This window comes from Aplidium turbinatum, chromosome 16 (assembly GCF_918807975.1).
Source record: "Aplidium turbinatum chromosome 16, kaAplTurb1.1, whole genome shotgun sequence".
NCBI lineage: Eukaryota > Metazoa > Chordata > Ascidiacea > Aplousobranchia > Polyclinidae > Aplidium > Aplidium turbinatum.
This window is the reverse complement of record NC_137487.1, coordinates 13,699,723-13,771,811: the sequence shown is the minus strand read 5'-3', so window position 1 is coordinate 13,771,811 and position 72,089 is coordinate 13,699,723. Positions and strand designations below refer to the sequence as shown.

Below are 72,089 nucleotides of genomic sequence, written 5' to 3'. Positions count from 1 at the left end.
AAACGCGAACCGGAAATGACGTAATTTTTTGGGAGTACGTACCCAAGATGTTAGGCTAGCCACAGGATAAAAATTAATTGAAATGTGCAAGAACTATTTAAGCTACATTAAAGTTTCTTCAAAACCTCCGCGCATTTGTCGGTTTACCTATAACTGTTTTAATGATTATTTCACAGAAATTGGTCCTTCTATGGCATCTAAAATCCCTCTACCGTCTCCTGGCTCATTATTGAAATTGCAAAGTGTCCCATTCTCCTTTTTCCTAAAACCTGTCAATCAAGAAGAAGTATTAAAACATCTTAATAATCTTTCTGTCTCTAAAAGTACGGGACATGATGGAATACCTATAAGATTTGTCAAACTATCCTCACCAATAATCGCCCCTTTCCTCACCAACTTATTCAATGAGTGTATCGATAAAGGTGTATATCCTGATGTACTAAAGGTCGCTCAAGTTACCCCAATCTTCAAAAGTGGCTCCAGGAAAAATTGTTCCAACTATAGGCCCATATCACTATTGTCCCCCTTCACCAAAATATTCGAAAAATGCCTGTATGAACAAATGTACAATTATCTAACAAAAAAAGACCTGATCACACCACATCAGTATGGATTTAGACCTCAATATTCCACTTCGTTAGCTGTGTCAAACGTTTGTGATAACATCTTAACTAACCTAGATAATAAAGATACAACTTGCTCTGTATTTCTTGATTTAGCTAAAGCCTTCGACACAGTTGATCACACTATTCTCATACAGAAACTGCAAACATACGGTTTTCGGGGCCTTCCATTACAATTGTTAAAAAGCTATATCAGCAATCGTCTACAGCACACGGTCGTCAATGGAATCTCTTCAAACTCAAGACAGGTTACCTGCGGTGTGCCCCAAGGATCGACATTGGGACCCCTTCTTTTCTTACTCTATATAAATGACTTACCAAATTCAACAAACATGAATGTTAAACTATTTGCTGACGACACCAATCTTATGATGAGCGACAAATGTGAAATAAATTTGCAGAACAATGTGAATGCCGAAATGCAAAAAGTTTACAACTGGTTGAAGCTTAATAGATTATCATTAAATTTCTCAAAAACTGAATACATGCTAATAACAAATAAAAAACACATAAAAAATTTTAACATTAACATTGGTAACACAAGCATTCAACAAAAAGATCAAATAAAATACCTTGGCGTTTACATAGATAACAAATTAACATGGAAATATCACATAGATAAAATTTGCGGAAAAGTAGCAAAAGGTTCATGGGCGTTGCTTAAACTCAGAAATTATGTCAACACAGACACTTTAAAAGATGTGTATCACGCTTTGATTTACTGTCATTTGCAATATTGTATTTCAAGCTGGGGAAAGGCCTGTGACAGTGCACTGGATCCATTAATAAAATTACAAAAAAAGGTTATAAGAATAATTACGAAACAAAATTACTATGATCACACTAATTTTTTTATTTTTCAAAATGAACATCTTGAAACTAAAAGACATACATAACATTGAAATAAAAAAACATATATATGTACAAAGTTCATATGAATGAGTATCCGTCTACGACTCTACGTATTGTGATTTATTTACAAATGCTTCATCTATTCATCAGCATAACACAAGATATCAAACAGGCAACAATTATTTTATAAACAGATCAAACACAGAATTTGGCAAGAAGTCCATGCAGGTATTGGGACCAATGCTCTGGTCAGAGGTTCCAAGTAGGCTAAAAAACTTATCATTTCATTGTTTCAAAAAAGAGATCAAAACGTTAATTTTACAAAGCTACAGTGCATCGTAAGTGATATGTTATGGAAACCAACTTGTCAGTTGCTTCGAAAACTTTATTATTCTCTGCTTGCTTCATGGAATTTTGTGTTTTGGCCTACGTTATCATCAATATGTTTTTTTTTTGTGCGTATGCTGTTATTGAAGCGCGGGAACGTTTCAATTATTATTTTTCTCTTGTAAGCTTATTTTAAATGGCAAAATCGTAATTTCCGTAGGGTGGCAATTGATTAGTAGACCGTATGGTCGTCTCGTTGTCTCCCTGTCGGTATGGGAACCTGTGTAACTTTTGTACTGCATATTTCAAACATGTACCTATGTTCCTGTTACTGACAAATAAAACATTGATTGATTGATTGATTGAAAAAAAATTTTATGCATATTTTTGAAATCAGCATTGAAAACCCATGCAGAAAAGTCACAATATAGAAGAAAACAAAAGAAAGTCCGGGGATTGGGGAGGTCTACTGTGTAGCCTATACGACACGTCCGTGGTCGCGAAAGAGTTAAGACTTTGAAAAACTTACTACATACGAAAAAAGGATCTAAACCACTTTCAAACTCTGAGTGACACAGGACTGGTTTCTGAGAAGACAGACTGTGCAGAGCAAATTTAAAATCTGTTGAAGGAATTTTTGAATTGTTTCAAATCTCACAAACATTTATTTAAAATTATTCCACACAGTGTTTGACAAAACATCAACCAACTGATATTCAAATGGAACTAATTAAACTCCACATCTGGGAAAAATTGTGGATTCAAAAATGGCATTGTTTGGTTCAACATATGTGTGTGAGCATTTTTTTCTAAACTAGGATTTTTGAAACTCCTTATCCGCCAGTACTGACTAATAAACTGTTGAACGAATTTTTGATTACCAGCACCTCATAATTATCGGGAGCAAGTCTTTTAGGCGCAGACAATTAGGCGCCGGTCAAATAGGCGCGAACACTGTGGCGTCCGTTCATTCAGGTGCTATTCCTACTAAAGTCTGCAGATTGTATCAGCTTGGAAGGTTGGGCAATGCTTTTCACACAAAATGTTATATTAAAGAGAAAAATATATTGTTTTTTTTAATGCGCATGTTCGGCATTTATTTGTTGTTAGTCCAGGTTTGCATCGGCGAAAGCTTTATCAATAAATTATTTAAGTTTCCGAACATGACTAAGTTCACTTTCGGTTAAGTTAAATAATAACTACACTAAACATCAGCAAAAAATATACTGTAGCCTATATTCAAGCGGGTGGTAGGCTTGAATGAAAAGTAACTTAGTTTTCTGTCAAAACCCCGACTAGGTTTTGCCAAAGCTGAGCTGATACAATCTGCAGACTTCACTAGGAATAGCACCTAAATGACCGGGCGCCACAGTGCTCCGCACCTAAATATCTTGACGCCACAGTGTGCGCGGCTATTTGACCGGCGCCTAAAAGACGTGGACCCAATCATCATCCTAATTCAGTTTTGTCTTTATCAGTGGGGATGGTCAGTTCTGCAGCTATTTTAGAGTGACCCTGTATAGCAGGGGTCACCAACCTTTTTTGCATGCGGGCCACTTTGGCACTAAGGAGAGCTGTGGCGGGCCGCACTAATGAATTTTTAGGTAGGTTGACTCTTATGCTATTGAAAAGAATGCATTTCATGACCAGTGTCCAGCGTTACATAATATGTTGGTAATATTTATCTTAGAATATATACCGCAGCAACAAAATTAGTCAAACAACACTACTGCCAGGCCAAGCTCCTTTAACAACACTTTTGACTTTTTTAACAATGCCTAATAAATGAGGCCACTTGTTTTGCGCACTTATAGCGAGGCGAGCAGTTTCATGAGAATATTCGTCGCCAAGCAAGAGTGGTGTTGTCACTTCGCTTCACAAAAAATATCTTGCAATTAATTTAAGTTAACAAGGAAATGTTTGACACATCGCAATACAGACAACAATAATGACCTGCAAACAATGCCAAACATATCAGCGAAAAATAGGCTCCAATAACAGGGAGAAAGAAATCAGGCACCATGAAATAAACCCTTGTGGAAATCACCAAAAAAACATTTTTATCGTAACTCATGAACAGTGTTCTCGCTAAAAAATCATGAGTTGGTTTTTTATCCTTTTTGTGAGAGTCCATAAAACCGTTTTCTTTGATTCGACAACTGTCACTTGCGGTGCTTATTAGCATGGTAAGAACTATCGAATATCGATTAACAACATTTTGCAGTAGGCTACTAAGCTAAATAAGCTTCATAATACAACCAGAAAAAGTCGTTAAATTTAGATATAATATTTTGCCAATTTATTATAAATTGAGTTGGCACACCGACCTATTTTGCCAACAAAAACTTGCATAAAGGGAACACTGCTCGTGAGACACAATAATGGTGAAACGCACGTAGCCTACTTGTCTTTACATGACATTTACAAACTTAAAATAAGCAACCCTGTGCTCACAGACAATTTCGAAAACAGACGCTTTCATCAACCACTGGGACAGTGTGACTGGACATCGCATTGGAATAACTTTAAGCGACCCCCACCTAGAACTACAATCTGATTGGTTGGTCGGTGGAATCGTATGCAAAGCAAAAATGTGCTTCTCGGAAAGTATTTTTTGCCTTCGTGCTCTTTAACTTTTAAATAAAGTATTTTTGGTTATACCGGTACTTGTATGCTGATACCTTCCGTGGGCTGCACATAACAGCGTGGCGGGCCGCCAGTTGGTGACCCCTCCTGTATAGTGTAGTTTGGTTGAGAATGCAAGTCAACTTCCAAGCTCACATTGCATCGATTTAAACAGTTTATGTTGATTTGTTATAGACTTATATATATGTATTATATATACTTGTTTTTTGTTTGTGGTGGGGATAGTTGATGAGAAATGCAAGTTTGGCTTGCGGTCTAACTTGGATACGCATAGTCGCATTATATTTAAATGTATGTATATTGTGTATATTGTATTGATATATATAAGATGTTGCACAGTCCTGGTCTTGGCTATTAAAAAGTATTTGTTGCAAAACTGTATATAGCCTAACTTGTTATCGTGTACTTGCAGTATATATATCAATTGGTTGGAGTATCATTAATAAGAGTTCCAACTTTCAATGATTTTGTTTATACAGAAACATTTTTGTTGTTTTATATAAGGTAAAAACAGTTTATCATAAGATGTATGATGTTGACTCACAAGACATTACAGCTGCAACTCAGAGTGAAACTGAAGATCGGCTATTTTTTTTATTGGTTGCTACACCTAACAAGCCCCCAAAGACTTTTCATAAAAAAGTAATTAAACCTTTTCTAAATGCAAGAGGGTGGCAGAAAGTGAGCTATAGATCTACAGGATTCAGGTATAGTTGAATAGGTTAAATATGTTCTTACTTTTTTCTTGCTTTCAAGGTTGTCATGTGACTATTGACCACTAATGTTGATGACATTCAAAACTTTCATGACAGAAAAAGAGTATTTTTTAGTGCAACCCTACAGTCCAACATCTGATGTGCAAGCATGCTTGTGGCCTAAAACTTTATGATTATATACTGTACCGGTACTCGATTTCTATCACTTCTGTCGAGACAGGTCATTTGCGAAGCAGCTCTTCATACACTAAGAAATAGCATGAATAAGTGATAATGAGTTAGTTAGTGCATGGCTTTACGTCCTTTGTTCCCCGTATTGCGAAAGTTGGACAATGGACATGAGCAAATTTTGATCCGGCTTGCTGGCGGTTTCCCATGTAGACTACTCCTATTTTGAACATCGACTGCCACAGTGCCACAGGGTTTCTCTTTTGTAGATCGGTTTGCACAGCATCACACCATCATTTGTTCGGTCATCCTCCACCATATGACCTCTTCTACTTGGTGGATGCCAAGCCTTCTCAATTCTTCACTTGATTCTGTTCGCCTGTCATTTTGAGCAGATCCACCTTACCATAGTGTTGTTATTATGGCTCAAACACTTGATGTCCTCCACAGCGACTGGCATAAAACATTACGCTTCTTACACACATGTCCTCTAATTAGGAAGGGGATACTGCTGGTGGCCAGAATGTGAAGGAGTTGGTAATTTTTCCATGCGGATCTGATTCTAGCTGTGACCTGAGACAGCATCCTCACATTTACTTGACTGACTAATCATAACTGCCAAGATAGCATAAGGCATTATCGCATTTATGCATGTTTTTACCCAATTTCAAGTGCTTTATGGCATCTTCTAAAGGAGGAGTTTCACCACAACATCTCTTGCACTTGCGCACATCCTCTTTAAGTTAGCACCAACACCAGTGCATTTATAATGAACCCAACTTTTGTAGATTGTGCTGATTATCGAATTACTTCCATTCAACGCCTCATCCTCACGCACTGCATAGAAATTTTCTGATGTCCTTTTTCAGACAGTTAACAATACAATTACTTTGTAGAACCTTGGTCTTTTTCATTTTAATACGAAGTCCATGTGACTCCAGAATGACTTTTCAAACAGTAAATTTGTGCTCCAGTTCCAACAACGAGTCACAAACTAATACTATAACTAGATCAGCTTATAGCAATTCATTAGAGCAATTCTGAACAATCCATTCCTTACACCAACCAGCCTCATTGCTCACCACAGCACCTTTATCTGCACTTGATCAAACGCATTCTCTAAGTCAATAAAAGTGAAGTGCTGGTCTTTTCACTTCATGATGTATATACTTTTTTGTTTCGCTTTATGAGGTAATGGTTTGATGCTTGATGATTAGCTTATCCACCCATACGCGCCGACTTCCGGGGAGCGGCGCCCTCCGTAAGTTTATGGTTGAAGGGCAACAAAAATGGCAATTACAAGTGGTGTTTCAAAGATAAAATACTTCGCGAGAGATTTAGATCATTTAAACGGACTTAAAGGATGCCGAAAGCGAAAAACAGCCTGCGTTGCACTTGCCCGCAAAACAGCAGCTGATTGCATGGCTTTTGTTGGAGTATTAAAATTAGAAGGGGACAAGTTTTGCAATTGAAAAGAAAGCAATCAGCATGCAGCAAGATGTTAGAATATCATGAAAGTAAAGAACATCGACAACCGATGGAAGTTTTCTTTTTTTCTGGATTTCTTGGGGTGTTCAGTGCACACCTTGAACACCCTGAATATACGCCACTGGTTAAATCAAACCTATCTTAAGTATTTTAGTATAATTTATGCTGGTAATTGCCAGTATCTGATCGATATTCCAGCACCATCTAGCATCACTATTCCACATTCAGTATGCTTTTGATGAGTATAATGAGCGACTATCCTAGTTTTTATGTATAAATTGGTTTTCAGAGCATTGTATTTTCTTCATGATCAGCAAGAGGACGCAGATTATAAACCCTCTTCAAAAGTTGTGAAGTGTTCAAGGTGTAAAAATACTGATGACGAAGATTTCATTCCAGCTAAGAAAAACAAGTTAAATGTGTCTACAACGCTGGCTAGTAACTCAACTTCAACAGAGGAAAGATTTGGATGCAATAATTGTGACATGTGGTCTCCTCTACAGCGAGCCAGTACTGATAGAGATAGTCTAAAAAAGGCAATTAAAAAATACAAAGAAGAGCATGGTGGAACTTTCCAGGTGCACGTAGTCCTGTCAAAACCAGTTGATCAGGCAGAAGAATTTTTGGAAATAGCTTCGCAACCTGATGCAATTGAATGAAATGTTGCCTCTTCATAAATGCGTGTTTGAATAGAGTGCATAGCGAGATGGAAAGTTGTTTAACAATGCTGTATTTATTTATTGCTGCCTTTGATTATGATTATAGTATTTAAAAATTAAGCAATTTTTTCAAATTAATAATTTAAATGCTTTTTGTCATGCTTGGCAGTATAAAAAAATAAAGTCTTTTTTCATACAGTGAAAGGCGATGTGAAGAAGTGATAAGAAAGTGCATAATTGCACGTTTCTTAAAACAAGTGTGCTCTTTTTAATTGTATCATGATCTTTATAGTCTTTACATGCCCATCTGACAAATAGATTTTAAATATTTTTGTCGCCTCCTTCTTGTTTCTATCAATCGTGCATATTATGAACAAACTTTTTGAAATCATGCTACTAGCTATAGACGTTTTTATATGCTTTGTGCTAAATGATTTCATTTTATGTCATTTCAGTATGTGATGTATTGTAGTATATAACACTATTGTATAATGTATTATACTATTGTATAATTGTCTCAAATGTTTCACAAATAATATAAATGAATTTAAAGGAAACACAAGTCAAGTTTGAAATTTGGAACATACTTAAAACATAAATTAGTTGAGGCAATTTCTGTGAAAGGTTGATTTTGCTTGCAAAGTTACACTTTTGTCACCAGCACAATTCCATTTGTAACTTTTCCCCAACAAAACATAAACAACATTAGGCCCTAGGCCTACTTTAGGCAAGTATTGGTAGCAAAAGTATCCATTCAGTCGATGCGATAGATTAGTTGTATCCAGAGATGGGCGTGATCGTGAAGATCACTTTTTTTGGTGATCTTGATCTAAGATCACTTTTTTTGTGTGATCTTGATCTTGAAGAACAATAAGATCGAGATCACTTTAAAATTGAAGTTTACTTTCAAGATAGAGGCATTGTTTTAGAACTCGTATACTGTACAAAGTAGTTAGTGGCAACTACTAACGTTAAGCCACTGTTAATATGATATGTGTCCAACAACAGATGATTTAAAGTCTCCATCTAATCTGGTCAGTGTTGCCATTTTAAAATTGAAAAAGTTTTCTGTGTTGGTCATAATAAAGAAGTGAACTTCCGTGTACTTTATGTTGACGTATAATAAAAATGATTTAACTTTGTTCACAATTTGCATGTGTGAATTTTAAAGTAATGTTTGCTTTCTTTGACCCAATTTTAGATGTTTCAAAAGTCTAGAATGGCGGACTTGGCGGTGTTAAAAAATCTGGACTCTAGCAGACTTTGGTCATGTAAAGTGGTTTATTGCAGCAAATCAACCAGACCAAGACTTGTTTAGGGTCTGAGTATGGAGCTGTTTGTCTTACCTCAAACCTCTGAACTTTTTTGAAAGCAGACAACAGTATCAAGGTTGCCAGATGGATAAATGGTGCAATAAACATTGACATAATACAGTGAAAGTTAAAACTACGTAGTAATACGTATAAAAACTCCCACATAAATCAGACAAAATTTTGGTAAAAAATGATGCAGTTCAAAGTTTATTTTTATTTATTTATCATAAATAAAAACTATAAAACTATGCAAATTTTGCGACTTTTTCAGTAGCTTACTATTGTAATTAACCCCGGCCTTGGGTGTGACGTTGGGATTTTACGCAAACTACGTCAACAATTATTGATAGGCCTAATAGCAACAGTCACTAGGGAACGTTCAAATATTACGTAACGCTTTTTTTCCGAATTTTTGACCCCCCCTCCCCCATGTAACGCCAACGTAACGCTTTTTTCAATCCCCCCCTCCCCCATGTAACGCTTTTTCACTACAAATTCAGCACAAAAAACTACCATTCCGTACTCGAAAGCGTTACGTAACGTTTTGCTTGAACACCCTCCCCCCCGATGTGACGCTAACGTAACGCTTTGCATAAACCCCCCCCCCTCGAAGGCGTTACGTAATATTTGAACGTTTCCTTTACAATTCTTAGGCCAGCGATTGAATAGTTAAAAGTAAAAGTTAGCAATACCAACTATATACTAGGGTGATTCAAATGCCCCTTAAAATTTCAAAAACTGCCTGGGACTGCCACAAATTTTTTTATAGTGGAGGCTTGACCTGAAATGTATTTTGCCATCAAAATTTTCAAGATTGAGTAACTTTTCACACTTGCCCTTATCGTTTTATCGTTTTCCAAAAATTGTGAAAAACAGTGAAAATACTGTCAATGTTTAAAGTAAATATAAAATATTTAAAGTAATATAAAAGGAATTTTATTTCAACCAAAGACTTGTTTTGCACGTTTATATCTCAAGAAAAACTTGCTTTACTAGAAACAATTATGTCCATGTATATACGTGCTCTAAATTTTTCATAAAATTTGAATGAAAACCATAAATTTTTCATTTTTTGTGATTTTAAGAAATAAAATTGAACCATAAATATCATGTTTAATGGAACATAATATTTTCAACTATTAACACTATGCATTTTTGAACATGAGGTGAGGAGAGGATTAGGCACCTAGTACCTACACACAGTATATACAGACATAGTTCAGCCAAATCATACAGTGGTTTTAAATGCACAGTGCACGACACAATAAATGGTGGTTTATGAAGTTTCCATTCTATTCATGCATTTGATGTCCATGTTCTTCCTGATATTTGTTACCAATTGTCAATTTTCTTCAACTACTTGAAGAGTATTTTGGAAATTTTCTTCTTCCTGACAGGATGAAATAAAATCTGTTGCCAACTTCACCCCTCGTTCAGTGGCATCATTAACAACCATGATATTGTTAGCTCGTTTCTGACAATCTTGGAATGATCTATGTTTCGGCCATTTGTCAGGATCCTCGGATAGAAAGGAAGTGTCTTGTACACCCAGAGCTTGGAAGAAAAACCATGAACCTTCACCAATAAGACAGGATACATCCGATACTGAGCTTGTGAGGGTATCTATCGAGAGGAACAGGGGCTTCCCATATCCCAGACCATGAGATCTTACATTTTGTTGGTCATTCTTGACCAGAGACAACTTCTTGGCTACAGTGACCTTTTCTTCGACTGTTATTTCTTGACTAAATATAAGTGGCGTTTCAATGCATTCATCGCGGGCGCTGCTGCCTTCGAATCAACTGAATCGTACATCTGAATGTTTTTGAATAATTTCAAATCGTTTATTGGAGCATCGATGGCACTTGGACACTTAAACCAATACTTTGCATAGACAAGCACTCCAAAATTTACAAATCGTTGTAACTTGATCATTGTTTTACTGGTAATTACTTTTTTGTTCAATTTGAGCACCTGGTCTTTTAATAGAACCATCTTTATTGCATATATCAGTTTTGCCATCCACCTAGCCTTGTGAATGGCACCAGGTCGTCGAAAGGTAAAGTTAACACTGTTTTCTCTTTCACTCGGATACAATTTGGTCAGTTGGATTAATTCATTGTAATCGTCACGAAGTAAATATTTCTTGTCCAATGTTTCAAGATCAATGACTGTTGTTTCTTTTAATGTGTTAGCTGCATCATGAATGCAGATATAGTTATCATTATTTATGGTGAATATTGGCACGGATTTGGATTCAATGAAATGCCAGGAATCTCGAAATTTTGTAAATAGGTTAACTTCTGGAGAGCTTGAAACTTCAATTTTCATTGCGTGAAAAACCGATGACAGAATCACCTCAAATACGTGGTGGCGACATGCTGACCACAATAACACTTTACCCAATCGGTCTTGTAGTTGAATACATGCCCCCGATAGGTGACCAGTATTTATAGAGGTGGTATCAAAACACGTTATAGATGCATTATCAGTACATTGCCATGTTTCCAACAAGTCATAAGTGGCATTTCCAATTGTAACTCCACTAGCTTTCAGTTTTGGAGCACCCAGTAGTTTGACTCCGTCACTTCCTGAAAACAATACCGGAAACCGCTCCACAGAAACATGCTTGTTTTTAAGATCTTCCATCATCTTACCATCCCAATGCACAGTTCCTACAATGGAAGGCACCCAATTTTGCATAATGCGGTCTGATATAGCAGACTTATTGGATGAGCTTGCTCTGTAATTGGATGAATTTGATAAAGTGACTTTATCAGGATCACCACCACATGCTTGGATGAACGTTGAGGTGATGCATGTTGTAGCAGAATTTGTGACTCCTCGAAGTCTCTCTGTTATTGAAGTAATTCTGTGATCTTTCATGATGTTATGTGGTATGATTATTTCTTGATTGACCTTTTTGCACCTTTTATGTGATCGCGATGATAAATCTCCCTGGTCATAATCTGTTGGTGACTCAGTGGAATCTGTCATAGACTGAGTGTCATCATTATCTCCATTATCAATGTCATTCTGATGTGATTCTAAAATATGAACATCCTCTGCAACTGGACAATGTCGCTTTCTTTCCTGATCATTTCACTTTTCTCCTTCCGCTGACACCTCTTCTCTATCACTTTCCTCAGCTTTATATACATCTTTTACTCCGAAAGTTGCTGACCTGTCATTCATCATGCTTTCTAAAAAATTTTTGTCTTTGACGTCGATCTTTATTAAGGTAAACACATTACGTGGCCAAAAAGGCATAGTTGTTTTTAACTTTTTTTTGAAGGAATTGAGGTTGTCAGTCTTTTTTCCTTTTGCATTTCTCAGAGAAACAGGTATTTTTTGGAAGACCTGGAATTCTTTGTGAACATGCATGATTTTATTAATCAATTGTTCCTTGCCGACAATTGGAATATTTCCTTTGCATAAAATACATGTATTTGATGGACAACTGATTCAGCTGCTTCTCTGAAGATTTTCGCTTGTGCCACTTTACTGTTTTCTGTCAACTTCTGCTTTTTACAGCAAAATGCTCTGTACACTTGATCATATGTAGGCAAGCGGCATCCTTTGATGGTCTCTTCTTCAGATGACATATCATTGCCCAGTATAATGCTATACACACTATTTCCTCTTACATCCATATTTAAAACCTATTTAAATCTGTAAAATAGAATTTATTCAATATTCATTGATCACTACACTTGACACCTGTACTAAACCTGGTTACATTGATGTACAGTATATAAATATCACTACAATAATTTGCATACAATACATGTATGCAAATTATTCAAATATTGGACACAAAGTAAACTATTCAGTAACAATAAGTGACTGTGAGACAGATAAAACTGTATTGTATTTTACCTGCCTACACATTCTGACTTTTTGAAGCAATCTACCTTTACTGCAATTACATTCCACACTAACCCATATAGTGAATGATATTATGGGATTAAAATATTATACAGCTGAGTAAAATGAAAACCTGTTTATCACATAATAGAATTTGAGCAAAAGTGAGCATCAGGTCATTTTTAAATGTATTTTACCAAAAATTTACACAGTTTAAACATTTTCAATTGAGTGTGTGTATTTGATAACATTTTTCTGGATAACATAAAGCAAAATCCAGGCTTTTATCTTCACCAAGATTTTATTTCTGAGGCTAGAAACAAGGGGCGTTGAACGTTTTTTGCTTAAAAATATGAAAAAAGTGAAAATAAAGGCACTTTCAAAAGCATTTTACAAAAATTTGAATAAGTCAAATATGTGCAATTTATTGTTTATATTTAAAATAATTTTTCTAGACAACATAAAGCCAAATCCAGACTTTTGTCTTCAACAAAATTGTATTTATGAACTTGTAAACTAGGCGAGATAATTGTTTTTTTGCATTATGGAGCTCTTACTTCAATCGAAAAGAGCAAATGTAAAAATTTAATATTACTCAATAATTTTGATACCAATATTCATTTTAGAGTTAACCTCCATTGTAAAAAAATTTGTGGCTATATTTAAAAGGGTCGGGGCGTTTGAATCACCCTACTATATACCTTTACCCAGGTTGCTTATAATAATTATTTTTTGCAACATCATTGATCAAAAACTTCATTTTTTTTCAAGTGCACAAAAAGTGATCTTGATCTTCAAGATCACGTCCGATCTTGATCTTTAAGATCACATAGTTTGGTGATCTTGATCTTCAAGATCACCTATTCTTGGTGATCTTGAAGTCAAGATCACCAATACTGGTGATCTTGCCCATCTCTGGTTGTATCTTGCTTTTGTACGCAAGTTCAACATTTTTTTATCGTCATTGTCTGTAACTTGGATCACGTTTTGTTCACTCAAACTAGTCTTGTATCTTTAGAGAGAAGAATGTTTGCTGCAATGTAGTTGCAAACGTGTTGTCCTGATTGTAATACTCTATTGTGTCTGTCGTTGTTAATTTTAACTTTTATTTGATATCTGTCATATGCAATCTAATTGTGATCATTGTCACTAGTCAGAGCAAGTTATTTTTGGCAATCTGGCATCAATGCTCGGTTTTGATTGTGCACAATCATGACTCAATCTATTTTACTGTGCTGTAGTTGTTGCACCGGCTTTGCATGTTATGTCCAATTGTGTTTTAAATTCTTTGTCAGGTTATTTATTAAACGGATGGAATGTCCAATTGATTTATATCAGTATCACTATGATCTTGAATTCTAGAAAAAAGAATAGTCTCAAGATTGAACTAAAACTATCTAGGTCAGGGGTCACCAACCTTTTTTGCATGCGGGCCACTTTGGCACTAAGGAGAGCTGTGGCGGGCTGCACTAATAAAATGTTAGGTAGGTTGACTCTTATGCTAGAAAAGAACGCATTTCGTACCCAGTATCCAGCGTTACATATTGTTCATATTTATGTTAGAATACCGTAGCAACAAAATTAATCGAACAACGCTACTGCCAGGCCAAGCTCCTTTTACAACACTTTGACTTTTTTAACAATGCCTAATAAATAGAAGCCACTTGTTTTGTGCACTTATAGCGAGGCGAGCGGTTTCATCAGAATATTCATCGCCAAGCAAGAGTGGTGTTGTTACTTCGCTTCGCAAAAGATATCTTGCAATTAACAATTTCAGTAAACAAGGAAATGTTTGACACATCGCAATACAGGCAACAATAGTGACCTGCAAACATATCAGCGAAAAATAGGCTCCAATAACAGGGAAAAAGAAACCAGGTACCATCTTCTCTTCTCTCGTGTTGTCGCTATATGTCAGGGCATCCGTTGGTTAACCACTGCCTGGTGTCGTCATCGATGGAAACTTGGCCTTCCATACCATGAGGAGGTCTGTATAGCCGGCAATCCTTGATAATGTGTGCTGCCGTCTGCATTTCACCACACTCACAAGCAGCACTCTCTGCCGAAGAAAGCAAGTACCTCCACTTGACCGCCCCCGCAAGTAGGCTACCGACTTTGGGAAACTAAACTTGCTACAACTGTCGCTATAAAGTTATGCGGAAGAACAATCATCAGAATGGCACCCCCAGACCAAGCACAGCGCCCTTGTCAGGGCGAACAGCACCAGCTGTTGTAGGTCAAGGAGTGACCATTCTGCAACTAAATGTTGAAGGCACCACCAACGCTAAACTAGACATCATCACACCAGGTACCATGAAACAAACGCTTGTGGAAATCTTCGAAAAATCGTAATTTATGAACAGTCTTCTCTCAAAAAAGCAATGAGTTGGTTTTTCATCCTTTTTGTGAGAATCTATAAAACCGTCTTTCTTTTATTATAGACAACTGTCACTTGCGGTGCTCATCAGCGTGGCAAGAATTTGTTGATTACCTGCAGATTACCAACATTTTGCAGTACTTGCTTCGGCAGTACATATACTATAATTGGAACGATACAGATTAGCATGGCTCCTGCGCAAGAATGACACGCAAAATCGTGAAGCGTTCCATATTTCTTGAAAAAAAAAAGTTTTGCAGTAGGCCTACTAAGCTAAATATTTTCATAATACAATCAGAAAAAGTCTCTAAATTTATATGTAATATATTGCCAATTTATTATAAATTGAGTTGGCACACCGACCCATTTTGTCAACAAAAACTTGCATAAAGAGAACACTGCTCGTGAAACACAATAACGGTAAAACTCGCACTAGTGTTTACATGACAATTGCAAACTTAAAATAAGCAACCCTATGCTCACAGACAATTTCAAAATTCGAAAACAGACGTTTTAATCAACCACTGGGACAGTGTGCTGGACATCGCATTGGAATAACTTTAAGTAACCCCCACCTAGAACTATAATCTGATTGGTGGAATCGTATGCAATGCGAAAATATGCTTCCAGGAAAGTATTTTTTGCCTTTGTGCTCTTTAACTCCCTCAAAAAAAGTATTTTTGGTTATACTTGTACGCTGATACCTTCCGCGGGCCGCAGCGATACAGCGTGGCGGGCCGCATGCTGCCAGCGGGCCGCCATTTGGTGACCCCTGATCTAGGTGATGGTTATATTCGTTCGTGGATATGGTTCTTAAAGGCATACTAAAGGAAAATTTCAAACCGGAATTAAGCATTAAAATGAGTAAACTGAACATTCAAGAATACATTTCAAAAACAATTACCCAAAAAAATTTGTTTTCAATGGCGCTGGCAAGGCCCAAAGTCCAGTGTTTCATTTATTTTCATTTTTTTCAAAATGACCAAAACGTGCAAACACAGCTCAAGAATACGTCATAAAGTCCAGCAATAACAAAAACCACGTTACCAATCTGATGTTTTGAGCAAACTGTCTGCTGTTTTGATGTTAAAATGTGCTGTTTTGATGTAAATACATACATAGCCTACAGTCAAATCGCCCGCAGTAACAATTATTGCGTGATCGGTTGATTGCTAGACTTTATGACGTTCTTTACAGTCGCACGCTTCGTTGCTCAGGTCAATCTCGTTTTGAAAGCTCTGACAAAAGCACGCGCGCAATGGTGGTCAGACCGCAATGGGGCAAAATTTTATTGAAAATCGTTTTATGGTAGCATGTTAAACACAAAGAACGTGGAAAATCGCCAAGTCAGGTTTTTCCTTTAATACCCCTTTAAGAATACGACAAGAGATTTTCCTCAGTGGGTGCCGCATGTACAAAATGATATACCGTGTCTACCAGGGTTGTCGGTATTTTACCCGACCCAAAAAAACCCGGGTGGGTTTTTTTGAAAAAACCCACTTAAAAAACCCATATTTGTCCAGTTTTTATTAGAAAATTAAAAAAAAATGAACAAAAACACTACAAGGCACTTAAAACAAACTTTAAATTAGGACTCAAGGATGTGATTATGAAGTAAATTTCCAAGAATAAACTGAAAACGCAGTGGATATTGTACAGTACACAAAAATCAAGTAATGCCACTTTGTGTATGTATACTACATTGATTGATTGATTGAATTTTTATCCTCGGACTGGGAAAGCTTCAATGCAGAGCTTAATCCTGGCAGTTTTGCATACTTGTAGAGGCTTTGAATCACTGACGCAGGCCCGGTCACCGAGATTGACAGAGTGAAGTTTCCGATTGTTGAAGTCTTGTTGCCGGGGAACTATTCCATCCATTAGATGCCGCTGAATGGAGAGCAGTCCTTAACGTGCGTTGCTCAAGCGCACACCCCGAGAGTCGAACCAGCGCCGCTTGATCTTGAAGCTTCTTCGTTCCAGAAGTGACGCGCTAACCAATTGAGCTATCGGGGCAGACATTAAAACTCATTCATGCAAGAAGGCCTTATAGTTAAACTGGTGAAAGTACTACTCTACTGTAGTCTGTATATATGATGTGAAATACAATTTAGGAGGCTATTTACCAATTACAGATTCTGGATTCTAACGCATGGCTGTTTCAGAGCATTTGCCTAAATGACCACGCGATTGCTCATCCATTACTATATATAAGATATATATATATAAATGATAAAAAATATTTAAACATGATGGCATAAATGCTCCTTGCCTTCAAATCTAAAGCAAATGATGCAATAATGTGATTTCTACCACGGTAGCATCAACTTGGTATAGAAATCAGTGGATGATGCAACATCCAACTTGATCTTGAAATTAATGGATGATGCAACATTCAAGCAACAACAGCCCTAGTGCATTATTTTATTGAGTTATGCAAGCATGTATACTGTGAGTGAAAGGCACTTCATTTGTAAAATGTAGTTTTGAGGTGAAATAAGCATGAATCTACCTTTTTTTGCATCTTTTTTAAAAAAACCCGGGCGGGTTGGGCTTTTTAAAAAAAACCCGGGTTTTTCTCAACCCTGGTGTCTACTCCAGATATTTCCTTACTCCTTTCCTAAGGGACAGTCCGCCCAGTTAGCTCAGTAACAAATAAGTGTGTCCCGGTGCAGTCGGTTCTTCGTTTATAAACCAACACCCTCACCACGTGATCAATGTTGGAAAAAAGTCTAGTAGGCATTTTTTTGCCTCGAGACTATTGAAATCTGTTGTAGCCTACAAATGTAGCAAAACAGCGCAAGACATAAAAGTCAAACTTTTGTCACGTTTTATGTCCGCTGCTAAAGTCGCAAGTTGCGAAATCTACAAAGAAAGAAACATAAACATTGATGTAAAAACTAATTTTATCAGTATCCAACTAGACAACAAACCAATCGTATTTGCATTGATTTAACGTTTTTAGAATGATTCATTTTTTGACCGAGATTTGCCCAGAAAGCATGAGTTGTCCTTTTAGGTTGTTTGAACGTCCTTGGAAACGAGAAAAAAATTTAGCTAATTGAGCAGAAATCAGAATAATGTCCACCTACCATGCGACCAGCCTATACAGCACACGAAAACACAAGTCACTCAATTTTTGTGTTTGGTTCCGGCCGATGTTTGCATTGCAAGATTCTAGGAAGATATATTTGGGTGAGGTGACGGTGGGAAAAACTATTTGTTCGGACAAGCCATTTAAGTGGAAATTGCTATTTTAGGTCAATCAAATACCTTTTGAAAGTTAAACAATATCCCAATAAGTATGCCCAGTGCTGTGTTAAACCCTTTGTGGGCCCCGGGGCCAGAATAATTTTGGGCCCCCTATCGTCAAGCAGAGCTGTAGTATTGTGTATATTTTTACTGCACCGATATGGAAATGTGGTTCACTTCAATAAACTTTCTCACCAGTTTAGATAACAACACAAATGTAAGTAAACACAAACACAGGTCTACCATTTCTTAGCTACACCTTTGCTCGGAATGAAAGCCAAAAGTGTTAAAAATTTCTAATAAATAAATAGCTACTGGAAATAGAGTAGCCTATGGTCACGACGCGTAAATACCACTGTACCGCGCGGAATTTTGACTGTTTGAACTTTGCGTCGCGGTACCGCAATAAAATCTGAGGATAAAACCAAAACTGATGAAATTATTAATTTTCATTCAGATTTGGTTATTTGGTCTGGTAACATTATTGTTTTTCACCATTTTTATGGTTTATCTGGCAACACTACTTGTTCAGTCAACCATTGTAAAAACACTGTGATTGTGATTGTAAAGTTTAATTTGTAAACAAAAGCAGTGTCAAGAGTATTGAGAATCAGGTGTAATTATTTTTATTTAACATTATTTCATTCCAAGGCAAAGCTTTCATTATTTTATGCAGGCATTCAAGTTAATTAATGTTTTTAGGGTATGGTAGCCTAGGTTAGTGGCAAGAATACACAGGTCACTTGTGATAAGAATGATTTTTGTTTTGGATCAAAGCAATTTCAGTAGGCCACCGTACAACATGTGATATGCCAGGTCTATAAGGTATTTGAAGATAAGAGCAATTTCATGTGCATATGTTTAAAAAAAAGTAAATATAGAAGAAGGTTTCTGCTAAAAGTACCCACAGCATTCAATAAAAGGCAACTCAGATGAGCTATCAAAGGTAGATACTAAGTGCTGCAAGTTACTCAATCTCCTAAATAGGCCTTAAATTTTTTCAAAAATTTGCTTTCATTTAATAAATTCTCTTGCATTTGCTCTGCACTTGTGCAAGTGCACTCTTATTTTTTGTGGTGCAGGAGCAGTGTACGGGGAGACATGTGCAGTGCGGCAGCGGACAGATTTTCCTGCTCGCGACATCACTCGTCAAAGATATTTAAAATTACGGTATTCTAAATGTTAAAAATAAAATGATAATTAAACTATCAGAAATGTTATTTTGCCAACACCTCACAATTTTTAAAAATAAAACACTTTTATTGATGAAAATAAATTGAATTATATAGGCTATACTGTATGTGAATTGTGAATTCACAAAGGGCCCAACTCCACTTTTTTCATTTCACTTTTTGTGCTTTCTGATTTCTTTTGATGAAAACAAATTGAATATGCGAATTCACAAAGGGGCCTCCAGTTTTTTTTTCATTTCACTATTTGTGCTTTCCAATGTCTTCTAAATGATACTTTAAAAAAAATGGCCAAATGTTTCAAACATATCGGTAAACACATAAAAAATACCCTATCAATATTTCCTTTGATTTTAAAATGGGCCCAACTACAGCAATTACACTTCAACTTCTTCATTGTTTCTGCACAGAATCTTCACCAAGTGAACTTTTTACGTATGATGCTTCTAATCAGTATGCTTAAGCATGTAATCATAATCGAAGTTTTACCACAAAAGTAAATAACCAAAATAATTAAAACGGGTGTGCAAAAACACTTTGTGGCAATTGGGCCCTTCTTGGATTCACATATTCAATTGCATCCCACCTGTTATATGTCAAATACACTTCTGCAGATCATGATACTAACTTTATCGCATTTTAACTTTCTTTTAAGATAGTAATGGTGTTTTTAGAGATGTTTCAGTGTAGTAAAGGGCCCAAATTTGAGATGTTTTAGTATAATTAGACCTAAATCGTCCTAATTGACAAGTAGCCTACACGCAGTAAACTTTAGCAACTCAAAAAAAACTTTACTGACGCGCGAAAGTCTATTATTTGTGGGCCCCCTGAGATGGTGGGCCCGGGGGCCGGGCCCCCTTGGCCCCCCCCTTAACACAGCACTGAGTATGCCAAAGAAGTGATTGATTGAATCTTTATCTTCGGACTGGGAAAGCTTCTTGCAGAGCTTAATCCTGGCAGTTTCGCATACTTGTAGAGGTTTTGAATCACTGACGCAAGCCCGGTCACCGAGATTGACAGAGTGAAGTTTCCGATTGTTGAAGTTTTGTTGCCGGGGAATTATTCCATACCTTAGATGCCGCTGGATGGAGAGCAGTCCTTAACGTGCGTAGCTCAAGCGCACACCCCGAGAGTCGAACTTACGCCGCTTGATCTTGAAGCTTCTTCGTTCCAGAAGTCACGCGCTAACCAACTGAGCTATCGGGGCGGGCGATAGTATTAAGTATTAATTAAGATTACAAGTTTTAATTTCGCTTGAGTAGTTTTTTAGACTTTTCTTATTTTCAAAAAAACAAACAATATTAGCTGAAGTGAATTGCTTAAAAGGTCCAAGAAATATTTGATATTCAGGTTTTTCAGTCAGCCTATGTCAAAATGAATTATGTTTCTAGCAGATTCCTCAACTTTAATTCCATTGTTAATTTTTACAAATTAAAGTGCTGGTATTGTGCTATATATTATATACCGTATGTGTTAATGTTCTTAATTTTGGGTCTTTTGTTTAAATATTTGTGTGGCAGCTGACTTTGGTGACCTTTTGGTCTTTCGCTGCCAACCTTGTTGTGCGAATTATTTGTGTTTATTGTGTTTTTGCTTTTTGTATCTTTCTTTTTCGCCAACAAAACAAAAAATAAACTGAACTGAACTCAGTAATTAAACATTACATCAAGAAAGTGTAATGAGTGGAAAAAACCGTAGCAGGAACTTGTTGAAAATTTGAAAAGCGAATCATTTTAAAATGACGGAAATAATCTTTAATTTACCATTCTTAAAAAAACCGACTCAATCATATTCATATTGAGGCAATGATGCAAATTGTTTGCCACGATGTTTCAAGCGGGAATTTTGCTGCCCAAGTGCCAAGAAATTTCAACCGCTCACTTAAAAAAACACCTAGGCTACTTTAAATGTCTGACTTGACGTCCTTTGCTCCATCACCTGATAGAACAAAATGTCGCAAAATTATTTTTTTATGATGCTATCCCAGTGGCGTATCCTGGTTGGTTGAGCAAGGGAAGCAATATAACTCGTGGGGGGTTAGAGCGTACCGAAGGCACGTGTATCCTAGGGGGTCCGGGGGCATGCCCCTCCCAGGAAATTTTTTGCAAAATTACACTCAAATAATGGATTATAATGCTTTCTAGAAACACTTTTAGGGTAATTAATATTTGTATGAAATTTAATTATTAGCAGATAAACAGCTATTAACTTATTAAAGGTAGCTCTTACACACAAACGGGCAAAATATGCTGCTAAAATTAGAGAACACCAAAAACTTAGCTACAGCTACCTACTGCTGAAGTAGCTTAAGCCAGAATTCATTTCAGTCAAGTCAATTCTAGCCTAGACCTCACATATCATGTCTTATGCCAAAGTCTACCCAGCCAAGATAACAGTGTAAAGCCAACATTTGGCTCAAACTTTTGCTTACTAGGCCGATATTATAACCATAACAGCGCCTTAGATTTTCGCATTACCTAGCGTCCTAGCTCAATGACACAATATCCAACAGATCAGAATTGCCAGACTATGAAAAGGCCTTAAAGCCAAAATAATACAAAAAAGGCCAAAACAAGGAAAATATTAGACAAAAAAGTCAAAAAGGCCAAATGGATATAGGCCTATTTACCTGTTTCTATTAAAAATTATAAAATGTATAGGCTACATATATTTTATGACTTGTAGCGGATTTTAATAAACTGTAGCAAAAATAATTCTGAAAGTATCCCAAAAAATAGCAAATATAAAAATACTGTAGCGTAGGCCCGGATTTAGGGAGGGGGGGCAGAGGGGGCAGTTGCCCCGGCCCCCCCGACTTTTAAAGGGCCCCCCGCCCCCCCTATGTGAAAAAAAATGTGATTTTGTGTTATTTTTTTCCTTTTGGCCTTTAAAGTTTCTACAAAATGCTGTGCAGTACTGGACTGATGCTACTGTAGACGTAGAGATGTTTTTTCGCGCCGTAGGCTTGAAAAAAATTTTTGCACGGGGGCCCCCCCGTTCTAAAAGTGCCCCGGGCCCCCCATCAGCTAAATCCGGCCCTGCTGTAGCGGATGAGTTTTAATCGGCCACATTACGAGTATAAACAAGTATAGAACATGTATTGAACAATGGTGAATATGGTTTTATCTGGTAAGGTTACGATATTTGAGAAATATTGATTATGTATGCATTTTGAAGAGTTAATTTAAAAAAAAGCCTAATTCGAAGAATTCGTCCAATCTGGCAACTTTGGAAGCAATTTAAAATATTGCTTCCATCGATTTGTTAAAAGAAACATAAATCTCGCAAACTTTGCGCTGCTTTTTTTCCTTTCTCTCTTGCTTGTTTCTCCTTATAGCAAAAACGAGAGCAAGGGAAGCGATACAATCTTTGCATCCTTAAGCTTCCAACTTTTTTAAAATTAAAACCGAGCTGAAATCATACGGGGGCGTGAGTGAGAAACTGTTCTAATTCGTATTCAGGTAAAGAAATTACGAAATCGTTTTACTTAAAAATATCATCTTCTCTTTTTTCAATTTTGGCAGGGGAAGCAATGCTTCCCTTGCTTCCATTGAGGATACGCCCCTGTGCTATCCAATGCATAAAAGGATTACCAAAGCAAAACAACTTGATTTATAAGTGAAATTAGCATAAATGTTATGAGTTGTTAAATATTGCCCTTGGTTTGGCGAAGAGTTGTACGGAAAGTAATTTAAAACGTATTACCATTTAATCCAAGGACGTTTAAAGCTTCCAGTTGTGAAGTTTTTCAATGATATATAAAGAACAAAACGAAGAAAAGAAAATAAATTTAAACATGAATTTTAATTTTTAAGAAAATTTTTGAGTTGGATTGTAAGATACAGACAAATCTTACAAATGCTATACTGTTGATTAATGATAATGTACTGTATTTGCATTTTCACAACTTTTGTGAACATGGTGAAACACCAAATCTGGGTACCGGCATCCAGTACCGTTATGCATGGGTGTTGTTTGGTACTTCATCGATGGGCCACCCAAGAATGACAAGGTCAGCACTTTGTTCCTTTGCACAACAATTCAAGCCACTGAGAGAAACAAGCCTAACTTGTGTATGTTAGAATGAACGCCAACAACTCCTGCCTCATGCAACTAAGCTAAACTCGTGGATCGAAGCAGATCCAGTTCTTGTTACCTCTTCCCTTAGTGATGTGTAAACCTTGTAATGTGACGTCGTAGATGATGCCAAATTTATATTTCAAGAATCTTCCATCTAATATGGTATGGTCAGGGCCTCCAAGAGCCCTGCCGGGCCCAGGTGCAGATGTTGCTGCCGGGCCCCCCAACGCGACATGTCGCATGATATCTCACAAATCACAAGCAAAATTTGCGGTGCGCGTTAATCCACAAGACCAATGCATACATGGTGTTCCGCACAGTATTTTTATTTTAAAACCAGACCTGTTTAAAAAATAATACAAAGAATACATTAGGTTAAAGTATTAACACTCCACCATTTCACAAAGAATGCAGTATTGTAGCCTACTGGTGTTTATGACTTTAAATTCACAGATACACTCTAGTTATACACAAAGATAAAAGGCTGTGGCTATAGTTACACTATGTAGTGTAAATATAGCCTCAATAGTGTTGCCAGATAAGGAATTCTGCCCAAATTTGAGGAAAAGTTTATATATAGCTGTTGAAAACAAAAACTTGTACGGTATCATATTTTAGAAATTTTGTTTAGTCCTGGGCAAAGATCAAAACCCTAACCTTATTCCTAACCCTTACCTTAACCCTTCCTAACTTTAATCCTAACTCTGGCAACATCTGATTGTAACCATGGCAAAAACTGAGTAAAAATATCCACTTTGAAGATAAAAATGGCAACACTATCCAGCATGGCTGACATATTATGTAGCATTGCATATGTGTGCATACAGCTTTACATTAACATACCGTACAATATCATTTCTGACCTTAAAATCAGCAGAGACTAGGAGACCAAACTTGGATGAATGCATTGCTATTGTTCATGACATTAAGAAATATATTATATACCAACTTCATTTCAGGATCAATAGGCTGCTTCTTATTTTTACTCCTTTAGTTTTCTTTGCTTGTTTGAGTGAAACTGCATTCAAGCACGATTGAGGGTCACTTTCTCTTCATTTCTACAGCAAGCAGTCAGTAGAAAACAAAGTTGAATATATTTCTATTTTCAAGTGCTATCAATGTAAATGTACCTACATCTATCACTATACTATGTATCAATACCTTTACAAATACCCTGCATAACTACAGAATGGCTGTTTTGAGTCAATATTGACACTGTTCCTGAAATTCAAGAGTAAGATTGGATTGGCCTGGCTGGAGAAGATTGCTAAGAAATACTTAATGAAAACAAATGAAAAGGAAAACTTAAGATATATAAAAAAATATTTGTTTATATACTAAACATATTTTTGAAAATCAACACCTTTCTGCAGTGCTGGAAAAAGTAAGTTGCACTGCAACTAAGACACTTCTGATTCTGTCTAGAGTTAAAAGAAACTGTATCATACTTCAATTTTAACAGAAGTAAAGATCTATGATTTTTTACTCAAAAAATCACACTTTCACTAATCTTTTAACTTTTTTTTGATTTTTGTTAGACTGCTATAACATTTGGCCCTGCTACAAGGACAAAATTATTTTCCAGCACTGCCTCCACGAAACTTGCTTGCATTCCAATATAGCAAAATCATTCAAGTCCTAAAAACTCAAAAATACTGTACTGTCTCAGGCTACATTAGAGAAGCTCCATGATTTCAGTATAATTAGTATCCAAAAAAAAAAACACTTGAGCCTTTTTGTACTGAAAAAGTGACAGTAACGACTTCTTGCTAAGCAATTCGAACAATATTTCAATTCCGGTACCTACTGTTTACTATTTTCTGAACTCTTAAAATATCACACTAAACAAGATTATCTACAACTAAAATTGTACCAGTTCAACATGATTACACATAACTGTCACTGCTTGCTTGTGTCATAAATTGACAAGATGTCAGAAAAATGCATGGAATACCTTCTGTGTAATGACTCTAACCTAACCTGATCAATCAATTGCTTATTAAAACATACACACCCAAATATTCACATTAAAGCACCCAGACTAACACTGAAATTAAAACATTGAAAAATTGAAAACATTAAAACATACCGTACACACCCACATATTCACATTGAAACACCACTAAAATTAAAACACTAACACTGAAATCAAAACATTGAAATAAACTGAAATATTCATTCACACTGCAATATATGTTTTCTGTAGTTTTTTAAAAAAGAATGCCCATGATGGGCTCAATCGAAATACAAAACTAACATAAAAAATAATATTTCATGCAAATCGACCTTGGCACGCAAATTTAAACATTTTGTCAGGCCCCCTGAAAGTAAAAAATTGAAAATTCTGTAGTCATAAAAAAGAGCATACCCATGAAGGGGCCCAATCAAAATACAAAACTAATATAATATGAAATAAAAAACATTATTTTATGCAAAATCGACCTGAGCATGCAAATTTAAACATTTTGTCGGGCCCCTTGAACTCAACAAATTGAAAATTCTGTAGTTTTGAAAAAGGGCATATGCTAGCCTACCCATGAGGGGGCCCAATCGAAATATGAAACTACCGGTAATATAAAAAACAATATTTTATGCAAAATCGACCTGAGCATGCAAATTTAAACATTTTATCGGGCCCTTTGAACTAAAAAAATTAAAAATTCTGTAGTTTTAAAAAAGGACATAGGCTACCCATGAGGGGGGCCCAATTGAAATATGAAACTACCGTTAATATAAAAAACAATATTTTATGCAAAATTGACCTGAGCATTTTGTCGGGCCCTTTGAACTCAAAAAATTGAAAATACTGTAGTTTTGAAAAAGGGCATAGCCTACCCATGAGGGGGCCCAATCGAAACACGAAACTAATATAAAAAAAAATATTTTATGCAAAATCGACCTGAGCACGCAAATTTAAACATTTTGTCGGGCCCCTTGAACTCAGAAAATTGAAAATTTTGTAGTTTTGAAAAAGGGCATCTATAGGCTACCCATGAGGGGGCCCAATTGAAATACGAAACTAACATAAAAAACAATTTTTTATGCAAAATCGACCTGAGCACGCAAATTTAAACATTTTGTCGGGCTCCTTGAACTCAAAAAATTGAAAATTCTGTAGTTTTAAAAAAGGGCATACCCATGAGGGGGCCCAATCGACATACGGAACTAATATAAAAAACAATATTTTATGCAAAATTGTTGAAATCAACTTTAACGCGTGAATTTAGATATTTTGTCGGGCCCCCTTGAACTCACCGGGCCCCGGTGCAATGCACCGGTTGTCCCCCCCTCTTGTGGGCCCTGGGTATGGTGTTGTGTGCTATATGGTGTTGTGACCGCTGGATGATTGTTTATGGACCAGGTCAAGCGCTCCTGGCACAATAAGTGCCTGGACTTCAATCGCTAAAAAGACATTTCAACTGACATGCAGAGTTTTATATAAAGCAGGTGGTTGGTAGTTATTTTGTCCAGCAAGCTAAGTGTATAAGTGTTCTCCTACGGCAAAGTTCAGCAGGTTGAATGTTCACAAACATTGACAAGGGACAGATTAAAGTTGGAATGTGCATCCACTAGCGTGTGGTCAATCGGACGGTCAATTAAAAGGATGTGCGCACTGCCGAACCACGCATATGCGCATTATCATTCCACAGTGGATTGAACTATCAGGATTAATACGGACGTGCGCAAGGTGTCAGTACTCAGTAAACCCACCAGGCCATTTTGTAAAACGGCGTGACATATCGCTTTTTTCGTGATGACCATAGATCAATGATGTTCAAGTTTTTTTTTAGCTGTATGCCGCATTTTGCTGTTCGCGAGTCTTGACTGCCGCTTTAAATTTTCACTCATTTTTTTCCCTTGAAATTTGGTTTAAGCTTTAAGATTGCATAGTCTTGAGCCCAGACAGAGGCCGCAGATAGTGTTCCAGACGGCCGCACTTTGGGTACCGCTGCTATAGCTGATGCTTTGCTATGTTTTTTGAAATCATAAAAATATAATTTTTTGAGATTATTTGGAACCTCTGACCACACCACTGGTCCAAATACTTGTATGGATTTTTGCTAAATTCTGTGCGATTAACAAAATAATTATTGTTTGATTGATATCTAGTGTTGTAGTCGTGGATGAGTGAAGAACTTGTAAACAATGTACAGTAGGCAAAAGGGTATAGGTTCATGCAGACTCTGAACATGTGTTTTTTTATTTCTAGTGTACAACTGTCAACTGTACATATGTCTTCCAGCTTTAAGATATTTATTTACAAAAAACAATGGACTGGTATGGGCTTTATAATCGCTTTTTGTTATTATTCTTATTATTCTTTTTTGCATTTTTATGATGACTTATTTTTTTTATTGTAAAGTCTTTACAAAACGCAAACATGCAGCAAAGCGAAACAAATATCAATAAAGCGGTGTGGAGACATTGAGTAATAACGCTTTGAACAATTCGTGCTATGCGATCAACAGATCGAATGGTGGAAATAACAACTTCTGCTTGGGGTTTTGATTGGCTCCATGTTGAACAAATTTTCAATTGAAAATGACATTGAAATGAACGGAAGTAATTTCACGTCTTTCGAGCATGGCCAGACTTGCAAATGTGAAATGCAAGATTGCAAAACAACGCGCTGTTTGGCATGTATAAAAAGTTTCAGAATAGGCTCATAGCCTATGTTCACTGTTTAGTGTAGAAGGGTTGTTTTCACATACTCGAAATTTATGATTTGTGTGGCAAGTGATTAAAAACCTGCTGGAATCAGCTTACTTGTCATAGGATTTGCTGTAAATCAAAGGATTCATTTAAATGCCAAAACGATTTTTTTAGAACATGAAGTTCAAGGCCAATCGATGAAAAAAACACACTTAAAGTGCCTCTGACAGAAAAATAAATTTGCGAAATTTACCTAAGATATCAAAAAGGTGACACTAACAAACTTTCCTGACCAGAAAATTGTAAAAAATATCAACAGGCTACTAAGTTACACGCTTGCAAACTTTCGTTGACATCGGCGAATCTGACACTCATTCTATTGCGAAAATAAAAACGGCAACATCGCTGTGACGTCACCGTAAGCTGGAAGGATACAATCTGTGGTGACTTGGTTACTTAGGTATAGTACGGCTACTGCAAAACGTGAATGTGTGGGGCTCTGTTGGTCTAAAGCATGTGCAAATTAAGAATTACCGAAATAGAAAAGTGAACTTACTATTACTACCAGGTTTTGATCAAATAGGTTGAGTTTATTTTTATCAAACAGCATCTCAATTCAATTGAAATTGCAGTTTCATAGGGCTACAATTTTGATACTTTTTTATTTGTCCTAATCTGGCTATAGCCATTTGCAGTGTAACAACAGTATCTCACAAACAGTAGGCTACCTTTAATTTATGGTTGAGGCAATGCTTAAAAATTGCTGTTCATGTGTATTGTTGTATTTAAAAATATCTATCCCAAATTTCCTTGCCAACTGAAAGTATTAAATGCAATAATTCTCATTGTTCAGATGCTTCTCATGTTGCTTCAATAGACTCTTTCTATAATATTATAACTGATGCTCTCAAAGCAGCTTCTGATAAAATCTTTGTTGGTGTAAAGAAGAAATGTAACATATTTTCTGTTCCTGGTTGGAATAATCATGTTAAGCAAGCTCATGCTACTGCCAGAGAAAGTTACATCATGTAGGTGAAAAATGGGAAACAGTGAAATGGTTAACTATATGAGTTGATGCAGAGCAAACGAAAGGAGTTTAAAAAAGCCTTTCGCCGTTGTAATCATGCCTCTGAACAACATAGAGCAAATGTGCTTGCCTCAGCACTCAACTTGGACAGCTCACATAAGTCATTTTGGCAGAAAGTAAAAAAGTCTACTTGCAAAAAGAGTTCTCTTCCTGTAAATGTTGGTGGAGCACAAGGTCCTGAAGCAATTGCTGAGATGTGAAAACATCATTACAGCTCCTTGCTAAATTCTAGCAAAACCAACACTGAAAAAGAATTTGTTAACTCATGTATTTCTTCTAGGGATAAATATTACAACTTTTGTTGCAACATGGACACAATTGGTTCCTTGCTTGTCAAACTGCCATAAACCGCGCTGCTGGTGCTGACAAAATTTCAGCTGAACATATTGTTTATGCTGATTATTTGTTTTTATATTAGTGTACTTTTTAATATATATGTGTCTTAGTCATGGCACTGTACCAAATTCTTGCTTGAACACTGTCTTAGTCCCGATTGTAAAGAATTTGAATGGCGACATTCAAGATTCAGGTAACTATAGACTTATTGCTCTAGCCACAGTAATCTCAAAACTGTTTGAACGTTTTATGTGAATCATCTATTGCCTTTCTGGAATACCAGTGACAATCAATTTGGGTTTAAGTCTGGTCATAGTACTGAAATGAGTGTTTTTTAATAAAACAACCAGTGTCCTCTTATATCAGTCATGACACTCCTGTATATTCTGTCTTTTTGGATGCTTCAAAAGCCTTCGACAAAGTCAATCATCATTTATTGTTTAAAACGCTTATCACACGTAACGTACCTACTGCCTATCTATTTTGTTCGCTTATTGGAATACTGGTGACCTTTGTGCCTTTATAGTAAAAAAACCATGCAAGTGAGGTGGGAAGGTCACCTGTGCCAATCATTTACTGTGTCCAGCGGAGTCTGACAAGGTGGGGTGTTAAGCCCCTATCTTTTTGCCGTATATATATATTGATCAGCTTTCTTATCTCAATAAAACAAAAGTTGGTTGCTATGTTGGCAACTTTTGTCTAAATCATATTATGTTTCCTGATGACATTTGCTGCATCTCGCCTAGTTTGTGTGGCTTACAAAATTTGTTAAATGTTTGCCACAAGTATGCTGTTGAACATGAAATTACTTTCAATTCTAAAAAGTCATTTGGTATGTTATTCTCCCCAAAAAACTTTTATCTATTACGTGCTCCTCTGCTACATCTAGGTAAATCCGAAATTGTGTTCACAGACTCTGTAAAATATCTGGGTGTATTTATTGATAGTTCTCAGATGAAAATTATATTTCATGGCAAGTACGCTCTCAGTACTGTGCTGCAAATAATGCAAAATCTCAATTTTTCTAAATGCTCACCCGCTGTAAAAAACAGTTTATTTCGTTCTTATTGTATGTCGTTTTACTTATCCCAGTTGTGGAACAAGTTTAGATCTTCTAGTATAAAACGATTACGTGTTGCTTACAATGACTCTTTCAGAATATTGCACAATTTGCCTCGTTAGGTCAGTGCCCGTGAATATCAAGTAATGAATAATGTAACTACGTTTGATGCTTTATTGAGGAAAAAACATGTTTTCGTTTATTAACCGATTGCATACACTCCTCAAATCGCTTTATATCAGACATGATGTCATCTGATTATTTTTATCGTTCTGAATGCTTTCAATTCTTCCAACGCTCATTATATGTAAATTTGTGACAGTAGATAGCCTATTTAGTGAGCTTTTAAACCGATGGCATCCAAGGTGGCTCTCTGTGATCTTTGTGCATTTTCAGTTTGTGTATTACAGTATTTCGTTGTTTTGTTTTCGATGTGGACAGCTTTGTCTGACGCAAATAAATAATAAATAAATATGTGACAGTGTCAGTGACAAAGACCGTGTGGTTTCTTTTTACGCTTTCCCACAAAACAAGGTGCTGAGAAGAAAATGGTAGAAGTTTTCTTCAAGTGTTCGAAAGTAGGATGGGCCATACAAAACTAGTCATATATGTTCTCTTCACTTCACTGAAGATGATTTTGTTAATACCACTCAAGTAAAAATGGGCTTGAGTAAACTTTACATTTTGAAGGAATTTGCCATAGGCTACCATCTATAACAGCAAAGATGCAACCAGTTGCTGATGATGATTTCAGCACTTCTAAACAACAACGTTTACAAAAACGTACCCTTGTACAGGTAAACTAGGCTTTTACATGTATAGACTCTGCTATGTACGTACTGAGGGCACATTATGAGAGAGAGAGAGAGAACTTTTATTTATTATGAATAGTGATGATGAATTAAATATGAATGATGATTCGTACAATTTCTTCATTTTTCACTTCAAGTATATTTTAGGTTTTGTAGGAACGTATCCAGTACAGTTTTATTAAACTGTAAAAAACAACAGATCTTTGAAAAAAGCAACCGCTTGTACCAACTCCGACTAAACTGTGATCCAGCAATCACATCTAGGAAACGTGTGTTTCATCCGTCGCTAAGAACGCCGACTTACAATGACGTAATACCACCAAAGTCGTCCCAGAGCAGTGAAATATGGAGTTTCGCCTGTGGTGGCGCTGCGGAGCCGTCGTTTGATGTAAATTACGCCCTAACCAGTCGAGCTACGAGGTTAAGGTTAAAAAGTTTGCTAAGTATGATTCTGCGCAAGGAAATGCTTTAAAAAGTTACTATACTTGGATCCAACCTGTCAGGGGCACTTTAAGTTTGAACATTATTAGATTTTGCTTCTGTAGAAAATACAAAGCTTCTTACGGTTTGTTGGTTACGTCAATTTAGCTCAAACAAAAACTGTTGTTGTTATTACAGTAATTTTCTGTTTATAAACGTCACATTTTTGCAAGTATGTCATAATACTAGGCTGTGCTTAACTGCCATAACCAGTTTTGCAAATTATTACAAGTTCGATCATTCGATCAATGCAGAAAAAATTGCTACTTTTTTGATTTACTGAGTTTTAAGTCAGAAGCTAATTATTCTTTTAAGTCTAGATAACCATTTTAGCTTTGATATTTACTATCAATTTCTAAACTCGAAGTCCACAAAAGAAAAAGTTATGTGCTGTGATCCAGCACGAGCACTCTAATTACTCTGAAACCATATTTTTATACCACTGAGTAGCTTCAAAATAAGATTTCAAAAATCTTTTTATAACGTTCGGATTTTTTAAATCTAAGCACATACCAGAAGGAAAACAGCAGCGTGGTAATAGGCTACTATCAACACTGAAAGTCATTTTTCGTTTCGGGAGTGGCTTAGCTCCAATGAGTCACTTCCCAAAGTGTATATCTTAAAAAAGCAAAACTTCAATTGGACATACAAACGTTATCATTGATCCTCTCTCTATTTAATACAAATCTTCCACTACTGCAGTGCGAACGCGTGTGCACAAAAAATCATATCACATAGAAATACAAACAAGCAAACTACTGTAATTATTATAAACAGTTTAGTCAGTGTGCCACTTTGAGTAGCGCTTAGCCCAAGTAGCCCTTGTGCCCAGGCCCGGATTTAGGGGGGGGGCAGAGGGGGCAGTTGCCCCGGGCCCCCCGACTTTTGAAGGGCCCCCCTATGTGGAAAAAAATGTGATTTTGTGTTATTTTTTTCCTTTTGGCCTTTAAAGTTTCTGCAAAATGCTGTGCAGTACTGGACTGATGCTACTGTAGACGTAGAGATGGTTTTCGCGCCGTAGGCGCGAAAATTTTTTTTGCACGGGGCCCCCCGATCTAAAAGTGCCCCGGGCCCCCCATCAGCTAAATCCGGCCCTGCTTGTGCCCAAGTAGCCCTTAAAGTGATGTCAGTGAACTTTTCCAATCTTTAATGAACGTATGGTTTAATTGATTGTTTAAATGTTTTTTTTTTTGTGTCAATAAATTGTTTTTAGGCTGGTTCATATAATATAAATAGTGACGTTATGCTGAACATTGTGAGTAATTAATGTTTTTGTGATTACATAAATAACAGCGACATCAGTAAGCGATGGCACATATCATAGAACAAAAACTGCTAACTATCATACTGTATGCCATCAACTGCGCTTCAGTGTTGACAAACGGCACGATTTGGAGGAGCTAAATTATAGAATAACCTAATAGCTGTCTAATATCTGCTTTAGATCCTCACCAGTCTCACTTTAACCGCACCTTCCCAGCAAAAATAAAACCGCGTCAAAGAGGCCAGAGAAACAACATAATGTTTACCTAACTGACCCATCCAGAGAAGTAACCAGTCCTTCAAAATTTAGGAAAAAAGGATCATTTTCCCAAAAGCAAGCAAAAATAGTCTTATCGAGCTTTCATTTCTAGCATGCATGAAACGAAATGAAATGCATCTCACCAATCGATCGTGTCATTTTTTTTTTCTTGTGTTTGAGGCCGCCATTGGTCACGTTGTTAGATCTAGGCGCAGCATCCAAAATAGATTGTGTGCTTATTGAACGTTGTTAGATCCTCATATCTATCTTGGGGTCGGTGTACTGGACATTTGATAAATAACGTGGTGTGCAATCTGAAACTATGAGCCACATCCACATGTACAAGATGGTTAGTCGGTGAGACCCCAGTGGTACATGTTCCTGTAGAAACTGCCTATCCAAGTTCACAAGCAATTGAGTTTCACCCATTCCTTCAGAGGGAGATCTGCTTCGGGTGGAGCATTGGTGTTTGGAAAGGACTGGCATTTGGTCATAGCCAATCACAGATTCAAGACAACTGAATTCAAAGAAAGAAAATACAGTCGTCGAGTCAGCTGTTCTCACTTCTGCCATGCTTTCAACTGTCTTGCCAAGACACAACCGTGTGCTCTTTATTGACATTTAAGCTAAAAAGCGGAATTTTTGTTCCTGAATAAAAAAGAAATTATTAAAGTTAAATGCATGATCTGCATAACTACTGTAGTGTAGGCTATGAGCTTTAAATTTTCCAGTATAGATAAGAGATTTAAAGTTGTTGAATAGGACAATAAATTATCGCTAAGGAAAGATACGACAAGTTGGATAAAACTTAAAAAACTTAATTTTTGAACTCTTTATTTTGTATTGGCGTGGTCACTATACTTCATTATTTGCTTACATCAGATGAATAAATGTATGTAGCATATATTAATGCACAACACCTAAAAACAAGGTAGAACATTAAAAAGTTGATAATCTGAGTACGATAATGGAACACTGCATAAGCTATGGGTGGACTACTGTCAATAAGCAGGCAAGCGAGTAGTGCTTGATAGGTAGGTAGCCTACAACATATTTTTTAGGACAATTGCAATCAACAAAAGAGCGGTAAATTAATATTATTAGATTGCAATGCGGAGACAGACTTAACTTTTTATAAGTATTTTGAAATGTTAAGACAGCGTATAATTTCTACATTTTCAGCTTGCTTATGGGAAGTTAGTTTGTAAAATTTGGTTTACAAACATAACAAATGTTACAGAAAAAATACAGAGCTCGTCAACCTGCGGAAATTTCAAGTTCAAAGGTAGTCCAACTAATTAACAACTAAAATTGTCATAACACATGACTAAAGAACTGTGTTCCCAAAACTAGTGCAATTCGCTACTACCACAGCGAACTCGCAGCATCAGACTAAAACAGGTCGTTAGCCCTTTAAAGGTTGGGGAGGGGGGGCTATCAATTCAATTTTTTTGTATCAACAGTTGTATCTCTAAAACCACTGAGCCGGGATTACGAGATTTCTTGACTTTTCCTAACTTTTATTCACCTCTATTGAGCTGAAATTTTGAGCGAATAAAGGTTATCAATTGAGAGATATAAGGCATTTCTCAGCACATCCACTGAAATATTTCATATATCAAATATAGTTATTAATATCTGAATCCTTAACAGCCTGTTTCACCTACACGGATCATCAGAAGGTTCTTATTCAAAATTCTATTTATATGTTATTTTGCATTATTGTATTATTTTGCATGAAAAATATAGATTCAAATTGAGATTGTGTAAAAAAATTTAATCACAACATTGCAATGCATGTTCTTCATTACTCTACCAAAAAATAATGTGTAAACTCACGCAATCGCAAATAATCCAAAAGTCATAAGTCACCTCAACATTTCAACGTATATGAGCAGTTCTAAAATTCACATAGTTTTAATTTTCGGATATACTCAGCGTGAATAATTTTGCAAAGTGAATCTCAAAATTTGAAGCCGTGCCTTAAACAATAACAGAGATATCATTCCTAAAGCATAAGAAGAATCGACAGCCCCCTCCCCAAACTGAGCAAGACTCCAGAAGCCCAACCTTCTAAGGGCATATATGCAACATTTCATAATTAGCTATTCGAAATCGCCACAGCGAAAATGACACCCACGGCTTCCAAAACAAAGCTAACAAAACATTTTCACCAAAGATCAGATATTTTGTCTGACTAGAAGTTAATTTGGCCCGGATGCAAATTTATTTTTCCCACGAGATTTCTGTCTCATCGATTTTAGTCACTCTAAAAGTAAGATTTTCCGAAAGTGTTTTGAAAGATTGGTTGATTCAGATTGCGAAATAACTATGCAATGATAATAACTATGCAATGAAATTCTGCAATGATAATAAATATAAGCTTTCCCTAACCCTACTTTTTTTGAAAAGCTCTTGTGCACCCCAAAAATTAATTTAAAGAAAAAAAGGTTTGACTTTGACGGGCGTCAAACCCTCGTTCTCACGATCACTAAGCCGAGGATGAAACCACTGAACCAACCGTGCGAACAAGAAAATGATGTATTCACACAGTTTTAATACAAACTTTTACCAAAATATGTAAATGAGACAGAAATCTCGTGGGAAAAAATTTCGCGCCCCGGATAGGGTTAATTCTTTCGTTCTCAAATAAAGGCTGCATGTGCATATACCTCCTGTATATATTTACTTACCAGCAGGTTTTGAATGTGAAAGATGCAAGAAGAGTAAAGAAGGAATGGTTGGTCCTGTTGAAAAGCTGAATGACGAAGTTGAATCAGTGAATGCCTTTTGCTATCTAGGAGATAGATGAATGCCAGTGGTGGGTGTGAAGCGGCAGTGACTGCAAGAGTAAGGTTTGGTTGGGTGAAATTCAGAGAATGTCGAGAGTTGTTGTATGGTAGAAGATTTTCGTTGAAAATGAGCGGAAGGATTTATACTAGTTGTGTGAGATCTGCAATGCTGTACAGAAGTAAGACGTGGTGCTTACAGGAAAACGAATTGGCGATTTTAAGAAGAACTGAGAGAGCGATGGTAAGAGCAATGTGTGGTGTGAAACTGATGGACAAAAGGAATACCGAAGAACTCATGGACTTGCTTGGGTTGAATAAGAATGCAAAGTTAGCAAAAGCGAATATAGAGAGGTGGTATGGGCATGTTTTGAAAAGGGAAAAAGATGTTGTTTTGAGAAGAGCGCTGGAGTTGCAAGTGGAGGGTCGTAGAAAACAAGGAAGACTCAAGAAAACGTGGAAAAGGCAAGTTGAGGAGGAAAGCAGCAAGGTGGGCTTGACAAGTGAGGACGCGTTAGATAGATCGATTGGAAGGCAGGGTGTGAAGGCGATTGCGGTTCTTGGAGGTGAATCCAGCCACCCTCGGTGACGGAGACATCACCGAATTAAAACTAGACTACTACTACCACTCAGTGGCCGAGTAGTTATTGCCTTTAGCTCTAGTGCTGGTCAGGCCCGGATTTAGGGGGGGGAAGAGGGCGCAGGTGCCCCGGGCCCCCCTTTTGAAGGGGCCCCCCGACGTGGAAAAAATGTGATTTTGTGTGATTTTTCTTTTAGCCTTTGAAGTTTCTACAAAATGCTGTCCAGTGCAGGATTAATGCTACTGTAGACGTAGAAGTAGTTTTTCGCGCCTAAGGCGCGAAAAATTTTTTTGCACGGGGGCCCCCCCGATGTAAAAGTGCTCCGGGCCCCCCATCAGCTAAATCCGGCCCTGGTGCTGGTAGGTCTGGGTTCGATTCCAGGTCGGCTCATAGCAAAGGTTTAAAAGCGTGAACCGATTGCGTTCTTTCTTATACATTATAAAGTAGTGAGGATAAGTCTGGTAATAATATTTTGTGATATCTTAATATGATACAAAATTGAAAAAGAATACTCTCGCTAAATGACTTTAGCGGTAAATGACTTAAACCATGCCATTATCATATTTACTTTTATTGCTAGAAGTAAAGTACTGTCATGCACTTGTTTTTAAAAGTTCCATTTAAACACTATTGTTTTATGTTTAATTTCAATATTTATTGGTAGGTTTTGATGTTTATGGCCAAATCTAACAAGTCGCAAAATCGATTCGAGTATGCTGAGTTGTGATTTCAAAGATGAAGCGCAATGTATGAAGCAAATAAATAAAATGCGATTGGAATGGAAATCTTTCACATTGCAATATGTAAACACACATATTTCACGTGTTGGAGCACATCTATTGTAATGTAGCATTAATTCGCCCCAAAGGCTCAGTTAAACAACCGTCCGACTTTATGAACGAAAAAGCGGCAAGATCAAGCGGCGCTGGTTCGACTCTCAGAGTGTGCTCTTGGGCAATCGATTTTAAGGAGTGCTTTCCATTTAGCGGCACTTAGTGGATAAAATTGTTCACAGACAATACCACTTTAAAAACAAGAAGAACTCTCCTGACAATCTCAGTGCCCACACTTGTGCCAGTATTTGAAAGCTTTTGCAAGCATACGAAACTTATAGGATTAAATGATTTGTTTAATGTTTAAAATGAAATAAATGACATGGGACCAAATTAGACAGTTTGTGATTTCGTAGTGCTGACATGAAATGCTTAGTCATTCCCAGAGAAAGCACAGTAGGCTGCTTATTATCGCCAATAATTTAGCCTACCTTCCAGTCAGGATGTGTCGTATTTTTTATCAAGTTTTTGTCCCAGCACCTATTGTAGCAGTCGTGCCTTATCTCAAAAGCAACTTTTGACCCTTCTTGCACGTCTTCATCACTTCCTGCATGATGCATATAAAGAAACAAAAGTTGTGATTCCATAACTTCATTTTTCTTCAGCATATAACCTATTTTATCATACCACTTTGGTGAAATACCATTACAGTGTTACAAAACTTTAAAGCTATAAGTCTATAGCAGCACGCATTATAACTAATTGTCTTAATTTTACCGCTGGATGCAATCAATCTTATAACTTGTTTATTCAAAGTCAAGACAATTTTTATGCAAGTCAATATGACCCAACAGCGTAAAAGAAATCTATCAAAGTGGTAATTTTGGCGATATTCCCCTATAGTTTTTTTTCTAAAAATTGCCTGACGTGCCAGTTACGCCCTCTAACAGAAGCATACTTAAAGCCTATAATGTGTTACTCTACAAATCTCGTTATTTTTAGTACATCACAAAACCATCTGGCCAATTTTTGTGAAAAACTATCTTATCATTTTGTTTTTGGATGATCAAGAAAATATTTTACGAAATACTAAGTTTAAATACATGAAGAAAATGATTTATCCGCCGCAATAGCAACGCATTTTAAGGACACTTCTTCATTCAGGGGCATTTATCGGATAAAATAATTCACTTCAATAACAAATGGAAATTTCCCTACATCAATCTCGATAACCTCAATGTTTTAAAGTCTCTACAAGTATGCGAAACTGCAACAATAAAATTCTCAAAAAAGCTTTCTCAGCCTAAGGATATTTCCACAATAAAATACACACTTTTTGCAATCACTATAACTCTGGTTTTTGTTTGCCAAACTGCATGGGCCTTACTTTTTCAGAAAAAGGAAGACCCATGCGTTGTCTAAAAGTTGAAAAAATTTACTAGGTTTTGTATTTGAACTTTTTTTGCAATTTTCAATTATTTACAGAGAACTTTTATTTTTTGTGCAAAGTGAAGTTTATGAGGCTCTTTCTTCGCATAAAGCGTAAACATTATCGTGACAACGCTGCGTGGAAAGCTTGACACTTGCCTGACGTCTAGCGGTGACGTTTACCATAGTTTGAAAGTCAAAAAAAACACAAATTTTTTGTAGTTTGTCAGAATCTTTAGTTATTTATGGCATTTAAAAAATACACAAAATTTGTAAACATATTGTAAAAGACTATTGAAAATGCAACAACTTTTATGTTTTAATTTTTTTCTGGCAGTTACCGTTCTCAAAATACAGCAGTTCAAAATCAAAGCCTTGCTCGAGGTAAATTCTGAAAAATGCATCAAAAAAAGCGTGGCAGTTAAAGGGAAGACGTAAGTACTGTTTAATTTTTTTAGTTTTTTGTTCTCAAATGTAACAAAATTTTATACTTACAGTCTACAGAATAACTTATCTGGTTTTAAAGTTTCCTTCACTTTTCCCGTAAATGAATAGAACATTACACCTTCTTTCGGAATCTTCAAAGACTCTACTTTTATGACGTAGCCTACGCGCAGTTTCTAAAATATAAAACAGCAAAATTTAAAACAAAAACTAAGTACTCAACTACTAGCAAAAAAGAAGTACTAACTAATTTATAGCTTGCTTTTGCTTAATTTTTTTTTCACCAGCTTAAGTTACAGTTCGTAAACCGGCAAAGAAAAAAATATTTAAAGAAAAGTCAAAAGTCGCTTGTCGTCGATGAAGTCAATCAAAAATTGTTGCAGTAAAATTAAGTAGAACGCAATACATGCATCTTTTATGGCGGTGTGAAGATGTCATGTGGAGCGTTATTACTGGTGTCAGCAGATATCCTGACTTTTTTCTCAAAAACCGTATACATCTCAGGCTCCAGCAAGCAGGAAAAGACAGTGTTTTCCTGTGTAGGTAGAAACATTGCACTCGTTTCTTCATCATCCACATTTGGTTGTGCTAATTTTTATTTTTCAAACCGAGAAAGCTTTTTTGGAAGCTTCATCCTGGATGTAACAACAGAATTTGTAGAATCATAAAGAGACCCTGCATCCAACAGCTGTGCTTTTTTGCACTACAGAAACGCCTCCAAGGCTAGGCCTCCAATCATCACAAACTGACTGAAAGTTTATTCAAGTAAACACCAAGACACTTACTTGCAATTCACGAACAAATAGTCGACCATCAACAGAATGAAATTTTTGAAAATAGGACCGTCCACCGCTCTGGTCGAAACGCAAAAAGAACGCTTTCGATAAATGAAAAACAGAGATTTAAACTCATGCGGCTGGAGATCACTGAAGCGTGAACGCAAAACAAAAACATTGAATATGGGAAACGCAGAAAATCGTTTCTACATGCCCGCACCCGAAACCGGAGCAAGCCCATGAGGGTTTCTAAAGTTAAAAGAAACGATTAGATACAAACACATAACGTACAGTGTCAATGACTGAGCAAGAGTAAAAACGTACCGTAACTACACTAGTAATGCTGCCTCTGAGCCAAATCAAAAGTGTGAGCAATATTGGGCAGATCCCTGACTGACGCTGCCAAGCGAAACTTAAAGATGATGCACTCACAACGATGTGATGGAAGATACCATTTGTAAAGACATATCGACACGTAGTAACTAAACAAAATAATTAGGCCAACATAAAATAGTTGCACAGAAAGTAGGCTACAGATTGAATCAAGCAGTTGAAAATGTTAAAATGTGCCTTATCGCTAAAAGACCTTACCTGAGCTGTTATAGAGCGACAACAAATGAAACCATAACATTATTAAGTAGCCTACCCTATGCAAGCTGACCTACTTGCAAATAAGTTATAAGTAAAATGGTTTTCGACGCCCAAGTTTTAATTTTGTGTTCGACAAAATGTGAAGTTAAAGTGTTAAACGGATGTTAAGCTTTAAACGAAATAAGGTACTAATTAGGCTACATTTTGCTAATTGGGAAAAAAGCGCGTTTTCTACTTTTTTATTTGTGCTTGTAGCACTTTACCACAATATTTATTTTTGTAATTCAATTGATTAGATTTTTAAATTAGTTTAAGCTAGTTTGCATCGTTGTTGGACGGGCTAACGGTGATTTCCAGGGTTATTGTCAAAAGACTTGTTGAAAAGTTTGTTCAAGCCCCTCTTGCATCGAAGCCTACTTGTCTATTACCTCCCTCTTCAGAGATAATGTTATGATGACTGAACTTAGAGTGGTATCGATGATACTTCAGTTTTATAATGAAGTTCAACAACTCACAAATTTTAAAGCAAATAGTCTTCATGGGTTAAGTGTTGTTTCAATTAACCTACTGTAGGCGAAGCTGGAAAGAATTCTCAATTTAGTTTGCGGCCCTAAACTCATTGTGAGAAATCAGCTTTTTCTCTTGTAACTTGTTGCTCCTGCTGTAAACGCAAGAGAAACAATGCAGCATAGTCATGGCTTTGAAAATAGAACAGGTCATAAGTTTGAATTTGCTTGAAGCTCCGACATTGGTAGACAGTCACTCGCTCCTCAACCTAAAACGCAGGCTTCTCATTAATATTAGCTTTGGCTTCCGTTCAATGGTTTTCAGTCTTTACACTTTCGTTAACCTCTTGCTAGCCATCAAGCTCATTTTACCCCTCATCAGATTTGAAGTTTTTTTGTTATGTAAGAGAAACTGAACAAAAAATGAGCAATGGGACAAAATTGAACAATCCGTGTATTTAAAAGCTTCTAACCGGCGGTATTTTTCTGTTGCTAGCCTACCCATTGCCACTGGTAGATATAAGACGAAGAGCCAAAACTTAGGTGAGTTAGTCTTGCTGATTTTTAAATATTGTAAATTGTGTCACTATAGTGAGCAGGGGTAAAAATGGTGCTATTTCACTTGGGGTAAGTTGAGCAGTTACGCGTCACTCCGAATCCTTTTGCACCTTTCTTGTCTAAACCGACTAAAGCAGAGCCAGAAACCTTTTTGCACTTCTGACGCATTTAAGCTGATCTATTTCTACTGGACTGGTCAACAAAGTGTGGCAGATTGATAGCCTAATCCCAGAGGTGGGCAGTAGCGCGCTACTTTTTTAGTAAAAGTAGCGGTAGCGGCGCTACTTTTTAGTTGGAGTAGCGGCTGCAGTAGCGGCGCTATTTTTTCCCAAAGTAGCGGTAGCGGGAGAGCCGCTACTTTTTTTCAGCCGCACTCCCGCTACCCGCTACTTTCTAATTTAAAGTGAAAAAAATACTCGTTTTTTTGGTAACACTGGTGTGGTCAAGCAGCTATATTATCGGTTTGGTTGCAAAGTTTCGGTCTTTTGGGAATCTCGTTTTCTGGTGTGGAGCTACGATTTTGCGATCAAGGTGACACCAACACGACTCCAAGGATGAATTTTTTGCTGTGTTGGCGCCATCCCGTGATACGTCGGTGCAGAAGGAAACAGCAATTGTGAACGCCTTTTTCGGACAGGAGCAATTAAGTCATTGAGCTTTCCGAATACCGAGTTAAAACATCTGTTCATTAAATACAACATCCCCATTCCTTCCAGTGCTGCGGTGGAGATACTTTTCTCTGTTTTAAAAGATGTGCTTAAGCCAAAGCGGGCAGGACTTAGTGACTCTCATTTTGAAATGCTCGTGTTTTTGAAAGATGCGTAACAATACATTTCCCTTAGAATGTGTTTTCTATAACGACGTTAAAATGACAGTGTAAACGAATGATAACATTTGTTTTCAAGGTCATTTTTGCCTCAGTTTCTTGAAGAGTGTTTCCTAGTGTCATCTTAGACAAAAGTAGCGGTAGCGCACGCTACTTTGGTGCGAGTAGCGGTAGCGGGTAGCGCGCTACTTTTGTAAATTGGTAGCAGTAGCGGTAGTGCGCGCTATTTTGGTCCAAGTAGCGGTAGCGGGTAGCGCGCTACTTTAAAAGCAGCGGGTGCCCACCTCTGCCTAATCCAGTAGCGTTGACTTTGGTTTAGAATCTTTATCCTCGGACTGACACAGCCTTGATAGGTTATTCCTGGTAGTTTCACATACTTGTAGATGATCTTGACGCAGGGCCGGTTACCGAGATTGACAATGACATTTCCAATTGTTGAAGTGTTGTTGCGGGAAATTATTCCATCCATTAGGTGCCGCTGAATGAAGGGAGTCCTTAGAATGCTTTGCTCAAGCGCACACCCCTAGAGTTGAAGCAGCGCCGCTTGATCTTGAAGCTTCTTCGTGCACGAAGTCACTGCTAACCAACTGAGCTATTGGGGCGGACAAATGATTTTAGAGGTCCGTAATCTTTCCAAGGGGCCGGAAACTTGAAGAAATCATCAGCGTATTCTTTATACACAGTACGTTTTTATAAGAAGTGTCTTAATATGGGAACAGATCTTATTGGTATCGGGCAAAAATTATCCTCTCAACTGCCCTGGTCTAATCTAATGCAAAATATAAAGCCCACGCAAGTCAAGTGTACCGTAATTCAAATCAATGGCCTGCAACATTGTTTGACATGTTTACAAAAAAAAGTTTTGTGCCAACCTGTAGGCTATTCAGCAGTCGGCAATACCTCCCCAACATATTCACGATCGCAACAGCTTATCGGATCGCGGTCTGGTCGTTTTTGTTACCGACCTTTGCACTAAAGCTTGACCTACTGGTTCTTACTAGGCTACTTCTTTTTCTTTTTGTTGACCAGAAAAACAAAACTTTGAATATATTAAAAATAAAATGTAAGTAGAAATTAGCCTAATATGCTGATATGGCGATGAAAACATTCATCGATCAATCAAGTTCATTTCATTATAGCGTCGCATTCGGTCCAATTGTAGACTACGATAGCTCAAAATATAACACATTACATTATTAACATATTATAGCACAATTTATAACACATGTTGAAGCTATTCCGGAGAGGCAATGAAGAAAATTATATTTATAAAAAAATAGTAATAGCTCATCAGACTTTGCGTTTCGTCTTTGGGCTTATTCATTTGAATTAATAATAGGCTGCCTTAAGTCTAATTTGGGTTCAATCTTGTTCTGAAATCTGATAAGATTTGATAAGTCTGCTTGCATTGAATTCGTCGATTCACATGGATGATCGTTTGGGAAATTTGCAACGAAGCTATGTTCTTATACGAATTGACAAACAACAAAACAAAAGCGAAAAGGTTCGCACGATTTCAAGCTGCCAAAACCCAGTCATTGCACCACCAGCTACTTGCATTTGTCAGAGTGCATGTAGACCCTGTTACACTGAAGCAATATGTACGAAGAAGGTGGTCCTGAAAGAAGGTTGTGCAAATGAAAAACTTCAAGATAATGATGACATAAATCCTTTACCTGAGAAAGATTTTTTAAGCTTGGGTCGTGGCGATGGGCTCATTACAAACAATGGTGCGTATTGTGACAATAAAGATCCTTTTTACAATTATGTGACGAACAATGGTAACGAGATACGGCAAGAACAAGCGAACAAGGGATGTAATTGTGGAACATGTTGCCCTAAACACGATGATAGACAGCAAGACCAACAAGCCATTGACGTTTCCTTTGCCAACAATTTAAGCCGAAAAGAGTTCAGTAAGAATTCTTTGCCCGGTTGTATAAAGACAGGAAGTGCTGAAGTTATTTCTTCATCAGATTGTTTGACTAATCGGCAGCCATCTAACGTCTGTGATAACAGTAAAAGGCAAACAGGTTTGTTGTTTTTAAAATTTCATAAAACTAACGTTTTTATCTAAGATATTTCAATGAAAGCAGCACCACACTTGACCATGCGCGAAGCCTAAATAGTTGAGAACGTTATCAAAACAAAACCACAGAGAACAATGCGCTTGACGACAAAGGTATTTTTACAAATTTCTTATTGCGATGAAAAGCATTTAATAAGGCTGTCTATTTCTGCTTTTGTCACAGGTTCTAATGATAGAGAAGTCGAGAAAGCATCTCAAAGTATCCTACGAGAACCTTGGAATAGTTTAAGCTGTGAAAACCAGGACCAATATAGCAGACAACTAATCGTGTCAAAGTTAAGTTCTTCAAATTTGTTTAAAAGCAGCAATTCTCATTTAAAACAACAGAAGAACATTGACAATCACCATTACCAACAAGCTTGGGAAGCACATCGTGAAATACTGAACCTAGAAAACCAGCCTACGTTGACCTGTTTGCAATGCAAGACTACTCCTAATGTGTTAAATGGTGTAAGCTGTGATATTGCTACTGTCAACCACTCCATGGATCGACCATCTATGAAAAATTCAGGTTCGGGACCCATTTTACCTGATGGTACTGATGATGAGCGAGTTAAAGCTGTTTCTAATAAACCAAAACCAGATGAAACAAATGCAGTTAATAAGATTGAAGAATTTAAACAAAAAGAAACAGCGTTTAAACAAACTGTTCTTTCTCACAACTTGTTGCAGCAACATGAAAACACAACCAGTTCTGTTGAATTCAAGACAATTCGTGGAAATCATTCGGATGGTCTCAAGCAGCAACAAACAGTAACAGCAAAAAATTTGCCTAATAGTTTATGGATGTTGAACCCTGCAGAGTCTGAGGATTCGTCCAACAAAGAAAGTGCTTACGAAAAAGATACCTATTCCAATGGAAACCTTTGGTCATTGAATCAGTTTTCCAGAGAACTGCTACCAACCCCACCTTCAAGTTCAATGAAGAAAACCCGAAGCATAGGAAGCGCTTCTAAAAAGCAAAGAGGTAACCGTATGATTTCGTTGTTGCGGTTTTGTGAATTTAAAACAAATTTTAAAGTTATAGCTTACTTACTTTTTTTTAGTTTGTGTATAGTAGAAGCCCGTAATAAACACTCAATAACGGTGCCATTGAGTTTTCCGTGGCTAATAATCATGATAATTGTTAATAATACAAGATTTCGATATTGTTACTTTTATGGCTTACTTGCGTTGTTCCTATATCTGCTCATATTATATACAGATTTGAGGGAACTGTAAATTAGAATAGGTAAGAATAACAGTACCTAAGCTTGATGGACATCTTCACGCATCTCATTAAACTTTCAGATTAAAAAAATTAAAGCTAAAGGTTCAACAAAAAGCCTTGATAATTGTACGACCAGTTTTTAGTCTTTACAGTATGTTTGCAGTTAAATTTGATCTGGACGTGGAAGTTCATGTTGTTCCACGGGACACACATCAACCCTCTCCAGTGGAATATAATTTATCAGACCAAGATTCGGTGAATGATTTTATCAACAATTTTGAAGAAGACACAGACGACAGTTTTAGTTTATTCTCCCAAGGTTCTGATAAAGAAGTCTTGGGAGAGTATATTCCTCCAAGCACAGAAGATCCTTATGACATGCGCAATGCGTTTGGTAAAGTAGGTACAATAAACTACTACACAACGTTCAAGCGATGAAATGATATAAAAAAATTTGAAAACAAAATATGACTGATTGATAAGGTGGTGTTTAAAATGAAAAGTGTGTTACTTATGTGCTATAGATAATCTATATACTTATCATATAAGCATTGAAGTGTGATAAATAATTGTTTGCGGTCGTAGATATATTTGGTTTAGCATTCTGGGATATTCGAAGTGAGCCACAAATAATAAAATAGCAACGTTTCGTTTAAACTCCTTTTGAGGTTAAACAATGAGATTTTGTGTAGTGTATGACATGTAAAATATATTTGTACTTTTTCCCAATTTGTTGTCATGAGAGTTCTTGTAACTTACTACAAATTTCTACGTTAGAAAAAGAGACAAACTCAAACTAATCGTGACTTTTAGCTTACCAAATTAGTTTATGGCCGCACAATAAACATAAAATTATGAGATTGAATGTCTGTGGCACCTATCAGCAGCCTCTCGAAACACAAACGTGCTCTTAAACGGGTGATGTCATGGCAATCGTTACTTGGTAACATCAAAACATTAATCCACTTCTAGCTGAAACAAAATTCAAGTTATTTATCACCAATTCATTATGTAACAATGGTTTAATCTCTTCCTCGTCACTGCTTCAAATCTCAGCCAGTAAATCCGCCCTGTGATACATCGTAATCAATGTAAAAAAAGTGCTTTGCTGACGTGATTCCATGACACAATATGTGTACTCTGCTCTATCTATTGTAACAGCTGTCCATAAATGGATCATTTTCACCATTCCGTGTGATCAACAAAGATGACTCTCCAAGCGGTGGACGTGCTTTTGCAGCCATTCCGACTGGAGTGTACCCTGGGCGACGGGATTCGTTGGATTTAATACAGGTACACTGTCTATTGATAAACGAGAGGCGGATCCAGCAACTAGTCTTTGAGAGACGATTTAACAAAACACAATGATGGATTACTGCAATAATCAGACCTTGCAAATATACCATGAAAAGAGTTAAACCAGACAGCCACTTTTTCTAGTCCAGATCTAGTGAAGATTTTGTCAGATCTGATAATGATCTGGAACAGACAAAGTGGCTGTTTGGAATTTTTTTGTGTTTTAGAAAGGCAATCGACCCCTTTGGATCCGCCACTGACTAATACTGAAGTGCCACATGGTTGTGCTCCGGTAACTTGATAGTGTTAACTTGCTAAATTAACTGGTCTCAAACAACCATCGTAACTAATTGAAATATTGATCAAAAAGAATAATCAAAACCATGATGCCAGGTTGCTTGCTTTTCAGCATGTCTAATAAATCAACAACACTGTTCACAGTGTTCAGGTTATGATCTTTTTCAAGTACTGGTGTAATACATTTAAGTTACAGGCAATCGAAACCTCGTATTTTTATACAATATGAGATAAAAAAAAGTCGGTCTGATGGCAGTTTACAATAAAACGTTGCAGAGTAAAGTAAGTGAAAAGCGTGATTTTGAAAGTATCTAAGTGCAAAATCCCCAAATTAAGTTCCTAAACTTGAGATAGGATTTATTTACTTTTAAAACTACACTCTGCACTATAAGAGTTCGCCCCGATAGCTTTGTTGGATAAGCACCCGAATTTGCAATATTAAGAAACGGCAAGATCAAGCAACTCTGGTTCAACTCTCGGCGTGTGCGATTGAGCAAGCACGTCAAGTGCAGTTGTGTTTTATAGAAGCACTTAGTGGGTAAAATATTTCACAGGTAAAAAACACTTCAACAATCGAAAAACGTTTTCCTTTTAAACCATGTGACCGGGTCGGTGTCAGTCATTCAAAGTCTCTACAAAAGTATGCAAAACTGTCTACAGTAACGCTTTAGCTTTCTAAGTCCGAAGGTAAATATTCAATTTATCAAATAATTTACAGATTATTAATGGTTGTATTTATAAGTTAGAAATTGATGCAAGTTATTAATCTTAATAAAATTGTATAATGTTAGAAATGCAAATTATTACTCAATTTTTTTGCTATTTGTCAGTAGTTGATTTTATGATCATACAATGTAATATTTTTTACAAGATGCAACAGTTTCTCAAGCAACAAGCTAAAGAAAGAGCTCTTTCCTCTTCAACTTCCTATAGAAGCGCTGCGGATAAAGCTCAAGGGCAAAGTTCGCATCAAAACAACGAACAAAAATCAAAGCAACTTTTAATTCCACCCAGTAGTCCAAGTGTTCCTTTAAATCAATATCACAGGAAGCTTTCCAACCCGAGGCATTTCAAAGCATCAAGTGCTAATGAGAATGGCCGTATGTCGAGGTATGCGCATTTGCAATTACAACGCCAGTATGATGAATGGGAAAACAGACGCCAGAAAAAAAAGAGAATTTCAGCTTCTCAATCAGCCCCAAAACCTCCAGGAAACAACCACCCTTCTTCTCACGCTCTTTCAACTCAACAAATCATTGCTCAAACAAATCAGCCCAAAAACTTAAACTCTTCAAACGTACAACAGCCTAAACAATTTATAAATAGACCGGCATCAAAACTTCCTGCATATCTTTCGAACTCTGCTGGGGCCAATGCAATTTCCTCTGGAAGTCGAATTCAATCGGCTAGCGTCATTTCTTCTCAACGGAACAACTTCAATCTTCGTCCAGTTCGTGGGTTCACTCCTCAAAGAGTGAGACAATCAAAGATGCCAAGTTTGCTTCGATCTGGGACCTTAGTAAGTAATGCTGCTCATACAATGTCCTACGCCAGTAGGTCTCTTCCTGCTGACAACTTTATGAACCGGACTTATCGTCCAAAGACAAGTGACACTTGCGGCACACTACCCACCAAAAACTTTGTGGAACTAGAAAGACGAGACAACATCAAGACTTACAAAGATGCTGGTAATAAGGAAAAATCTTGTAGTTTTATATATAGAATATATTTGGAAAACTGCACGAAAAGCTAGAGTCATTGTGTACACTTGTCACATTTTTAACAGCCATCTTTACATCTAAAAAGAGTTGACTAAAACGTTTCAAAAGTATGCAAAAAGATTAGTATGAATTTGTCGAAAGTAACCTTAAAAAATACTTGTTTAAGGCTTTGTTCTGTTATTAATCTATCGATATTGAAATATTGAGGCCATTGCTTTTAAATTACAACCTTTTAGTCATTCTTTTTTTAAATTTATGTACTTGCTTTGTTGGGGTGGATGTGATGGCGCAGCGGATAAGGCGCTCGCTTTCCCATCATGTAATCCTGGTTCGACTCCTGGCTTAAGCTGGTTGTTGAAAAACACCGCTCACCTTTACCCAGGGTATAATAGATTGGGTGGGCGTAGTTGTTAAAGCGGAAAGGAATTGGCGGCCGCACTCTCATTACTGCCGAAGGCTTAGTATAATGAGAACCTTATCTTCTCATGCCCCGATGCTTGGATCAAGTATGGGACTCACCTTCAATTGCTTTTTTTTAAGTATTGTTAAATTGAATGTTCTTAAATTACGAAGCACCAGAAGCAGCTAAATAATTTTGTAAAACTATTTGCTCTTACTAGCTTGCCGTCAATCACACATGTTTTGTTTAGAAAGTTTTCATAACACCACAGAGATGTTTAACTTTGCCAAGCTTTTTGACGGTGCTCGCAGTACTTTGAAAGACGCTCACAAAATCAACATCACCAAAAAAAGCGCAAAGGTAACCTGTTTCAATGATATAAAAAAGTGGCAATTAATTTTAAACGATGGGACACCAAATGGCCTAAATACGTATATCTTTGAACCGCAAGATGACAATACAGCGCAACTAATTCCATTTTGGCTGAGTTGTTCAAGAAAGCGTTGATCAACTTGATTACAGTTTGATAGAGAGTTGTGTACTGTATCTGGACAAAAAGCTGGAAATTTTTACAAGAACTGTCTCACTATAGGGACTACTGTATTTTAATCTTCTCTTGATGTACTTGTAAATTAAAATTATATGCTTCAGTGCTCTCCCTTTTATTTTTTCTCAATTACGTGTGACCAGGAGATAATGTAACTGTGAAAATTTTTTAATCTCAACTGTTTTTACGTCTTTATATAGCTTGACGCTTGGTCTCATAATATTTTATTAATTTGCAGAAGCTTTCTGAGGTAGATTCTTCCAACTTTAGCAATAAATCTCGAATTACCTTGACAAGAAACGCAAGGTCATTGAGAGAACCGCTGCCGTCACAAAATGCAGTGACCTTGAAGACTTTAGGTAGGTTTCGTTTTAATGTTATCTTTAAATCATTTGGCATGCAAGGTTGTTGTTTAGTTTTGAGGGGTCTTGTTTATCAAACAATATATTGAACCATAGACAGACAAAAAGCGAACTCTCTACCAAAGCTCCATCAAACAATATATGACGAATTTTAACGTTTTTCTTTTTCACTTAAATCTTCTTTGATAGTTTGAAGATTCTAAGTAAAACAAAAAAACAAAAACATAAGGACTTATGTTTTAATAATGCAGGATTAACTGTTCATCCTCCAAGAAGAACTGGACAAGCTCCAAATTTAAGCTGTATCCAATTAAGGAAAGGTATATAGGCTAACAAACTGTGCCACTGTCAACAACAACAAAAAACTTTTTTATTTTTAAACATTACCCAAAGCCAAAATACCGAAAGCTAAACTATATTTTTCATTTTGCAGATGACAGCAGATCTTCTGAACTTTCCTGTTTATTTGTGACAAAGTCACCGTCTAAAAAACCTTCTGCTCTACCTAGCGGACGATCGATGACAAGAATAAATTCAAAGCCTTTCTGCCCCACTGGCGGAGATCACAACGACAGTGCAAAAAGTCATGAACTTGCGAAAAGTTCTTCTTACGCGGAAGAACATAGTAACAACCGTCAATCTGTGCTACTATTAACACCAAGAATAGCAGCGTAATCAGGTTTAACAGAGAATCGCAAAAGGTTATCGAAAGTGTCATTGATGTAACTTTTTTCGATGAGCCTCAAATGCATGTCAACAGCATTTGGCAAATTTAGTTTTCAATTTATCTCAAGTTTTTAGATAATGAAAATATATGATAACATTTGATAATGTTTTGTGCGGGACGTTAGCTTTAAATTGATGTCATAACGGCTAAATACAGCCTACTAATCAATTAAAGCCTTTGCAATGTTATAGCCTATGGCGAGTAACTACTGCTTTGTTTTAAATGAAATAGAATACATAAACTAAACAACATTCTTGTGTTCATACATGGAAACGACACTCTAACCCTTTGATGCATACCCAGTCAGTAAATCAATCATTTTTTATATAGAATTAAAGTCTACAGACGTTGAATCAATGTAAAAAGTGATTGATTTGTTGACTGATACTATATTATATAACCTTTCTTTTGTTTAAGAAAGCAGACACTTGCTGATTGCGTAGCGCTATATATTTTTTAGATAAACGTCTATATTGGCATAATAACAAAGTGTAGGGTGATCATCCTATCTGTCAAAATACGTTTATCTTCAGTTCATCGGAGGTAAGTTAGAAGATACTGTCTGTGGTCTCTTGTGTAGCGTGCGAGCAACATTCCAACTTCCTTTCGCCTTCTGGAAAAGTTGCCATAAGTTACGTACTCGACAAATGATTCGCTTGTCACACGCATGCAGAGGACACTGCCATTTTGTTTCTTTGAAGGCTTGAAAACACTTCCTGAATAACTTGACAAAATACTTCTAACTAGACATCAATGAATGAAAGCAATGGCGCCAGAAAAGCGCAACTGTGCGATGACGTACTTTAATGTCTTGTTTCACCCCTGAGTGACATCCAATGCTCTGAATACGACCGAAAATTTCTCTTAACTTGTTAATTTTACATAGACACAGTTTCAATATAACGAAGCTGAAATTCAAATCATAAGGTTCGAAATTTTACAAAATGATCAAGACTTTAGGCAATAATGTTTTTAGGTTTGGAGTTATTTACTTTGGAGTTATTTGAAGTTAAAACTTTGGAGTTATTTACAGCGTACAGTAATTGTAGGCTATGTTTTTTGGTAATGTTTTTTGGAACTCACAAAACCACGCAGCGTATGTTATCGACTATTTCTTTGATTGAAGATAAGTTGGTTATCCTGAAATTACTGAAAAATCAACTTCGTACTGCAACGTTCAAAACGTTCTAAACAAAATTATATTGTGTCATGAAATTATAGTTGTAAAGTTTTGACAGTTTTGTAAAATTTTCGTTTTGACCAGTTAAGCTAATACTCCAATTAAAAGTTAACCACGTGGACCCGCATAATAAAGGTCATTTTTTTTGACGACTACAAGCCACTAGAAGAGCTTTACACTCAAAATCCGATGGCTAAAAGAGTAATCCAGATATGACTGGAAGGTTTTTATTGTAATTATTCAAATCGGTTGTCGTCAAAATTTTATTGACCTTATTCAATGACCTGCATGTAGATACAATCAATGGAGACATCTTGGAGTCTGAATACAGAAAGTGTCATAAATCCCGGAAAAAGCCCTTGATTTCGTGAGAGCAAGCTGATATTGTGTAAGATGCACCTTGGAAAAGGAAGGAATTACTTATCTTTTTACCACTAACACCCAACCGCGCAAGTGAAGAGCTTTAAAGTGGTTTATCTTTTCATTGAAAAACGTCAAGACGGCGTCGTTTGTCGAAAATGGTTGACAGCGTGATTTGTTTGGTGCCTTGCCAACTCCATCATCAACAATTAGTGAAATGACATCAACAACAAGATGCCGGGGTATTTGAAATTAAAAACAAACAATATGAAAGCAAACACCTATGTTCTTGGGACCTGGAATTGCTTTCTGTTGACCTTTTTATGTACTGTAGGCTATAAAGCACAAACTTCATCTTTCTAGGTTTACTGATCCAACTTAACGTTGAAGTTGGTCTACATTAGGTTAATTTTATATCCTTTTAAGGTTTTAATTGCCAGTCCAGCGCAGTGGCAACATTAGCTTACAATGACTCGGTGAAGCAATACCTGTTGGTTTTTAAAGTTAGCTTCGTTTAAAATTTATTTACTATGATTGTAGCATTTTAACCATAGCACTTGTAAATGACTTGATGTCTTAGTAGAGCATCTCTTGCAATATTTTGAAATCATTGGCGTTAATATGCTTTATATTTGGGCGTGAAAGAAAACTGAATGCATTGTAAATACTTTTTAGATACCATAAATTAAGCAACGACCAACTGAAAAGTATTTCAGCTTTTTTATACTTTTAGATCTACAACGTTCTTTAAAAACATGTTTGATTCAACAGAAACGTACCTTTGTATTATCTAAAAAAAGCAAAATCTGCCTAATTGAAAATGATAGGTGTTACGGTCTTTCTGATCATGATTCTAATTTATTGATGTTAATTGAATGATTAAACAGCAATGGTCAGAGCAAGAAAAATAGGTCTAAACGTTTACTCATTTCTAACATTTCCTTCGCGTGTGTTTCATTAAAACTATACCACACTGCGTCTGCACGAAACTATACCAGTTCAATTGTTTTTTTGTCGTATCCAGGCTTACACCCGGTGGTTGAAGATTTAGATTAAGTGTACGGGAAGGCAAGGAAGCCAATCTTCGTGTCCACCTTCAGGCGTGCCTTTCAGTGTCCTGCCAGAGACACAGCCGCATGCTCTTGAGTGGTTTCGAACCGGCGCCTTTTTGGTTGCCGTTCCAAGGCTCTCACCACTCGGCTATGCAGCCGACCAGTTCAATGACAGAAACAGTGTTGTTACTTTGACTTCTGATAGCCAAAAGTTGACTTTTTATATTTTAAAGATTTCAAAATGATTTTGATTGTGTTCTTGAAAAAAAGCACTGAGAATTAGTTGAGTTGCTAATGTGTTCGCATCATATATATGTTGAAGACTTGTAATGCAGCAACGCAAACCACAGTCTTATTTACAAGTCAATGAAAGCAAAATTTAAAAGCAGCTCAACAACATCGCCAGATCGTTGTACTTACCAAGTGTTCAATATGCCGATTCATTCGGCACTAGTTTTTACTACAATATTTCCTGTACAAGTCTTGTACATTTACGATAGGGATAATCGCTTAATAGCCTGCTGATGAAACAGCAAGGTGTGAATAATATTTAAATTAATACAGGACTAGCAACTCTATCGATCGCAAAGTATTGTGTTTTGAAGAGGATTTTGAGAAATACGAAAAGCGCACAAGTGTGATTTACGCCTTGTGAGAAGTTTTCATCGAGTAATAGATCAAGATGTCTGTCTATTCACCATGATTAAATGGCTGGATCCTTGAACCAAGCGTGGTGAATACTCATGCATAATTTAAGACCTTTCAAGAAGTTTGATTCTTGCAAAGTTTGAACTCGTCGCAAAAGAAAGAACTACATGGCAATAAACAAACTCAGTCGTATTATATTAGTTTATCGTCTCTCAACGTTATTTGCAGGAAAAATACCACGTTTTCTTTTCTAAGTGCTAGTTTGCGAATTAAACTTACAAAGTGTCAAGTTTTTGTGTTATCACAGCTTTGCAAGACCTTAAAAACAAAACAAAAAAACATTAAACATACAAAGAAGTGTTTATGCTGTCATTGAGCATCCACTGAAGCCGGCCATTTTTACGCGTGTTTTGAAATGAGTAATCCGTAACTAACATACCTAATAGCAATACTACTTTAGAAAAGACGAGTACAATATCAGGAAACAATAATTGCTTTGATACAATAGCGGTGGTATATCTATTAAAGGCATAGAGTTATACTTCTCTGCAGACTGTTGAATAGCTTGGTGTGTAAACCTGAATGAATGCAAGAAATAAGCTGTATTGCTTCTCCCGTTGTGGATTGTAAATCTCTAAGCATGGACATGCAAACCAAGTGGTTCAGTGCAGTAAGTCGTGAATTTACTAGTCTGCTAGGTAACATATGTGTGTATTTAGAAAGTCGCAGAAATTTCAAATATCAAAGTAAATGTGACTAGAACAATTCGACTTCTTCCATTTTCAAGGTGCAAATAGCCTAATAAACAGTTCCAAATGGAAAGACAACACAGGCTAATTATGTTGTAGGCTAAGTAGCATATCCATAAATATCTGCAAAAAGCGGTTTGTGGAATGTTATGAGGCCTTGAATGCATTGGTGTTAGAAGTTTTTACAAAGGGTCAGTTTTGAAAGTTTAGGGATGACAAACTTGATAATTTTTTGAAAAAGTTCCGGGACTACAAAAAATAGGGGAACATTGATCTAGCTATTTGTTTCAGGAAGAACTTCTATTGCACGTATGTAAGCTACATTGCAGTAGAATTGTGCAAGTTGATGTTGATCTAACTAATCTAACTTATGGAAAAACGTTAGTCTAACTTATGGAAGTTGTTGCAGTTGGTTCTAAACTTAAAGTAAATTTGATGCGAACGATGAATACTTTCAAACAAGCTGTAAAATTTCTTGATGAAACGCCACATATAAAAGTAATGCAGTTACTTTTAAGTGACATTTCATTTTTCAATTGTATAAAAATTGATTAAAAGGTTAAGACAAATGCGCAAACTTTGCGCATATCAGGGATTTCCAAAATATCTACATTTCTACGGTTTAAATTTTCCTGAAGCTTATGAAAAATAAGTGACAAAGTATGCTGCTAAATTTTGGAATTTGAAAGATATTTGTTAATGTGTTTCCGAAAGAACGGTAAGGCCACACCAAGTTGCTGTCATCATAAAAAGTTGAAGCCAAAATAGAAAGTATGACTCACCTTCAATTCAATAACGATTTAAATGATAGAAACATTATTCAGTGTAACAGTTCCAAATAGATTTTCAGTCCACTTTCAGTAGAAATCTCATTAATATAGAGCCGTTTTCAAGTTTCTTACGTGTGTTCATAGTTGAGGCAACACTCCTCCAGCAAGTCAGTCAAATCACTTCGTGTGAGACAGAGTTAAAAATCTTCACTTTCGGCTTCATTCGAAAAGGAAAACAATAACTAAGAAAATTATTTTATCGTTAAGAACGTTAAAGTATTCTGTTGTCAACATGAAATTAAATAATTAATAGCTTTTACCTTCATTCTGCTACGTACGGAAACAAGTATTTGATGCAACAACAAAAAAAAAAGAAGAAAAATTGAATTGTCACTGACTTCAGAGTCTTTATGGATTCCGTGTGCGTATGGCATACTGGCTAAACTGTATACACAATGCTACACAACTCAGCTTATTGAATCTAATGCAAGTGTCTTATGCATACACTGTGAAACTTTGTTTATTTATGTACTTCCGCTTTTACACCAAACTAAACACTGCGCATTATTTTGAAATGGTCCATGTCGACACACAAGCACATATCTTTCTTGCGGCAAACAGAAAGGTAACGCATTGTGTCTTGATTTGTGCAGCAAATGGTATATTTCAAGCAGAAAATTTAAGGCATATCGACACAATTTACAACTATTTTTAAGAATTTGTAATTATGTATCGACTAAACAACCCATCGTAAATCTGTATTTAAGCTTTTCGATTTTTTTTTTCTAAAAATATTTCAAAAATTAAAAAAAAAAAAACTAAGTATCGTAAGTTCGGATTTGACCCTCATGGGTGCATGGAAGTTTCACAATTGTTTAATATTGCAAACCTTTTAATTAATCAAATTTGAGTGTCTCAAACTTCAATGCAGAACTATATGGCTGGTGAAGTCCCCCTTTTTTTTTTATTGAAGTGGGAAATAAATGTTTTTAAAAGACAAAAATAAGAAGAATATTTTACTCGAAGCTTTCACTTTTTACGTTTCGATTTTGTGCTAAAATCGCAGTGAACAGTTGTCAATCCATGTTCCCATTAATGTTGTTACACCACCTAAGACAATGGCGTCCATCATATATTTTTGTGCAGATTTGCAAAACTTGAAATTTTTTTTAGCAAAGTCTTTTTTTGGTTTAATATTTCTTCAACACAGGTTTTTGCATACTTGCATATTGATCTTTGAGTCACGTTTCGCAAAGAGATGGATGTTGCTCTAGCTCATATGTTCTGCAGGTTACTAGTTCTGATAAAGAATTTTCTAATTTCCGCTTTTCTGATAATGTTTAGATTGCTCTTTTTCTTCCCAGCATGTTTCAAATTAAATTATCTCTCTTTCAAGCTTGCGGCTTTGTCATATCGTGTTTATATCCGCTATGAAATGGAAAAGCGACATTCAACGTAAAGAAATCTTACTGTACTTGCATTTTTTCATGACTTTGTAATTATTGAAATGCATTACATAAGCATAGTAAACCATGAGAAAACCTTTTCCACTTCCAATAATCTTACTGTAAACATCAGGGCTTAAGAACTCAACGAATTTCAGGTCTCATATATGTCCAGTAGCTATAAACACAGTTAGGTCTTTTGGATAACTTTATGGGGTGGTAACCATTTTTTACAAAAGCCAATAGGACTCGGTCAGAAGTCACCGCCTTGTTATATTTTCAATGAAACATGACTAAATCAAAAATTTTTTAAACAGCCCGTTTGATTAATTTTGCACGTTTCTGAGTAGTTTCAATGTAGGCCTAGTTGAACACTGCACAACTTTGTAAATAACTTGGGTCGTTTTACTTCATTTTTACAGCAAAACAGCAATAAGCTTTGGTTTCTGCAAGTTTCAAACAGTTTCAAACAATTGCGGCAGATGTGATCCGACTTGAGAAGATTCAAGTTTTTGTGCCATCAAATATTCATGCGCCTTTGCCTGACATGCTTGTCGACCGTGTGACACTGAGTCTACTAATGTTGGAAAAGCGATCTGATGTCAAATTAAATGTCTTTAAAAACAAACAAACGAAGCTGCTTCTGGAAAGATGGAATTATGTTTCTGTTTAGAAATATGTATGAATAAGATTTTGAGCATAAATGTCAAGATTATTGCTTTATTCAGTTTGCTTAAATGAAAGAATAAAAATTTTGGTCAGCTCGTTTATGCATACATTAAAATGAGTTTAATTCAAGCGCATGTACTATATAATACGGCAACACAGCACTTTGTCAGGGCATTTTGGTTTCAGATTACAATAAACTTTTCCGCCTTTTGTCATAAAATTTAAATGTAATCCCTTTCTTCTTCTGGTGCTCTTTTAATTTTCCCTGTAAGTTGCAAACTAACAAAAACGGCAAAACAACACAGTCATGCGAAATGTGAGCAGCTAAGCCACCCAGGTTGGTGTCATTTTTCATATTTTGCGATATCTTCGAAGCAATTTTGAAGCATGGCGTATTTTTTGTCAACCTTTTCTTGTTTTATTTCAAAGTGTTGTTCAGCAACGTCGACCATACATCGAAACGACCGGGAGTTTTTATAGCCTGACAGTTGTGGAAAAGAAACTTTATTCTTTATAGGCAAACTGTTTGAAAGTAACACATTAAGGCTATAAAATCTGAAACTCTCGCCATTCTGACGGCACCAGCTAGAAAGTTGTCACGAAAGGACCTTTTTATGAACAATTCAACCACATTGAAAAGTCACACAAGACCTGACTTCTTTTTATGGCTTCCCTTTTAAAGTTACACTTTAAAAATCGCTTCTGTTTACGCACGCCTAAAACTTATTAAACCATGACGTCATCTAATGTAGAAGGGAGGTAGTGTATTTCTTTTGGCGGCGATATGGGTAATGGGTATAGTGACACCAGACAGTAGTTAAAAAAATTGTCCATACAAAATTTATACACACAGTAGTTTAATTGGTCGTACCCATGAAACGTTGCAGTGAAAGCGGTTCTACTAGCATGCTGGGTATTTTTCTAGTCAATGAATGATTCGATAATAGCCTGTGTCGGTTTCAACTTTTGTGATGACCATGTGAAAACAATCATCTTTTCAAACTGATAACCAACTACATTTAATTTTTGCTCAGTTTTTGTATCACTAGGGCCTTCATTACCATTTGTTTGCTGTGAAGATACAATTTTTTTGCTTCGATCGGAACGATTGAGATGAAAGCAAGATCTTATTGATTGAAAATTCCAAAGTATCCCTCACGTGGGACTTAGAGGGATACCGATGTCACGATTAGACACTTCAAAATTTTATTGTTATAGTTTTTTTGTAGCTTTGAGTCAAAAGCTTGACGAAGTGTGTAACTTAGAGAGGTTTGGCTCCACATATTAGCATGAAAATATTACTTTGCGAGAAACGTGTAAACGCGTAAGCGTGATAAATGTAAAAGCCTTCCGTATTTTTTTATGTAAAAATGTGTACCATTGACAAGGCGAAGGAAGCCGTCAAGACAAGCAAATTAAATAAAACTTTAACAATAAATTCTTACAGTTAAAATTTTAATGATTGGATATAATGTGATTTAATTTAAGACTTTTTCTTTTTCGGAAATTGTGGTTGATGATCCTGTAGGGTGGAATTCAGATTTGCGTCTGAAAATAAGTCAGGCTTTCATTATTCTCTTTTGTGAATTTGATATTTAAAGTACTTGATCATCTTCTATGACCGAACGTCCTCACAGTAAAAAGTTAAATCAAAAATTAATCTTTTTAACTCGACAAGTTACGACAGAAAATATACCATCGTACACCAATTCAACATTTTAAATTTTAATTATTTAATGTAAAATGACACAATAAATGTTGGTAAATCAAACGTGACCATAAAAAGGCAACCTACTATAAGCTTTACATTTTTATTCTGTGGGATAAAGTATCATGAGGCTTTCGCAGGTGCAATATCTTTTTCCGCAGTGATGTAAACAGAAAGTAGAAAGGAGTTTACTTAAAACTTTCTCGTGGGATTTTTGGTGTGAAAATGATCAAAAATGGGTCACAGGAAAATTTGAAGCAGAGTGAATGCAAAATGGGATTAAAAAATAAAGATTATCCGCATTGTTTTAACGTTTTTGGATATTGTATTTTTTTGTACCATTAGCTAAGTTGATAGAGGACAAAAATGCTCAATTAATACATGACAGAATTGGGTTCGCTGTTTGCATATAGGATCTTGGTCGATGCGTAGTTTGCAACTCAAGCACTAAAGCTTCCATAACTCAGGTTTTGAGATGTTTTGCTTTCTTGCAAAGACGTGGTCAGATACGATAAGTTTTTATCAACCAAGCTGCTTTTCTGCGTAAAGCCATGTATGACGTTTCGTAACAGCTAAAATCACACAATTCCAACATTTCGTTGCTAGTAAAAGCCCAGTATCGTGACAAAGTGCCATTACTTTTCTGAATGGTAATTTTATAAACCACATTTGTTTATTTGATACTGTTCAACGCAAAATGGCCACATCATTACTTTTGTTTGCAATAATTTTCTGCTTTTTAAAAGTGACAGTGCATATAAGAAATCAACAAAAAACACTCAACATAGTCAGGTAGTTTAGATTTTGTCCAAAATCGACTTTCTGGCTACAGCCAAAGCAACATGAAATATGTATGACATAGGAACGATCTGATCTATTAGAATATTAACACATTAACAATACTGGCAGATGCAATTCGCTTTGAAAGAAGTTTAAAAACTTTATAGAGAGTCACTCGCACTCGTACACAATCAAATATTTATGAAGTTTTAAGCTTTTTAGAACAATTTGCCAGAATACGTTTGGCAAGATCTGGATTTTCAAATACTCGTCTTTATTGTTAACTTTACGTTGGGAAACGTTGCATAGATGAAACAGAAAAGAATATTTCAAGAAAAACACATGGTTTAACAAAATTTACCAAAGGCTATTGAAGTTTCACTCGCTTTTCAAGATAAATCAAAAGATAAAATTAAGTTTTCTGCTGATGCTCAGCTCTATTCAATTTCATCCAAAAAGCGTATTAGCTGCGTGAAATATCTTCTGGTTTAGTGTGCTGCATTTTTCTCTGTGATTATATTTGGTAGACAGTTGCACACAACAAGAGTCATCTCATAGAGGGCCAGGGTTGCAACTAGGAATCTTACTAGCATGGTTTGTCATGGGGCTTGTAAGGTATCATGGGCAAAGTAAAATTTTGCTCGGTCGATTATTCGTTAGATGATGAGCTATTGTATATGAAAGTTGATAAACTTCCAGAAGCATAACATAAAAAGAACCGACAATAGGTAAGTCCAGTACCATGCAGGATAAGTAAGATAGTTTGGCTGTGCAGCTTGCTTGTGCATAGTTACAGTAATGTATAAAGCACGTGGTTTCTTTTTGTTAACAGTTGATAGCAAACAAGATCTAAAAATCTTAAATGCTCATTAAAAATTGAAGTTTGGCTTTTAAAATTTCTTCTAGATGCCAATTTTCAAATTGTTGGATTTAAAGTTAATTCTTGAAAACAAACAAGCAATTTCTAAAATTTTGACTGAATTTGAGATTGTGATAAGGGAATATATCTCTTTTCTGTGAAGTAGAAACTAATTTTATTCCATTTCACGCCATGTCCTGATGATTACACCATTCTTCAATCTCGTCGTTGTATACTGTACAGGTAGGCCTATGTGATACCCAGACTGTTTTAGTGCAAACACGCACAGACTACTGTGATTATAAAGCAGTAATTTTAATTTCACCATACAAGAATTACATCTAAAGCTAATCACATTTTTAAATGCTTTTTATTTTTTAGACAATTTTGTTGATATTGAGCTTTTTCTTGAGATTATGCAAATCATGGAATGCTAGTCGTGTTTTCTGTCGCTTCGATGCTTAACGTCAAAGAGTAATGATATGTTCTCTATCATTATATTAAACTAAGCATATTGCCGAATAGCGTCTGATACCTTTTTTTTTTGTAATGGCACTTTTAGCATCTATCCAAATTTGCAATCAGATAAAGTTGATTTTTTACATTTTTTTATCATTTAACAATGTTGAAACAATTTAACAAAAGGTACCTTGCTGGCAGAGGTAGGCCTACTGTAACCTCCTAAGTAAGGTGATCGGTGTGTTTCAACAAATAGCTTGTTTGGACCAAAGAATGTTAACCAGAGATGTTTGCACCATCGAGAGATGTACGAGACCTGTTCCTAGAGGGTGCGTGAATTCTCAATCATTGTTGTCAGTTGTAAAATGATGTAATAAGCTTTCACCTACACTCTTGAGTCTTGAGGATTATAAATTCTTAGTTATTCTATTATAGATTATAAATTCTTAGTTATTCTTAGTTATTCTGAGTACAATGATTGAAAGAATTGGTTGATGATTTCAAAGTGATCTCAACAAGAAAAGATATTGGGAACCACTGTTTTAGAATTAGACAATGCAAACATATGCATTTTAAGGTCACGCAATAGCAGAAAAGACTTTTTCGGATGTGTGCTCATATCTATGTTGTTTTTTTTTCTTTGCCAACCCCATGTAACCCTACCGCTACTCTATAAGCAGAATACAATTGCTTTTATTTTAGCCACTAGATGCAGCGGCGGACATTATCCAATCCGCTCGATTTTATCAGTTGACAAAGCCTTTCAATCACCAAAAGTCAAATCTGAATAGCTTAACTTCAGCGCGTTGTCCATTCAGCAGACATTTTGTCAATCCGGCACAGTAGACTAACTTTGAAGACATTTCACAAACTTGCGTTTGAAAACAAACGTATGCCGCTAGATACTTGAAAGGTACGAACGAAGAAAAATAACTTGCAAAACCAAACTCTTTGTCAAATGAAAGCTTTGAAGTTATGCTGAAAAGACTTCTGTTTCAATAAATTTTGAAATTACCAATTTGAACTTCGCTATGTGGATTACCAACTTGGTCTTTTGGACATAGTTTCTTTTGAACAAATTCGACTGTGATTTTTTAAAACTTGCATATTTGCAACAATATCAAATTATGAACACGAACGAACTTGCTGATTCAGCAGCATAATTCTGAGCGGAAGAAAAGGAGATGGTAATTGAGCTTTGATCGCTTGGGAATTTGCAAGGCTCGGTGATAAGTAGGAGAAGTTCTTCATTAAATATTTATCACAAATTCGCCTATTTCAGCTATTGCATGATAAGCAGTGATAAACGAGTTTTTACGCTTAATTACATTTCAGTTTTTGTTTATGCATTTACTTTCGATTTGCGTTTAGAACGTATGACCCTCAAAGGCATTTGACCCTTAGAAAAAGTAGTTCACAACTTTTTTTAGTCATGCACCCCTTTCAAAGCTTGATCAAGCCTGTTGACCCTTTCACGTCCAAGGGTAACCTCGAGAAAATGTTTTCCAAACTTATTTAAAACTAGGCCTGTACTGTATAAATTTTATAATCCACGTATTTACAAAATCTTTTCAAGTTTTTCTCTGACCATTTAAGGGGCTAGACGCAAACTACCGTATTAAAGTAACATAAAAGGGCATCTTTAGCTTGACAGTTAAAAGCATTGTAAATGTTTTAAGTTTCTGTAAAGTTGTCCTAAGAAAAAAAGAAAAATCGTAAAAAGTTTTCTAATACCGTATGCGAATACCTTTATTGTAAAAATGTAGTTTTTGCACGACTCATTTGTCTACAGTGCTGTAGCCTATATCTGAACTGTCTGTCGTATTGTATATGGTAAAGCTTAACGGATACTACTACAATGCGTGGAAGTATCAAGAGCTTTGGAAACTCTTGCAAGTCTTTTTTTTATGTCCGTTTGTTCCACTTCAAATAGCTTATCATTAGTCATTAGACATGATTAAAAGAAAACATGGTCTTCTTTCATTTTTATCAAAAGAAGCTTTTCATTATAAAAAACAAATTTGGCCCATCTGCCAGGCTTCGACTTTCGAAATGCGGCAGACATTTTCCTATGTCGCAAAGGTCATGGCTTCACAAGCAGTGTTTTGAACATAATACGACGTTCAACTTATGTCAAGCCGAAAACATGTTTTGAGGTCACGGTTTTCAGTCGTTCTCGTCAACTTCAAGATTTTTTAAACTTAGAACCAGAGTTTTTAAATCGGTCTCGACATGGTTTTACTTTTTTGCTTCAGTTCTCCGAACAGAAGACAGGCGTTTCAAATTCTTCTCATGGGAATGAAAACGAGTTGCCAGCGTCAAAGCTGCCAATCCAAACCGAGATTCTTTGTTTTTCATAATGTTGCAAGATTAAAAATTAAGAATTTTTTAATTATAAATTGTTTTAGAGATTTTTCTAATAACGACTATGTTTGTAGAAATATCTTCTAAAACTTGACGACAGTCATGTTGCAAGTTGACATATGGTTGACATCCACCTCCCCACAACATATTGGAATGATATTGCAATGTTTTTATGTGGAAGTAATTGGTTTTGGACAATTTTTTCAATTTTAAACAGATTTGTTATCATGGATTTCAAACTTGCCTCGAAAGCGACAAGCCATTGTTGTTTTGAAATCTAAAAAATGATTTTATTTGTTGTGTAGCTACATTCTGATCAGAATTGTCAATAAAACACAGAAAATTGATTCTCTAGCTGAGAGGTGGTCAAACTACGCCTCGTTTCTCTGATTTATCCAGGTAAGAAATGCTACAAACTTATTGTTAGCAACTTTTTAAGAAAACACAAGCTGCAGCTATAAAATTTATAAAAAATGCGGTTTTTGACGCTAATTAAGGAATTAGTCAAAATTGTGTTGTCTTTGTAATGAGAGAGACGTCTATTCAACGTTCTTAAGGGTGTTGGTTCGATTACCAAGCAAAGAATTTCTTCTCTGTTTCATTGCAAAACTATAAGGACGTGGCTACATCTACGGCACTAGTGTTACTAGATAAGGAACTCTGCCTTACTTTGAGGGAAATTATGAAGGCCTGGGCAGACAGTAAAACTCAAACTCCTCCTGGTATCACTTGTCACGCAACAAAGCTCTTTAGCAGAAACCATGCCATTCAGTCCGTGCAGTAGATATGGTTACTTTGGAACTACTAATAACATGTCTAAAAAGCAGTTGACTCCATGAAGTTTTATCTTGATATAGTTGAGTAATTGACATTATATAGTTTATTCTTTGTTTTGCTTTCAGCTGTGTGCTGCTTTTCACTTGCTGCTTTTTTGTCACATCCGGGTTTGCTCGCTGTGGTTGAATACTTAAATTAAGTGAACGGGAAAGGAAGGAAACCAATCTTTGCAATCGCCTTCTGACATGCCAATAAGTGTCCTCCCAAAAACAAAACTACCTGTTCTTGAGAGGTGTCGAACAGGAGCCCTTTCGAATCTGCTGCTGTACTCCTACTTTGAAATTAATAAAACTATACTTTGTTACAATAGAGAATAGACCTTTGAAAAATGAATTTTGATATTAACAGTTGTTATTACATAATGAATTTTCAAGCCATTTAAAATCCTAGGAAATTATTTCTTTACTTATTTTTTCTTGCATAATTTGTCAACTGGAAGCAGTACAACTGCTACCAGCGACGAAAAATAACAATTTTTAATTTTGTTGGCCGGTTCTTGTGACAGATAGTCACCTGATGCCTTTTTAAACGAATTAAATTAAGCTCGAAAATGACTTTCGGAATCTCAAATCATTGTTAATCGACTTGACATGTGAATAATTAGATTCCAGAAATGTATCTCTCGTTACCCCGTGCAGTGATATGTCGCCAGCCTTAACTAAATTATATCTAAACATGGTTCTTTTAATTGGTTAATTACATTTGTCTTCTTTTGGTCTTTTACACGAGAAACATTTTTTGTTGTTTCGCAGGCAGGTGAAAGGTTCATTCAACAAAAAATTGGATGGAAAATTCGATCACTGGGGTACAGATTGATGACAAAAGTATGACCGATTGATTTATGGTCGACAATTGGCGTCGCTTGTTCCATTGCCCCAGACAGCAAGTCAGTTGTATTTACATTGATTCTACGTCTGCAAACGTTGCATCAATGTAATGAAAGACTGATTTGCTGTCTGTGTTTCCAACGGTATCGAAGAATGAGTTCACCTATGTTTGAGGTTGTACACAAGTGCCACCATATGCCAGAAAAATAGATCGTTTGAAGCAGCCCCAGTGACGAGCTGTTGGAAAGGTTTCATGTACAAAGTTAAGCAAGCCTTTGTAACATCAGACAAAAGCAAACAAACTAGAAACGACGATTCTTTCATTATTTTAATTGTTAATCTTACTTAAGCGTTTCGTTTCAATGCAGAAATGTATTTAAACACTGGCTAAAAAGAGCTTCCAATGTAAAAACGCCAAACGGAACTACCACTAGTGTTTCGCTTCATTCTGATGTAGATTTCCGCTTTTTCGTTTGTTTCAATAACGATTTTTGCGAATCTTCTTAATTTTAATCGACGACAAAACAAGCAGCACTTGTCTAATTGGGGATAACAGTAATCCGTAATCCAACAGCTTATCAAAGGAAAGGCTTTCAATTTGCGCCATATGTAAGATTACTGTCAAAAGGGAGTTCTTGCGTCATAATTAGCGCGTATTTTTACTTCATAAAAATGGAAGCCCTTTTTAAATTTACTTTTTCTTTGATTGTGTCCATTTTTGACGACTTTTATCAACAACAAATTTGAAGCTGTATACTGTGCAGTACTTCAATTTGTTTGTATCAATTCTAGTAGTCATAGTATTCCGATACTGGCGCTCTGTTTGGGGCCACAGAGTCAGCAAGAGTTATCATTTTTAACAACTTTTGCAAGCTGAATTTAATCTGTAATTGAAATGTTTCTTTTTTGCGGTTGTCGGCTGCATAGCCGAGTGGTAAGAGCAATGGTAAGGCCTCGAAAAGGTGCCGGTTCGACATCGCTCTAGAGAATGTGGCTGTGTATTTGGCAGGACACTCAAATCCATGCCTGAAGGTGGACACGAAAATTGGTTGCTTTTCCGTCCACTTATTCCAAGTCTTCGACCACCAGACGTAAAGCATGACCCTGGTGGTTGAAGACCAAACATGTGGCTACGACAATTCTTGCAGTTTTTCAGCTCTACCTTGTTTGTAAATTCATAACGTTTACTTTGAATCGTTATTGGTCTGGCATCTCATCCTCAGTCGTTCCAACATTGGCAACTCTGTATTGTCCGCGCTCGACAGGAATCATCAATGCGCGCAAGCCTCCACAAGTGGACGCGTGATGGTCCAGGTCGGAGAAGCTTTACTTAAAATACTGCTTCAGCGACTAACATGTAATGGCATTGAATTCTGTTCGGCAAATCGATACAAAACCAGCATGAAATTTAAAGTTTTTGCAAACCATGAATGATTTTGATACCAATGCAAAAAATACCTCTATTTTTAGTTGTACAATTCTGCATGATAGGATAGGTAAATCGAAAAACACATCCCAAATTAACTATAAAGAAACTGTATGACTTACATGTGATAGAAGATATCTTGAGGTAAAAAACAACACTGAGAAAACTAAAAGGATACGATATGAAACCAAACACAGGTAAAAAAATACTATGATTTTCCTCGCAAGCCCTGCAGAAGTGATGTGTTTGAAACTCATGAACTCTTGTGATGATTTATTTATGTCAAACGTTCTGATATGATTGGTCTTGGCACATTTGTAAATTATCTTAAAATATCTTACTGAATACTTAATAATGTAACAATTGTACAGTTTCACAAAATGACCTTTGGGTAAATTGGCGCAAGGTGACAACTTTGGATGTCCCCATTTCAAGTTGTACGTTGTGGTATTGTAGCATTTGAAAGACGTTGGAATGACATAAACGAACTGCAAGAAGTCAAAGTTTTTTTATTTGAAACCGAGAAGAGCCCAATTACGTTTACCCTACCCCGGAAGCTAATGTAAGATAACACTTTCAATTAGTGACAGTTTCAAACAATCGAATTGACGCCGTCAAACTGTCAGGAGTGTCGTTCACGCGTACACACGCCTACCTTCAGCGCAAAGCAGCGGTCAACTTTCGGGTTGACGCGCCGATCGATGTGAATATCATTACTTGACGTTATTTCAGCTTTGTTGCTGACTTGCAAACGCCAAGGAGTACTCAGAAAAAATATGCAACCAAGTACACAACAGGAAGACGAGCTTGCAAATGCACTTAGTTTACAATTACAGTACTAGTAAACTCGCTAACATTCATAGCAGTGTTTTAATACCTTCTGACCCCCAATCATCAAATTTTAATGCGGCTATACCTGAGTGTTGTGAACAACAGATAGGATAAAATATGACCAAGGTGCTATAAATCATTTAAACTAAAAGTAATTCATTTAAAAAAAAATTAACATCCACAATCTAAATCTATGTCATTTAGATAAATCTTCTGTCATTTGTTATTACGTGCCAACTTTAAAGCGATTTTCTTCGACGACGACTTGTTTTGAAAAGCTAACGTAGTGACGAATGTGTTTTGACAGTAAAAAAACAAAACAATTAAAACGGTGGATATTTGACTCTTGACACCTGCTTATTGACAATTGGTTTTCATTACTTTTGATACTTGAATCTTGGTCAAAGAAAAACATTGCAAATGCATAAAAAAAATATGTCGATTGTTTTTTTGATATTTGTGTGTATTTTTTTTAGTGAAAATTTGTGATTAATTTATTGAGTCACGATTACATGTCAGGGCCTTTGGAACACGCTTACCAGTCGATTATCTAACCGGGATGCCATATGGAAAAAAAATCTAAAACTTTGAGCTAAACCTAAAGTATTAATCTAGATTAGATGAGAGATATTTGGAGATGATGTACTTTGCTGTGCTGTGAGATTAATCTATTTGCTTCAAGTTCAAACGCTTTAATCCAAACAAAGGGCGTTTCCTTAGTGTGTATTTTTTATACTGCGCTTATTAAAAAACAACTGTTGATAATTGTCAAGGCTTTTGCAATTGATATCACAATGGCGAATTTCTCGTAGCGAGCTTCGATATCCGTTTTATAAAAATGAGATGCAAATTTTTCCTCTTTAAAAATTTTAGTAATGATGTTGCCAGTTGCCACTATCAACTACTTTGATTTGGAAAATCGCAGTTTCTGTTTTGGTTAAGTGATTGTGCTTGGTAAGAAAGCTTTATATTAACGGTTCGATTTTTTGCGATGTAAGTACTGTGTGCTTAGAAAGCAGCAGTTAAAGCGAAAGCACTATATTTAAATCTTGTCTGGAACAAAAGGTTTTTTGGGGTTCGTGAAAGAGTGAATTTCAATTAAAGTCTGCTGTAGTTTACGCGATGTTTCTCGAAAATCGATAGATGCCCTATAAAAATGTACGCGATAGTTGAACTGTTTCCGTCTGTCTTGACATCTTTCTGTCGTTCGCCAGATGCTTTATGTTGACTTTGCTAGACTGTCAACAGATACATAACTCCAAAGATCGATAGTTTGACTTATCTGCTGTTGGCCAAGAACAAAATTAAATCTCACGAAGAATATTTCACTTTTTTCACGGTTGTTATAGTGGGTTTTAAATAGCTGGTTTTTCCGACTGTCAATGCTGTAACGATGCAAATAATTAAGCTTACTTTAAAAGTGTATAGTATATTTAAAAGTCATGCTCTTGGAGCATAGTAGTTATTTGATATGCGTCGTGCTATATTGACTGGTATGATTATATATGTGTCGTTAACACCTTTTAAAATCCTCTGAAAATTGGCAAACTCTTCACGCTACGACTTTTTGATGCTTTGAAAAGTATTTTACATCCTTCAAAAGCTAATAGCATGTTTACAAAAGGCCACAACCTCGTGTTTTCCCCATGCAAAAGCTTTGCTGAAATTTACGAAAACCAACGAAAACTAATCGCAAATTTTCCAACGAGTTTAAATTATGATTTTGATTATTTTTTGACTTAAATATAAGGAATGCTTTGAATTTTTTTTAGTGCAGCTACAGAAATTGCGGATAGTAATCACCTTATTAAACATTTTCTGTTAATGATTCTGTTTAAATTCAGTTATGAATTGGAATAGATTACTTGTGTAATTTTAGACATCGTTGCAAACTTTAAAGCTTATTCTCTGTTCATGATTTTACACTGTACAGCTACGAGGCAATAACTTGCTTGTACCAGTCGATTGCGTAAATACTCAATTATGCATGAGAAACGAAAAGTTAAATTTTGAATATCAAAAATTAGTAACTGTTAAAAAATTAAGCCAGTTGTGATGAAAAATTAAACGGTGGTTTGTATTTTTCAGCTGTAAAATACGAACATTGAAGACACTAAACGTATGACATGCAAGCTTTTTTATTAGTCAGACATAACGCCTAGCATGTACCTACTTTGTGTTTGATTAGTATTTGGACGTGATCATTGCATCAATGTATATGCTCAAACCAGTTTGATTGAATGCACATTTTCATAAAATGTTAAGCGCCAATTAACGAAATATATTTTAAATTACAGACAAAAAATTTAAAAATTAACTTCGTGCTTGTTTTACTCAATAAAAGATTAGAATGTTATTTTGAACTCATTGTGTTGTCTGCATCTGGCATGATCACGAGTCAAGCTCGTTCAGCGGGGTTATGTTCACACAAATGTTTTCATCAAAAATTCCACTTCTCGATGCTTTTGCACAAGTACTCCACGAACAGTCAGAAGAGTGTTTCTTATTTTTTATTGCGTTGATTGAATGTGATTAGATGTAGAATTGACTTAAAACTATAATAGAAATATTAACGCACAAGATAGTTTAGTTTCTCTATCTTTTTCCCATCGATTTTTGTCCATCGATTTGTACAAAATGGTAAACCGTTCTTCAACATCTGCCTTTCGAACTAAGTGATCCAACCATCATAACACAAACATACGATTGTAGTTACTCTTTCTCAGGGGAGTTATACAAAACTACTTTTCACTTAATAATAGCGAATTAACAAGCATAAAAGTACGTTTTATAAATTAGTAAAAGTTAAAGTAACTAGATCTAAGGTTTAAATTTTAATGATTTCCTTATTAAACGTAAGTTATTAAACAAACACAGCGCACTTAAATTCTTTTCTAACAAATTTCAAATTGGAACTTTACTGTAATTAATTTTCTTTAAAAAAAGTTTGAATTGCAAAAGCCTGAGTTTACATTGCTTGCTGATTGGTGTATTTGCGTTAAAAAGCTGATACCTTGCCCAATTAGCGATGAAAGCAATACAGAAAAAAATCACTCGTCCTGAATCTGGGTAAACGCTTCGTTTTGAACATCTGTAACCTACATCTGATTAAATCCAAATAAGCTAACTAAAAAAATGCTGTTTTTTAATTCTCAAATTCGAGCCAAAAAACATCATAATTACTGTGTACTGTATGTACTTTTTGCCAAGTTTCCAGAAAACAAATCAACCGTTTTTTACATTGATTCAACGTCTGCAGGCGTTGAGTCAATGTAAAAATACGTTTGATTTGCCTTATGGGATTGTTCACCTAACAAGGATCAAGCACAATATGGTGACATCATGTTAGTGTTACCTTTAATTAGCTGTCCACGTATTTATGTCTCTGATGAGGTGCAGCGCATCTACTAATCTGTTCAAATCACATCTGTTGGTCGAAAAAAAATGTGTTGTACCCATGTAGAAAAAATCAGATTGAGCATTATTGTAAAAACTTTTGCAAAAATATCATGACTAAAGTATGGTAAAATTTTATCCCCTTTCAAACATTTTATTCATTACTTCACAGACAAAAAGCTTCTAATTGCATTGTTAGATGTTTCCATTCTTTTGTCACTAGTTTTACAAATAGCGTATTTCACAATCAATTTTAGCTGGTTCATTTTCTGAAAAAAACATTGATAAAATTTTGTATTA

The 72,089-nt window shown here is 36.1% G+C and overlaps 2 protein-coding genes, 1 long non-coding RNA gene and 1 other non-coding gene across 4 annotated transcripts in view; all 4 read left to right on the top strand.

Annotated features, from left to right (window-relative positions):
* The window catches only part of LOC145785531 (uncharacterized), a 3,324-nt gene extending 2,788 nt beyond the window's left edge, over window positions 1-536 (top strand). The window contains exon 3 of the long non-coding RNA XR_014291185.1: window positions 1-536. This exon is cut by the window's left edge and continues 1,522 nt beyond it. This is a non-coding gene — a long non-coding RNA (uncharacterized LOC145785531).
* Window positions 537-4,918: 4,382 nt separating this feature from the next.
* LOC145785677 (uncharacterized) lies at window positions 4,919-8,497 on the top strand. Its single transcript, XM_082597366.1, has 2 exons — window positions 4,919-5,155; window positions 7,110-8,497. Exons 1-2 carry the CDS (start codon window positions 4,974-4,976, stop codon window positions 7,477-7,479), a joined length of 552 nt encoding a protein of 183 aa, XP_082453492.1. The 5' UTR covers window positions 4,919-4,973; the 3' UTR covers window positions 7,480-8,497.
* Window positions 8,498-15,173: 6,676 nt separating this feature from the next.
* On the top strand, window positions 15,174-15,275 carry LOC145786045 (U6 spliceosomal RNA). Its single transcript, XR_014291265.1, has one exon. It is a non-coding gene; the product is annotated as a U6 spliceosomal RNA (small nuclear RNA).
* A 28,931-nt stretch (window positions 15,276-44,206) lies between these two features.
* Window positions 44,207-53,882, top strand: LOC145785235 (uncharacterized). Its single transcript, XM_082596919.1, has 9 exons — window positions 44,207-44,813; window positions 45,033-45,836; window positions 46,243-46,478; window positions 47,241-47,372; window positions 48,544-49,360; window positions 50,044-50,153; window positions 50,579-50,699; window positions 50,954-51,022; window positions 51,136-53,882. Exons 1-9 carry the CDS (start codon window positions 44,207-44,209, stop codon window positions 51,375-51,377), a joined length of 3,138 nt encoding a protein of 1,045 aa, XP_082453045.1. The 3' UTR covers window positions 51,378-53,882.
* The last annotated feature ends 18,207 nt before the right edge of the window (window positions 53,883-72,089 follow it).

Bases quoted from the DNA above. Each gene is read 5' to 3' on its own strand.
- LOC145785677 (XM_082597366.1), top strand. From the start codon at position 4,974: ATGTATGATGTTGACTCACAAGACATTACAGCTGCAACTCAGAGTGAA. The intron at 5,156-7,109 runs GTATAGTTGAAT...ATTGGTTTTCAG, and splicing joins TATAGATCTACAGGATTCAG to AGCATTGTATTTTCTTCATG.
- LOC145785235 (XM_082596919.1), top strand. From the start codon at position 44,207: ATGGATGATCGTTTGGGAAATTTGCAACGAAGCTATGTTCTTATACGA. The intron at 49,361-50,043 runs GTAATAAGGAAA...TGTTTTGTTTAG, and splicing joins CAAGACTTACAAAGATGCTG to AAAGTTTTCATAACACCACA. The intron at 50,700-50,953 runs GTAGGTTTCGTT...TTAATAATGCAG, and splicing joins AGTGACCTTGAAGACTTTAG to GATTAACTGTTCATCCTCCA.